Consider the following 70,576-nt stretch of genomic DNA (forward strand, 5'->3'; position numbering starts at 1 on the left):
TGGAAATACTGCCTTCTCATATATTCTGTTGATAAAGTAGAGCTACAGGATGCATGCAAATCGGTGTCCTCCAAGGTCTTAAAACACTTTCAATTGCTGACTCTGTCAAGTTAGTATTAGACTGAAGAGCAACCTTGAGTTGACTGATGACTAAGTCCATTACGACTTTAAATCTCATCAACAGTCATTTGTATCGTAGAGGAGGGAAATAGATATTTGGCCTGTAACTTCATGTAAAACATACACATCGTTTTTATATTTACAGACTTTTCATAACAGCTGGGTTCAGTTTATCCTCTGACCCTTCATCAATAAGATCTACACCGAACAGACTTTCAGCATCATCATGAGGAGAACTCACTGAATGAACCGAATAATTTGAGTTTGAGGATTGCAGGGAATTTCCTCAATTTCAATTCAAGTAACTGTTGAAGGGGAAAGAGAGAGAAAAACATATGTTATCAGGTGGGATTGGCTTACAGCAAACTACCTGGCTGGCAAGCTAGCAAGATTAGCATACGCTAGTTAGTAAGTTAACACACCAGCTAGGTTATGAACTGCAGCTAGCAATCTAGCTAAATAGCTGACTGTAAATACTTCAAAATTCAGAACTAATAAAACTTTAAATGTAAGCATATGTTACAAAAAAAAACTTTGCTTATCTTAGCTGGCTTGCAGCTAGCTAGCGAAGGTCTGGTTGGTAGCTAGCTCGGGTAGTATTAGCTAGCTATCTTGCTAATGTGTGAGCAGCCAACCACAAACTCCACAATATTAGCTAACAAATATAACACAACGTTAATGAGCTGCACATCTAGCAATTTAGTCAACTATTTAAACTGTAGGTTAAACAATTAAGCAAACATTTGGTGGTAATACTCACCTTGGTATGATAGATATCCGCTCTCCTATCAATGCATCTTGCAAGCTGCTGCCTGCTGAATTCAATTGGCGCCAGTTGTGTGCGCAGACGTTTGAACGACGCCTCCAACGTGTTTCTGATTCGTTGTCAAATGGTTTCTAATGGAAATGGCAAAATGCAATGTGAAATATTTACTAGTATTTAATTACACTAACCTTTTTAATAGTTCCGAAGGGTGACGTAGAGGATGGTGACTTTGAAATAGCCGATATGGAAGACAATGTTGGATCATAATGAATGATCATAATGATTCATACTCTGATGAGGACGAAATTGATGAAGTGGTGATATTAATGTCAAAAAATGACAAAATAGCATGGTCTTCTACCTGAGAGTCAAGGTAGAATGCAGTCTACCTATATTACATAGAAACATGTAAGCACAATCTCACACTGGTAAAAGTAGGCAACTCTGTATGGTCACTTTGATGGCAATAAACCTTAAATAGTTGAAATAAGTATTCTAGCTAGCTAGCTGGATAGATTCGTACTGAAGCCTAAATGCAATACAACCATATGCTAGATCTGCCTACTGGCTAGGTAGCTAGTAAGCAGTTGACAATCTAGCTTGATAAAGGTTAATTGGGCCACAGAAGGGCAAATGGGAAAGGTGGTGTTGAAACTGGTCAAAACCAGACTGCCATATGCTAAATCAAAACTTGATTATGATTTTTCCTGTCTACTGTGCCCACAAAACTAGCTAACTAAAGCAGTTGAGTTTGGCTATATGAATTCAAACCAATTCAAACCAACTATTATCATTAGTTCGCTTGTTAGAGTCTACCTTTCCAAGTAGCGGTTTACCGGTATGCCTACCTAGTCTCAAGACAACTAGGCAGATGCGCCCCTCAAGTGTCACACAAATCCTAGCTACCTGATCAAAGCAGCTATGAGGACATAATCGACCTCGGAAATGTCAGTAGGAATGCAAACCAGCTAGCTGTATCAAGGCAAAAGCAGGATGGAACTGAGACTATTGTACATATTCACAGCTCTTTTTTTGTGAACAATCAATGCAACAGAAAACACTTTCCCAATAGTCATGTTTGCATTAAATGGTGGGATGGAACTCTAAAAGTGCTGTTATTCTGACAAATTAAAGGAAAGATCTGAATAAGTGAGTGGAGAAACATAAGAAGGGAGATGCTTCAACACAGGCATTTTCCTGGCATGGTTTGGGTTCGCTTGTCCTCATATGCGAGGGGTTTCTTCCAGGATGGCAATTCCCCCATCCACAGGGCACCAGGTGTCACTGAATGGTTGGATGAGTTGTAAAATGACCTGAACTTTGTAGTAACCAAAGCTCATCCCAATTTAACACCTACGGGAGATTTGGACCGATAACTTGGACCGGGGGTCCGTGTGGTGTAGAGGGCATCTGCATCACAGTGATTCCATCCTGGTCATGACATTTCCGACTATCCCTAGAGTATCAGCACGGGTCAGCACAAATTGGTACTGCTCTGCCCGGTGCAGGGTATAAAAGTGGGACTAGCACACCTTGCCAAGTCGTCTAATAGCGACTCTTCTTGTGCAGGTCGGACACATGTGAGTTAAATCGCGGAAGTATAGTTGGTCCCAACTAGTCATTTCTTATTCCCCGCTGACCCAGCCTTGTCAGCAACTCCTCAGTAGGTGCGGGATAGTCAAGGGCACTCGCATGCTTCCTCATAGAACAATTCACAAAGCCGTCCGACTTCTACTAAACTGCTCGTTCAACACAGTAGACTTTAGTCGGTATATACGAGAGAGGATTACACATTCACCAACTATATTTCCGCAATGGAGCTCACAGGTGCCCGGCGTTAGTCCGACTTTTAACTCTCCTAGCCCAGGCACCACCCAATGCTGGGGATCCAGGCATAGCTGGAAATGTCCCAACTGAACTTTGGCCACCGTAACGCAGATAGGCTTCAAAGCAGCGACTTAGCCATCTAAAAAGAGATAAAGAGCCTTCTTTTTAAACATAGCCTATTTGTATCTTTCTACAAACTTTCGGTTGTACCACCGCAATCGTAAAGCAACTCACAACTTGAAAATGTTGAATGCATGCGGTACACCAAACGCACCACAGCGAAGTCCCGCAAAACAGTATCGCAATGAATTTGACTCAGACATCAGGCGTTAGCCCTTTATATCACGCAGATTAATTGTGTCCGACTACTAACCCATCTAGCCTGGGCATCGCTGTACCAATTTGCGCCGCCCCTGGCAGACACCCCGGGCGTAGTCTGAAATGCAACGAACAGTATTCGAACTCTGGCCACCATAACGCAGACTTAGATTGAACACAGAGCCACCCGGGATGTAGGCTTATCTTTGTAATTTTAGCAACATCTGACCATTATTCTCAAATAAAGAGAATGACATGTAACATTAAAACTTCTTAGGGCTAGGCCCTTTTTTTTCTAAATTTCCACCTGAATGACGTGCCCAAAGTTAACTGCCTGTTGCTCAGGCCCTGAAGCCAGGATAGACATATAATTGGTACCATTGGAAATAAAACACTTTGAAGTTTGTAGAAATGGAGAATATAACACAATGGATATGGTAGGAGAAAATCCAAAGAAAAACCAACCAGAATTGTTTATTTTGAGAGACCATGCTCTTACAATGGCAAGTATAAGTGCATACTGTAAATTAGCTCCCATGATGCAATTCCTATGGCTTCAACAGGGTGTCAGCAGTCTATGTTCAAGGTTTCAGGCTTGTAACTTCCAAAACGAATAAGAAATATCAGTTTTAGTACAGAGACACTTTCTGTATGTAATTCGTGTTGGCGCTATGAAGACAGGACTCACCTGCTAAAATCGGTTTCCTATTGAACATACTTCTTTTCATAAGAAATGTTATAGTTTGATTACATTTCAGGGTATCTGAGGAGTAAATTGAAACATGTTTTGACTTGTTGAAACAAAGATTATGGGTAGATTTTCGAATAGCTTTTTTCTGCACGTTGAACGAGTGGATTACTCAAATCGATGGCGCCAACTAAACAGACTTTTTTGGGATATAAAAAAGGATTTTATCTAACAAAACGACACTACATGTTAAAGCTGGGACCATTTGGATGACAAATCGAAGGAAGATTTTCAGGAAGATTTTCAAAAAGTAAGTGAATATTTCATTGCTATTTGTGAATTTATGAATCGTGTGCCAGTGGAAAAATATTTTGATGTGGAGCGCCGTCCTCAAACAATCACATGGCATGCTTTCGCTGTAAAGCTACTGTAAATCAGACAGTGCAGTTAGATTAACAATAATAACAATAAGCTTTCAACCGATATAAGACACTTATATGTACCTAAATGTTTAATATCCATAATTTTTATGATTATTTATCTGTTCTTAAACATTGAAAATCTGTACTTTGCAATTAATAAACAATAATAAAATAACTGGCTTAATCAGTTAAATAACAGTCAGTATCTGTTAAATTATATGCATTCACTTTCATTGAGGTATTGTAAATACTCGTCATTTTACAGTTAATGTTTGTAATGTAGTGATCAATAGCACTACAATCTCAGACGACAGCATTCTTTTTACATTCTCTTGCATAGTTTTATCATGTTTATAAACATCCGAAATAGTTTTTTTTTACTATAATTATCTGCATTTGGAATGTAAAACTAAAGTAAATATCCATAAAACAATGGTAAATATAGTTGTTTCTTTATAATGTATATTACTGTATTTCTACAGCTTATTGTTGTGAAAAAGGGATGTCAAGTCTGTAAAAATACAGGAAGTTTAAATGTATTTCTCATTTACTGACATTTCCTATTATTTTACACGACGACAGTTAAAAATAAGTTCATACCTATAATTTCACAGTATTCTACCATTATTCATAAATACAGAAAAAACATGTATTAATTAACAGTTAAGTATCGTAAAAAAACTTTTTTTATACAGTGTACGTTAAAGGGTCAATATGCGATTGGTACTTCCATTTTGGGACTTTTAAATTAATTCTATATTGCTATTGATTCTTGAAGAATAGGCATATATAACTTTTAAATGCCTCAAAGTTCAACTGTCGTACCCCATCAGAACCCAAATTATAAGATTAATTTACTCCATTGTTCGTAAATAATTGAGCTAATTGTAAGCAAATACTTTACATCCTCAAAATGTGATTAAAACTATAGTCTCATTTTGATTTCATTGATTGTCCGGCCTTGCATCCTGCCCTCTATGAATTCGACAGTGGTTACTTTTCTCCAACCCCATCCCTTTGCTTTTTAGAAAATCATTTGCGGGGTGGGACTTTCCTGTTGTTTGATTTGCAGATAGCCCCTTTAAAAATAAGTCTGTCTACAAACAAATTAATGCATGAAAGAATGAATCAATCAATGAATATATGCATATGAAAACAAGATGAGTAGATACATGTATTTTTTATTCAATGTTATTATGAAAAAATAAAATCATATCAGTCAACCAATATCTCTCTCTGTGAGATGATGATTTACATTTTTGTCATTAGCAGACGTTCTTATCCAGAGCGACTTACAGTAGTGAGTGCATACACTTGTATTACGTTTTTAACTGGTCCCCCGTGGAAGTTAAACCCACAGCACCGGCATTGCAAGCACCATGCTCTAACAGCGGAGCCACACAGAACACTTCATGTTTGCATCATCTGCACCCCATTCATGTCTATACAGTTGAATTAAACTGTTGATAATAACTGATGATTGAATAGAAATGAAATAGAAATTCGACAGCATTTTACGACGTCTGTATCTGAATAATCAGGCTAGCATTATTATTTTCATATTTCGTCGTTCGGAGAGACTAGCAGTCCTACAAGAATAAACCGATATGCCAATGTGTTGTAAAAACACTATCGTAGGTTTATTAGAAAATTACCTAAATCATAATTCCTAATACTATAACATTTTATCATCATGGACATGCTACGTTAACGCAATTATTATTATTTTATTTTTTTACATTGTTAATAAACGGATATGTGAAACGTATTAATGCCAAAATAACAAGTAAAACAGGCAACAACAAGAAAACTTAATCAAATGTCTACTTTTATGTTGTTGTTGTTAAACAGGAATGGCTCCCTCGGAAAAAACGGTCGCCACTGGATGGATACAATATCAAATGCACTCGAATAGAGGATAAAGTAATCTGAGCAAATTCTACATCACCCCAAATAGGATGCATTTCGCTGCCACAAATCACATACGAAACTGGGAACTTCCAACCGCTGTTGTGGTGTCATGGGACGCGTTGGAAGCGCACCTGCTGTGGTTGAGTTGAGTGAAGAAATAAAATATATATATAGTGTCCTCTCCAGGAACACGGCACATGCGCATTGGAGATCACGCGATTGGAGGTTCGCGACAACCTGGTGCAGTTCAAGAAATTTCTCGACAGCAGAGTCAAGCAATGAGGAAGAAAAGGTCTGTTGGAGAACCACATAATCATCATTGGAGACATGTGACATGTTTCTGATCCCGGCTAATAGATTGACAGCTGATATAATTACTGACTGAATGATTTATTTATAAACATTGGTTGACTGACATGTAAATGTGAAGGCTATGTATTTATTCCTTTATAATGAAATAATATTTATATTATATAATATATTTATTCCTTTATAATGAAATGATAATAAATAATTATTCCGTCATCATTTTTATTAATTCGTTTATATATTCAGACATTCATCCTTTCATTCTTTCATGCATTAATTTGTTTATAGACTGACTTTTTTAAAGTAGCAGTCTGCAGTTCAAACAACACCAAAGCGGTCACTGAACCACTATTTTTCTAAATAGCCGAGGATTGGGGGTGGAGAAAAGTAATCGTTGTCAAAGAGCTAGGGATGAAAGGAATGTCCATCTATGAGATTAAAGTTATGGGATTGTTTGAACTACATTTGGAAGCTATACAGTGTTTTTTATTTATTTACATGGTTTCAAACAATAGCATAAACATTTCTAATTTTGGGTTCTGATGAGGTAAGACAGTAGTTGAACTAACCTCATGAGGATTTTAAAATTGATTAACCTACGATAATGTTATCACAACACATTGGGACATTGGATTATTCTTGTAGGACTGCTAGTCTCTCCGATCGACGAAATATTCAAATATTAATGCTAGCCTTGATATGGTTGAGTATCCTGACCCTGTTCTGTTCTACTTATACACGACAGCATCCGATCTGTGCGGGTGGACGCAGTTCATGTGCTAGTGCGCTATTTTTACACCTGTCCGCTATTTGATGTGCACAATTTGATGCTCAATATATCTCATTATTAGACCTCCATTTATTTTATTGTATTATAGGACGTTTTATGTAACCAATGCTTTCACTCTCTGTACCACAATGTTTCATTTCTGGATACTATTCCAATACAGTTCACTTTTTGATATTGATATGACCTCATTTCAAGGTAGACAATTTCCAGTTCTGTGTCTAAAAGAAAAGTCGAGCGCATGTTGCCAGAGCATGTTTACAAGAACACACAGGTAAGATACTGAAGTGTATCATGTAGCAAGATTTGGATAGAATAAACTAGAGTGTATGATTTTTTGCAATTTCAAAATGATAAATTGGAAGTTTAACCATAGAATTTATGAGACATACAGGGCTAGGACGTCTCTGTGGTTGCATTAGAGGCTTTGGAATATATGGCCCAGTTATTTAACAGCCTGTCACATGGAACAAAGAAACACGGAACCTGTTCAAAAACAGGTGAACTAGTTAAGTTAAGAAATTGGAGGGATGCGTAAGTATGATCCCTCATGTTGTAGCCTAAGTTATATTTGGGGGGCAGACAATAATTGGCATAGGTCTTTAATTTGTGATTTAATCTAAGCGATATTTTTTTTTCCCCCAGTACTTTTCTTAAAACGGAACTAATTCACTCTTCAGGTCGGGTGTGGTGTTGGGTCATCCTCTGGAGATGGAGGGTCAGTTACTTCAGGGAAAGGGTCTCTGAAAACGTATTTCTACAAGCTGAACACCATCTTGAAACAGAAGGTGGATCCAATATTAAATGCACTCGAAAATAGGCTAAATTAATCAGAGGAATTGATCATAGGTCACCACAAATCGGATGAATTTCGCTGAAAGTTGGAATTTCCAAGTGACGTTTTTTTTGTGTCGTCGGATGCGTTGGCGAAGCACCTGTTGTGGTTGAGTTGACTGAAAAAATGCATGCGCTGTGTTCCTGGAGCGCATGCAAAGGGTCTCTGAAAACGTATTTCTACAAGCTGAACACCATCTTGAAACAGAAGGTGGATCCAATATCAAATGTACTCGAAAATAGGCAAAATTAATCAGAGGAAAAGTTATAGATCACCACAAATTGGATGAATTTCGATTAAACTTGGAACTTCCAAGCACCGTTTTTATGTATCGTCGGATGCGTTGGCGAAGCACCTGTTGTGGTTGAGTCCATTGAAAAATGCATGTATTGTTTGCGCTCCAGGAACACAGCGCATGCGCATGTGAGATCGTGGGAGCGGAGCTTCGCTACAAACTGGTGCAGTTGTAAAAATTCCTCGACACCATGGTCAAGCTGTGACGAAGTCGACTCCAGAGTCAAGTGGTGAGGAAGCAGAGGTCTGTTGGACAACCTCATAATCATCATTGGAGACATGTGACATGTCCCTGAGGCTGGCTAATAGATTCATGATATTTTTACTGACTGACTGATTTATTTATATGTGAAGGCTATGTATTTATTTATTTATAACACTATTAATTGACATAATACATGCATCTACTATCATATCTTTTTTTTCATTCATTTATATATTCAGTCATCCATTTATTCATCCATTCAGTCTTTCATGTATTCATTTGTTTATAGGCAATCTACAGTTCAAAACAACACCATAGTGGTCACTCAACCACTATTCTGGTAAATAGATGAGGGATGGGGTTCCAGAAAAGTAACCGCTGTCAGAGAGCTATTGATTCAAGTAATGACCATCCAAGAGATCAACATTATAGTTTCAACTACATTTTCAAGCTATACAGTGTTTGTTTAGATGTATATTGTTTCAAACAATGTCATAAAAAAGTACATTTTGGGTTCTGTTGAGGTAAGACAGGTGGACTGAGCTCATGAGGCCTTTAAAAGTTATATATTCTTCAAGAGTCAATAGGTAGCCTGTGTATCATTCATTTAAAAGTCCAAAATTGGATGTAGCAATCACAGAAATTGCCCCTTTAACTAAGCATATCCAAGACGATGAGATGTAGTGTTATTAGGAATTAAGATTTAGGTATTTTTCTACTAAGCCTACGATAATGTTATCACAACACGTTAGCACATTGGTTAATTTAATTTCTCGTAAGTAATAAATAGTCAAATGTTAATGTTAGCCTGATTATTCAGATACACACGTCATAAAATGCTGGTTGATTTCTATTTGATCATCAGTTATTATCAACATTTTAATTCAAATGTATAGACATGAATGGGATTAAAGACAGAAGATGCAAACAGAACGAGACCATATTAAATGATCATCTCTCCCTCTCTCACAGACACACACACACACACACACACACACACACACACACACACACACACACACACACACACACACACACACACACACACACACACACACACACACACACACACACACACACACACACACACACACACACACACACACACACACACACACACACACACACACACACACACACAAGCAAATAGCAGTTTTGTGATTAACAAACATTGAGCATTCATTGTAAAGTTAAGGGGTCGATATTCTCTCTCTCTCTCTCTCTCTCTCTCTCTCCTTCTCCCTGTCTTTCTTAGCAACGTTACATTTTTTAAACCTACTTAGGACAATGTGCCTCCTATGAAGGAAAACTCGAAACATGATGAGAGGGAAGTGGAGCACACGAAAAGAGAAATCCGGTCTTGCGGTTCACTTGGCAAAACTTTCCCAAATTCATTCATTTCAACTCTCAATTTAGCGAGACACCCTTTCACTTTTTGTACATCCTTTCAATCCTCACTATTTAAGTTAATCCGCAGATATGGGATCAGACAACAAACCACATTCTGACTGGAGGAAATTTGCAATATACTGCAACAGGTAAGTCAACAACATGCTATTATTTGATCATTGCTTCAGGCTTCAATTCATTATTTTCTGGATTATATTCAACTAACAATGACCATCTTCAGCAGATCACCTAACTACCCTAAGAATGGCAATTCAGACTATCACTTGGATGAGCGCCTTCCTCTGCCTCGTGCAAGTTTTCTCGATGCCCATGACTTGCCAGCTACAAGGACAGCTGGTGCGAACAACCCACAACCTACTGAGAGACATGGTACAGTTTTTAAATTACTTTTGACTTGAGATGTAATATCCAACTACGTTTAACTGAATAGCTCAACGGGAACAATGTGTTTTCTCTTTCTTTCAGGAGGGTCATTTTCCTCTGGAGTGCCTGCAGGAGAATGTCGTCATGTCATTCCCAGCCACCACATTTGCAGCCTCCGGCGCGCCACAGGTAAGGGCACGCGAGCATATCCAAGTGTTCTTTACAGCATGAAAGAGTATTTGCAACCGTTAGGATTAGAAAGTAGAAAACTTTAAACTGCCATTTATGTTATTTGAAATTAATGCTGTTGTCCGTTTCAGTTGAGCAGCAGTGGTGCCAAGGCAATTTATGAGACATTGAAGAACATCGACACATTGTTTGGAACCGACGAACTGCCGACAATGTGGGACCAACAGAAGTTGGAGTATTTTCAGAACATTATCTACCGTCAGATTGAAGAGAGCAAATGTGTGAGTACCTACCTATGCCAATACAGATAGTTTAACTGTTTAAGTGTGGTATGGTGACATTTGAATTATTTTCTTCTTGTGTCAGATGATGGGGAGTGTGGATACACGTGATTATCTAGTCAGGGCAAAGTTGCTGAATACGTACTTTATGAACATCGCGGCTGTCCTAAAATAAAAAGTAGGGTACAAGCAAATACACTATAATGGATGCATTTTAATTATTATTCATCGCCTGCCTCTTTCTTTCTTTCTGTCAGATGATGGGCAGTGTGGATACAAGTGATTATCCCATCAGGGCAGAGGGCCTGAAGACGTACTTTGGGAACATTGCAGCAGTCCTAAAAGAAAAGGTAGAATATAGGTTGAAAACAAATAGACACATTATTTTGATAATATCTCTACATAGGACAATATTACCCTACATTGCCCTAACAGTTTATTTTTATTTTCACAGAACTTCAGTTACTGCGCCTGGGAAGTGGTTCGAAAAGAACTCCTGTACACCCTAGAGTTCATTCTGAAACACAACTCTGATAGCCTTCTGTGGTCCAACAGAACATGAATTTGAACTTGCAGATCTTTTTTACTATTGTGTTTTACAATTGTGTTTGATTTTAAAAACTTCTATTCTACAATCATGCAATGTGCAATGTCAAACAGCAATATTATACAAGTATTTATTTATTTATCAAGGTTATTTATTGATGTAGGCCTATTTATTAATGTATTTATTTATCTATTTGAAAATCGTGCCTGTTGTTGCTCTTCATCAAATGTTAAGTTAATAAAAAAATTATACTTTTATTAAATATTGTTAATCTGAGTGCTCATTCTGTATCCAAGTCTGTCGTTGTGTTTTTATGTATTTATTTTTTATTTAACCAGGTAGGCCAGTTGAGAACAAGTTATCATTTACAACTGCGACATTGTCAAGATGAAGCAAAGCAGTGCGACAAAAACAACCTCACAGAGTTACACAAACAAACGTACAGTCAATAACACATTATAAAAAATGTATGTACTGTGTGTAAATGTAGAAGAGTAGGGAGGTAAGGCAGTAAATATGCCAAAGGGGAGAAATAATACCTGCCGGAGCACGTGCCACGGGTGGGTGTTGCTATGGTGACCAGTGAGCTGAGATAAGACGGGGCTTTACCTAGCAAAGACTTATAGATGACCAAATGTAATTCTTTGCATAGACTTGTATGAAAAATGTTCACTTCATTACGTTTTCCTGATTAATTTCACAATAGCATAATTAAGAATCACCCATTGAGAATTAGGGCTTATAAAGGGAATCATTCAACCTTATTCACAGTGTTTTCCTTATACACCAAGCCAGAACCTTGGGATTATAAAACGGGGCTTATAAACAGACAATGAAAGCTCTTACGATATTCGATGATGACATTTCTCTAAAACAGACTATAGGCTACATGTGCACCAGAACACGTATGCTAAGTTATGAGCTGAAATGAGACAAAATGAGTATTCAAATTTTGTCATCAATCTTTGTCATCCAAGTCTGGTGTGCTCTGTATTTATGGTGCTTTCAAGACAACTGGGAACTCAGAAAAAAAACAAAGTCGAATCATGACGTCAGTAATCTTCATGTCAGAGGTCCGGAAAGAGGCCCGAGTTCCCGACTTGCAGTTCTGAGTTAGATGACCGTTCAAACCCTATTTTCTCAGTCAGAGCTAGTTTGTTTCAGAGATCCGAGTTGTCTTGAAATCACTGAAGTCTTAGATTTCACAGCTCAGAGTTTCCAGTTGTTTTGAACACGACAGAAGTCGTGCTGGATTGACAGCATGGCCAATGTTGAACATTTATCATTTTAAGCTTGGAAAAGAGAACCTTAAACCCAGACTTGGACCGAACACCCACAGCCACTGATTCCTTCCAATCCACTCATTGTTGAATTTGCGATTTCCAACTTCTTGTGTAGTGTAGTGTTTGTTTGTGGCTGGCTGGCTGGCACACCACCACAGAAATCACTGAGCTAGGATGAAAAACCTGCATTTTGGAACTGCCTTACTCAAGAAAGCAAAAAAGGGACAATGTTTGAATGCAGCTTTATCAGCTCAATGATTGTTGTTGTTTTTTAACATTGTTAATAAACTGATATGTGAAATGTATTAATGCCAAAATAACAAGTTAAACAGGCAACAACAAAAAAAGATAATCAAATGTTAACTTTTTTGTTGTTGTGGTTAAACAGGTGGGGCTCAAAACAGGTGGGGCTCGCTTGGAAAACCGGTCGCCACTGGGTGGGTCCAATATCAAATGCTCTCGAATAGAGGATAAATGAATCTGAGCAAATTCTACATCACCACAAATAGGATGCATTTCACTGCCACAAATCACATATGAAACTGGGAACTTCCAAGCGCCGTTGTGGTGTCAAAGCACCTGCTGGGGTTGAAATTAGTGGGAAAAAATATATATATATTGTGTGCTCTCCAGGAACACAGTGCATGCGCATGGGAGATCACGCGAGTGGAGGTTCGCGACAACCTGGTGCAGTTCAAGAAATTCCTCGACAGCAGAGTCAAGCCATGAGGAAGAAGAGGTCTGTTGGACAAACACATAATCATCATTGGAGACATGTGACATGTTTCTGATCCGGCTAATAGATTGATTGCTGATATATTTACTGACTGAATGAGTTATTTCTATGTGAAGGCTATGTATATATTTATTTATAACACTATTAAATGACATAATACATGCATCTATTATCATATAGTTTTTTTCATTTATTTATATATTCAGTCATCCATTTATTCATCCATTCAGTCTTTCATGCATTCATTTGTTTATAAGCAATCTACAGTTCAAAACAACACCATAGTGGTCACTCAACCACTATTCTGGTAAATAGATGGGGGATGGGGTTCCAGAAAAGTAACCGCTGTCAGAGAGCTATTGATTCAAGTAATGACCATCCAAGAGATCAACATTATAGTTTCAACTACATTTTCAAGCTATACAGTGTTTGTTTAGATGGAAATCGTTTCAAACAATGTCATAAAAAAGTACATTTGGGGTTCTGTTGAGGTTAGACAGGTGGACTGAGCTCAAGAGCCCTTTAAAAGTTATATATTCTTCAAGATTCAATAGGTAGCCTGTGTATCATTCATTTAAAAGTCCAAAATTGGATGTAGCAATCACAGAAATTGCCCCTTTCACTAAGCATATCCAAGACGATGAGATGTAGCATTATTAGGAATTAAGATTTAGGTATTTTTCTACTAAGCCGACGATAATGTTATCACAATACATTAGCACATTGGTTAATTTAATTTATCGTAAGTAATAAAAGGTCAAATGTTAATGTTAGCCTGATTATTCAGATACACACGTCATAAAAATGCTGGTTAATTTCTATATAATCTTCAATCAATATCAACAGTTTAATTCGAATGTATAGACATGAATGGGATTAAAGACAGAAGATGCAAACAGAACGAGATCATATTAAATGATCATCTCTCACTCCCTCTCTCACAGACACACAGAGAGAGTGAGAAACAAACAAACATGCAAATAGCAGTTTTGTAATTAACAAGAAAACACAGTAGTAGGTCTTCCATTTGTTCATAAAAGTGCTATTAGTTTAATTTTGGTGTTGAGAAAGACATGAAGAGGTCTACTGCATTCATTGTAAAGTTATGCGGTCGATTCTCTCTCTCTCTCTCCTCCTCCCTGTCTTTCTTAGCAACGTTACATTTTTTAAACCTACTTAGGACAATGTGCCTCCTATGAAGGAAAACTCGAAACATGATGAGAGGGAAGTGGAGCACACGAAAAGAGAAATCCGGTCTTGCGGTTCACTTGGCAAAACTTTCCCAAATTCATTCATTTCAACTCTTAATTTAGCGAGCCACCCTTTCACTTTTTGTACATCCTTTCAATCCTCACTATTTAAGTTAATCCGCAGATATGGGATCAGACAACAAACCACATTCTGACTGGAGGAAATTTGCAATATACTGGCAACAGGTAAGTCAACAACACGCTATCATTTGATCATTGCTTCAGGCTTCAATTAATTATTTTCAGGATTATATTCAACTAACAATGACCATCTTCAGCAGATCATCTAACTACCCTAAGAATGGCAATTCAGACTATCACTTGGATGAGCGCCTTCCTCTGCCTCGTGCAAGTTTTCTCGATGCCCATGCCTTGCCAGCTACAAGGACAGCTGGTGCGAACAACCCACAACCTACTGAGAGACATGGTACATTTTTTAAATTACTTTTGACTTGAGATGTATTATTCAACTACGTTTAACTGAATAGCTCAACGGGAACAATGTGTTTTCTCTTTCTTTCAGGGGGGTCATTTTCCTCTAGAGTGCCTGCAGGAGAATGTCGTCATGTCATTCCCAGCCACCGCATTTGCAGCCTCCGGCGCGCCACAGGTAAGGGCACGCGAGCATATCCAAGTGTTCTTTACAGCATGAAAGAGTATTTGAAACCGTTAGGATTAGAAAGTATAAAACGTTAAACTGCCATTTATGTTATTTGAAATTATTACTGTTGTCCGTTTCAGTTGAGCAGCAGTGGTGCTAAGGCTATTTATGAGACATTGAAGAACATCGACACATTGTTTGGAACTGACGAACAGCCGACGATGTGGGACCAACAGAAGTTGGAGTATTTTCAGAACATTATCTACCGTCAGATTGAAGAGAGCAAATGTGTGAGTTCCTACCTATTCCAATACAGATAGTTTAACTGTTTAAGTGTGGTATGGTGACATTTGAATTATTTTCTTATTGTGTCAGATGATGGGGAGTGTGGATACACATGATTATCTAGTCAGGGCAAAGGCGCTGAATACGTACTTTATGAACATCGCGGCTGTCCTAAAATAAAAAGTAGGGTACAAGCAAATACACTACAATGGATGCATTTTAATTATTATTCATCGCCTGCCTCTTTCTTTCTTTCTGGCAGATGATGGACAGTGTGGATACAAGTGATTATCCCATCAGGGCAGAGGGCCTGAAGACGTACTTTGGGAACATTGCAGCAGTCCTAAAAGAAAAGGTAGAATATAGGTTGAAAACAAATAGACACATTGTTTTGATAATATCTCTACATAGGACAATATTACCCTACATTGCCCTAACAGTTTATTTTCATTTTCACAGAATTTCAGTTACTGCGCCTGGGAAGTGGTTCGAAAAGAGCTCCTGTACACCCTAGAATTCATTCTGAAACATAACTCTGATAGCCTTCTGTGGTCCAACAGATCATGAATTTGAACTTGCAGATCTTTTTTACTATTGTGTTTTACAATTGTGCTTAAAAGCCTTCTATTCTACAATCATGCAATGTGCAATGTCAAACAGCAATATTATACAAGTATTTATTTATTTATCAAGATTATTTATTTATGTAGGCCTATTTATGAATGTATTTATTTATCTATTTGAAAATCGTGCCTGTTGCTGCTCTTCATCAAATGTTAAGTTAATAAAAATTAATACTTTTATTAAATATTGTTAATCTGAGTGCTCATTCTGTATCCAAGTCTGTCGTTGTGTTTCTATGTATTTATTTTTTATTTAACCTTTATTTAACCAGTTGAGAACAAGTTATCATTTACAACTGCGACATTGTCAAGATGAAGCAAAGCAGTGCGACAAAAACAACAACACAGAGTTACACATAAACAAACGTACAGTCAATAACACGTTAGAAAAATGTATGTACAGTGTGTGTAAATGTAGAAGAGTAGAGAGGTAAGGCAATAAATAGGCCAAAGGGGAGAAATAATACCTGCCGGAGCACGTGCTACGGGTTGGTGTTGCTATGGTGACCAGTGATCTGAGATAAGGCGGGGCTTTACCTAGCAAAGACTTATAGATGACCAAATGTAATTCTTTGCATAGACTTGTATGAAAAATGTTCACTTTCATTACGTTTTTCTGTTAAATTTCACAATCGCATAATTAAGAATCACCCATTGAGAATTAGGGCTTATAAAGGGAATCATTCAACCTTATTCACAGTGTTTTTCTTATACACCAAACCAGAACCTTGGGATTATAAAACGGGGCTTATAAACAGACAATGAAAGCTCTTACGATATTCGATGATGACATTTCTCTAAAACAGACTATAGGCTACATGTGCACCAGAACACGTATGCTAAATTATGAGATGAAAGGAGACGAAATTAGTATTCAAATTTTGTCATCAATCCATGTCATCCAAGTCTGGTGTTCTCTGGATTTATGGTGCTTTCAAGACAACTGGGAACTCTGAAAAAAACTAAGTCGAATCATGACGTCAGTAATCTGCACGTCAGAGGTCTAGAAAGCCCGAGTTCCCGACTTGCAATTATGAGTTAGTTGACCGTTCAAAACCTATTTTCTCAGTCAGAGCTATTTTTTTTCAGAGATCCGAGTTGTCTTGAACTCACTGAAGTCTGAGATTTCACAGCTCAGAGTTTCCAGTTGTTTTGAACACGGCAGAAGTCGTGCTGGATTGACAGCATGGCCAATGTTGAATATTTATCCTTTTAAGCTTGGAAAAGAGAACCTTAAACCCAGACTTGGACCGAACACCCACAGCCACTGATTCCTTCCAATCCACTCATTGTTGAATTTGAGATTTCCAACTTCTTGTGCAGTGTAGTGTTTGTTTGTGGCTGGCTGGCTGCCACACCACCACAGAAATCACTGAGCTAGGCTAAAACACCTGCATGTTGGAACTGCCTTACTCGAGAAAGCAAAAATGGGACAATGTTTGTATGCAGCTTTATCAACTCAATGATTGTTGTTGTTTTTTAACATTGTTAATAAACTGATATGTGAAATGTATTAATGCCAAAATAACAAGTTAAACAGGCAACAACAAAAAAAGATAATCAAATGTTAACTTTTTTGTTGTTGTGGTTAAACAGGTGGGGCTCAAAACAGGTGGGGCTCGCTTGGAAAACCGGTCGCCACTGGGTGGGTCCAATATCAAATGCTCTCGAATAGAGGATAAATGAATCTGAGCAAATTCTACATCACCACAAATAGGATGCATTTCACTGCCACAAATCACATATGAAACTGGGAACTTCCAAGCGCCGTTGTGGTGTCAAAGCACCTGCTGGGGTTGAAATTAGTGGGAAAAAATATATATATATTGTGTGCTCTCCAGGAACACAGTGCATGCGAATGGGAGATCACGCGAGTGGAGGTTCGCGACAACCTGGTGCAGTTCAAGAAATTCCTCGACAGCAGAGTCAAGCCATGAGGAAGAAGAGGTCTGTTGGACAAACACATAATCATCATTGGAGACATGTGACATGTTTCTGATCCGGCTAATAGATTGATAGCTGATATATTTACTGACTGAATGAGTTATTTATATGTGAAGGCTATGTATTTATTTATTTATAACACTATTAATTGACATAATACATGCATCTATTATCATATAGTTTTTTTCATTCATTTATATATTCAGTCATCCATTTATTCATCCATTCAGTCTTTCATGCATTCATTTGTTTATAGGCAATCTACAGTTCAAAACAACACCATAGTGGTCACTCAACTACTATTCTGGTAAATAGATGGGGGATGGGGTTCCAGAAAAGTAACCGCTGTCAGAGAGCTATTGATTCAAGTAATGACCATCCAAGAGATCAACATTATAGTTTCAAATACATTTTCAAGCTATACAGTGTTTGTTTAGATGGAAATCGTTTCAAACAATGTCATAAAAAAGTACATTTGGGGTTCTGTTGAGGTTAGACAGGTGGACTGAGCTCATGAGCCCTTTAAAAGTTATATATTCTTCAAGATTCAATAGGTAGCCTGTGTATCATTCATTTAAAAGTCCAAAATTGGATGTAGCAATCACAGAAATTGCCCCTTTAACTAAGCATATCCAAGACGATGAGATGTAGCATTATTAGGAATTAAGATTTAGGTATTTTTCTACTAAGCCTACGATAATGTTATCACAACACGTTAGCACATTGGGTAATTTAATTTATCGTAAGTAATAAAAGGTCAAATGTTAATGTTAGCCTGATTATTCAGATACACACGTCATAAAAATGCTGGTTAATTTCTATATAATCTTCAATTAATATCAACAGTTTAATTCGAATGTATAGACATGAATGGGATTAAAGACAGAAGATGCAAACAGAACGAGATCATATTAAATGATCATCTCTCACTCCCTCTCTCACAGACACACAGAGAGAGTGAGAAACAAACAAACATGCAAATAGCAGTTTTGTAATTAACAAACAAACATTGTAGTAGGTCTTCCCTTAGTTCATTAAAGTGCTATTAGTTTAATTTTGGTGTTGAGAAAGACATGAAGAGGTCGACTGCATTCATTGTAAAGTTATGCGGTCGATTCTCTCTCTCTCTCTCTCTCCTTCTCCCTGTCTTTCTTAGCAACGTTACATTTTTTAAACCTACTTAGGACAATGTGCCTCCTATGAAGGAAAACTCGAAACATGATGAGAGGGAAGTGGAGCACACGAAAAGAGAAATCCGGTATTGCGGTTCACTTGGCAAAACTTTCCCAAATTCATTCATTTCAACTCTTAATTTAGCGAGACACCCTTTCACTTTGTGTACATCCTTTCAATCCTCACTATTTAAAATAATCCGCAGATATGGAATCAGAACACAAACCACATTCTGACTGGCAACAGGTGAGTCAACAACATGCTATCATTTGATCATTGCTTCAGGCTTCAATTCATTATTTTCAGGATTATATTCAACTAACAATGACCATCTTCAACAGATCATCTAACTACCCTAAGAATGGCAATTCAGACTATCACTTGGATGAGCGCCTTCCTCTGCCTCGTGCAAGTTTTCTCGATGCCCATGCCTTGCCAGCTACAAGGACAGCTGGTGCGAACAACCCACAACCTACTGAGAGACATGGTACAGTTTTTTAATTACTTTTGACTTGAGATGTATTATCCAACTACGTTGAACTGAATAGCTCAACGTGAAAAATTTGTTTTCTCTTTCTTTCAGGGGGGTCGTTTTCCTCTGGAGTGCCTGCAGGAGAATGTGGTCATGTCATTCCCAGCCACCGCATTTGCAACCTCCGGCGCGCCACAGGTAAGGGCACGCGAGCATATCCAAGTGTTCTTTACAGCATGAAAGAGTATTTGAAACCGTTAGGATTAGAAAGTAGAAAACTTTAAACTGCCATTTATGTTGTTTGAAATTATTGCTGTTGTCCGTTTCAGTTGAGCAGCAGTGGTGCTAAGGCAATTTATGAGACATTGAAGAACATCGACACATTGTTTGGAACTGACGAACTGCCGACAATGTGGGACCAACAGAAGTTGGAGTATTTTCAGAACATTATCTACCGTCAGATTGAAGAGAGCAAATGTGTGAGTACCTACCTATGCCAATACAGATAGCTTAACTGTTTAAGTGTGGTATGGTGACATTTGAATTATTTTCTTCTTGTGTCAGATGATGGGGAGTGTGGATACACACGATTATCTAGTCTGGGCAAAGGCGCTGAATACGTACTTTATGAACATCGCAGCTGTCCTAAAATAAAAAGTAGGGTACAAGCAAATACACTATAATGGATGCATTTTAATTATTATTCATCGCCTGCCTCTTTCTTTCTTTCTGTCAGATGATGGGCAGTGTGGATACAAGTGATTATCCCATCAGGGCAGAGGGCCTGAAGACGTACTTTGGGAACATTGCAGCAGTCCTAAAAGAAAAGGTAGAATATAGGTTGAAAACAAATAGAGACATTGTTTTGATAATATCTCTACATAGGACAATATTACCCTACATTGCCCTAACAGTTTCTTTTTATTTTCACAGAATTTCAGTTACTGCGCCTGGGAAGTGGTTCGAAAAGAGCTCCTGTACACCCTAGAATTCATTCTGAAACACAACTCTGATAGCCTTCTGTGGTCCAACAGAACATGAATTTGAACTTGCAGATCTTTTTTACTATTGTGTTTTACAATTGTGCTTAAAAGCCTTCTATTCTACAATCATGCAATGTGCAATGTCAAACAGCAATATTATACATGTATTTATTTATTCATCAAGGTTATTTATTTATGTAGGCCTATTTATGAATGTATTTATTTATCTATTTGAAAATCGTGCCTGTTGTTGCTCTTCATCAAATGTTAAGTTAATGAATAAAAAAACTATACTTTTATTAAATATTGTTAATCTGAGTGCTCATTCTGTATCCAAGTCTGTCGGTGTGTTTTTAAGTATTTATTTATTTATTTATTATTTCACCTTTATTTACCAATGTAGGCCAGTTGAGAACAAGTTATCATTTACAACTGCGACATGGCCAAGATGAAGCAAAGCAGTGCGACAAAAACAACAACACAGAGTTACACATAAACAAACGTACAGTCAATAACACAATAGAAAAATGTATGTACAGTGTGTGCAAATGTAGAAGAGTAGGGAGGTAAGGCAATAAATAGACCATAGAGGTGAAATAATTACAATTACAATTTAGCATTAACACTGGAGTGATAGATGTGCAGATGATGATGTGCAAGTAGAGATACTATGGTGACAAAGAGCAAGAGGGTAAGTAATAATATCAGGATGAGGTAGTTGGGTGTGCTATTTACAGATTGGCTTGTGTTGTCACGTTCCTGACCTCTTTTCCTTTGTTATGTATTTGTTTTAGTTGGTCAGGGCGTGAGTTGGGTGGGTTGGTCTAGGTTTGTTTTTCTATGTTGGGATTTTTGTGTTTGGCCTGGTATGATTCTCAATCAGAGACAGGTGTGTATCGTTTGTCCCTGATTGAGAGTCATACTAAGGCAGCCAGGGTTTCACTGGTGTTTTGTGGGTGTTTGTTTCCTGTGTCAGTGTTTGGGCCACACAGGACTGTTTTCAGGTTAGTCACGTTTGTAGAGTTTCGTAATTTGTAGTGTTTGTTGTTTGTTCATTAATACATGAATACCTACTACTCCGCATCTTGGCCCGATCCATGCTCCTCCTCGTCTGAGGAGGAGAACGACTACGACAACCTTAACAGAAACACCCACCAAAACAGGATCAAGCGGAGTGGAGAAGGAAGGCAGGAACAACAGCAATGGGGTAAAGAGGAATGGACATGGGAGGAGATCCTGGACGGTAAAGGACCCTGGGCAGAGCCAGTGGAGTGTCGCCGCCCCAAAGCGGAGCTGGAGGCAGCGAAAGCGGAGAGGAGGTTTTATGAGGCTAAAGCAAGGCAGAGCGGCTGGAAGCCCGAGAGGCTCACCCAAAAATTTCTTGGGGGGGGGGGGGGCTAAAGGGGAGTGTGGCGAAGCCGGGTTGGTTACCTGAGCCAACTCCCCGGGCTTACTGTGGAGTGAGAGGGCGTCGTACTGGTCAGACACCGTGTTATGCGGTAAAGCGCACGGTGTCCCCAGTACGCGTGCTTAGCCCAGTGCGGGCTATTCCACCTTGCCGCACTGGGAGGGCTAGGTTGGGCATCGAGCCGGATGTCATGAAGCCGGCCCAACGCATCTGGCCTCCAGTACGTCTCCTCGGGCCGGCGTACATGGCACCAGCCTTACAGGTGGTGTTCCCGGTTCGCCTGGATAGCCCAGTGCGGGTTATTCCACCTCGCCGCACTGGCAGGGCTACGGGGACCATTCAACCTGGTAAGGTTGGGGAAGCTTAGTGCTCAAGAGCGCGTGTCCTCCTTCACGGTCCGGTATATTCGGCGCCACCTTCCCACCCCAGCTCAGTACCACCAGTGCCTACTCCACGCACCAGGCTTCCAGTGCGTTTCCAGAGCCCTGTTCCTCCTCCACGCACTCTCCCTGTGGTGCATGTCTCCAGCCCAGTGCCTCCAGTTCCGGCACCATGCACCAGGCCTACTGTGCGCCTCAGCAGGTCAGAGTCGGCCGTCTGCCCAACGCCGCCTGCGCTGCTTGCCTGCTCAGCGCTGCCCGAACTGTCTGCCTTCCCAGCGCTGTCTGAACTGCCTGCCTGCCCAGCGTGGTCTGAACTGTCTGCCTGCCCAGCGCTGCCCGTCTGTCCCGAGCCTTCAGAGCCGTCCAGCCAGGACCAGCCAGTGCCGACCAGCCAGGACCAGCCAGAGCCGTCTAGCCAGGACCAGCCAGAGCCGTCCAGCCAGGACCTGCCAGAGCCGTCCAGCCAGGACCTGCCAGAGCCGTCCAGCCAGGACCAGCCAGAGCCGTCCAGCCAGGACCAGCCAGAGCCGTCCAGCCAGGACCAGCCAGAGCCGTCCAGCCAGGACCAGCCAGAGCCGTCCAGCCAGGACCAGCCAGAGCCGTCCAGCCAGGACCAGCCAGAGTCCCTCAGCCCGGACCTGCCAGAGTCCCTCAGCCCGGACCTGCCAGAGTCCCTCAGCCCGGACCTGCCAGAGTCCCTCAGCCCGGACCTGCCAGAGTCCCTCAGCCCGGACCTGCCAGAGTCCCTCAGCCCGGACCTGCCAGAGTCCCTCAGCCCGGACCTGCCAGAGTCCCTCAGCCCGGACCTGCCAGAGTCCCTCAGCCCGGAGCTGCCAGAGTCCCTTATCCCGGTACTGCCCCTTATCCCGATGCTGCCCCTTCATTTAGGTGGGTTTAGTTGGAGGGTGGTCATTGGGAGGGGGATACGGAAGCGGGGAGTGACTATGGTGGGGTGGGGACCTCGCCCAGCGCCAGAGCCGCCACCGTGGACAGACGCCCACCCAGACCCTCCCCTAGACTTTGTGCTGGTGCGCCCGGAGTTCGCACCTTAAGGGGGGGGTTCTGTCACGTTCCTGACCTGTTTTCCTTTGTTATGTATTTGTTTTAGTTGGTCAGGGCGTGAGTTGGGTGGGTTGGTCTCGGTTTGTTTTTTTATGTTGGGATTTTTGTGTTTGGCCTGGTATGATTCTCAATCAGAGACAGGTGTGTATCGTTTGTCCCTGATTGAGAGTCATACTAAGGCAGCCAGGGTTTCACTGGTGTTTTGTGGGTGTTTGTTTCCTGTGTCAGTGTTTGGTTCACACAGGACTGTTTTCAGGTTAGTCACGTTTGTAGAGTTTCGTAATTTGTAGTGTTTGTTGTTTGTTCATTAAAACATGAATACCTACTACTCCGCATCTTGGCCCGATCCATGCTCCTCCTCGTCTGAGGAGGAGAACGACTACGACAACCTTAACATGTGTACAGGTACAGCGATTGGTAAGCTGCTCTGATAGCTGATGCTTAAAGTTTGAGAGGGAGATATAAGACTCCAGCTTCAGTGATTTTTGAAGAATTTGAATTTGAATTTGAAGAAGAATTCCACTCATTGGCAGCAGAGAACATGAAGCAAAGGTGGCCAAAGGAAGTGTTGCTTTGGGGATGACCAGTGAAATATACCTGCTGGAGCACGTGCTATGGGTGGGTGCTGCTACGGTGACCAGTGAGCTGAGATAAGGCGGGGCTTTACTTAGCAGAGACTTTTCGACGACCTGGAGCCAGTGGGTTTGACGACTAATATGTAGTGAGGGCCAGCCAACGAGAGCATACAGGTTGCAGTGGTGGATAGTATATGGGGTTTTGGTGACAACACGGATGGCACTGTGATAGACTACATCCAGTTCGCTGAGTAGAGTATTGGAGGCTATTTTGTAAATTACATCGCCGAAGTCAAGGATTAGTAGGATAGTCAGTTTAACGAGGGTATGTTTGGCAGCATGAGTGAAAGAGGCTTTGTTGTGAAATAGGACGCCAATTCTAGATTTCATTTTGGATTGGAGATGCCTAATGTGAGTCTGGAAGGAGAATTAACAGTCTAACCAGACACCTAGGTATTTGTAGTTGTCCACATATTCTAAGTCAGAACCTTCCAGAGTAGTGATGCTAGTCGGGCAGGAGTGTGCGGCAGAAATCGGTTGAAGAGCATGCACTTAGTTTTACTAGCATTTAAAAGCAATTGGAGGCCACGGAAGGAGTGTTGTACGGCGTTGAAGCTCATTTGGAGGTTTGTTAGCACAGTGTCCAAAGAAGGGCCAGATGTCTACAGAATGGTGTCGTCTGCGTAGAGGTGGATCAGAGAATCACCAGCAGCAAGATCAACATCATTGAGAAAACAGTCGGTCCTAGAATTGAACTTCGTGGCAACCCCATAGTGGACATTAAGATATCTATTAAACATGCTCAGGAAGTTTTCACACATGGCAGTACAATTAGTCCTATAGCCTACTAATCCATAAAGGAAAGCCATTAAAACAAGTCAAATGTATCTTTTCAAAATGTAGTTATATTCAAATGCATTTTTTCAATGAAGTGTGTTTTATTACTGGACAGGGCTGTCTGTTTTGAACAGTGTACTTTGAGCACCTATACAACTTCCGTTCCAACCATGGAGATACTATTACATTATTAGAATTCCTAATTCTATGGTTCAAACCCATCTATGAAATTTTGTTCCACAATCAATAACGTAATTGGAAGAATATTCGCTGAATAGACTGAAAAGGTGCACAGTGAATTCACTAACCCAAGCCCAGCTCATTTAATCCCTACCATTGTGTCACTGAGTTGTCATACTGCTTCAGCAAATGTACATTATCCCAGGGGCGTTGGAAGACAACATGTAAGTATGTCCCTCTTACTGCCCTGAATGATCCTACAGCTATTGTATGCAGTAATCATATTCTTATGAACCAGAGTTCTACTGCTAGCACTGAGGTGGTGTACCCTAGCAGGAAGTCTACGTTCTGCAGCTCACCCTGCACTAACATAAATAACCCAAGCATGTCTACCTCTGACAAGCTTCCCAGTAAAGCAAGAAAAACAATCAAGAATCCCAGAAAAAGTGTTAAAAATAGCCCACGTTAACTTTGTAGCTTAAGAAATATGGTTATCGAAATCCATAATTTGCTTGTAACAGACAACACTCATACTCTGACAGTTTATGAAACTCACTTAGATAATACCTTTGATGACACAGTGGTAGCAATACATGGTTATAAGATCTACAGAGAAGACAGAAATGCCAAAGGTGGATGTGTGGCTGTTTATATTCAGATCCACATTCCTGTAAAGTTTAGAGAGGATCTCATATTAAATACTGTTGAAGTAATATGGCTACAGGCTCATCTGCCTCCCATAAAGCCCATTCTGGTGGGAAGCTGCTATAGACCACCAAGTGCTAACAGTCAGTATCTGGATAACATGTATGAAATGCTTGACAATGTATGTGATATCAATAGAGAGGTATATTTTCCTTGGCAGCAGCTAATTGGGATCCATAACACATAGAAATACAAGCAGTGAGGTAAAATGGCTGAACTTTAGACTTCATTCAACACTATCAGTCTCTCTATTAATAACATCTATTTTTATTTCAAGGATGTGCAATGTAAACGCTGAACAGCCATGTGTTTCAAATTGCAGTGCCTGATTTAAAGAGAGTCTACAGACTAAATGTGTGAGCAAAATGTGGTCTCTGTGAAACACCTATTGAAACAACGGTTCTTCAAAACAACGTTTTTGGTTAACCCTACACAGAATCTGAAAAGTGTGGTGTTCAATGTCCACACTTTGAACATAGTTATATTGAACATGGCCCTCATTTAATAAGACAGAGCCCTTCACTAATATATTATAGAGTTATTTATTTTTCATATTCAATATTTCCTGCTGAATAATTGCTTACTATTATCATGAACTGCATTACTACAATGTAATTCTTGTCATAGACATGAATTAAAAACTGTTCACTTTCATTACGTTTTTCTGATTCATTTCAAAAGAGCAAAATTAGGAATCACCCAATGAAAATTGGGTCTTATTAAGGGAATCATTCAACCTTCTTCACAGTGTTTTCCCTGTACACCAAGTCAGAACCGTAGGATAAAAAAACGTGGCATATAAGCAGAAAATGAAAGCTATAATAATATTCGATGATGACTTGTCTTACTCAAGAAAGCAAAAAATAGACCATGTTTGTATGCAGCTTTATTAACTGAAGGGTTTTCCCAACTTGTTCAAATGTTTAAATCATTATAATTCTACTACTAATAATAGTTATAGCAGTGCTCCTTACCAGTCCAGTATGTATGCAGGTATTCGTACTTACAATATCAAGAAAGGTCAGTAGGTGACAATGGTACTGTACACTGTATGGGTGTAGTTTTCATAAATACAATGAACATGGTGTGATCACATCTAAAAGAATCTCCATTGAGAACCATCACAAAGTTGGTCTCCGTATTGAATTGACCTTTTAATTTGACTTTTTCTGATACATTTATATAGTCATTAAATATGTGCACCTGGCCTGAGTCTACAATATCTTTGCAAGAACAAAAAGCTTAAAATAAGTACAGTTCTAAAAGCAAAATAACTACTTCAATGAAAAACCCAAATAAATCAAACAAAATATCCTTCAGTGTCTCAACTCTTCAAACAGCAGCTATGGACAAGTATGTCGCACAAAGTATGCCATTTTAAATAAAATAACATGAAATAAATCATTTGTAAGTGTACTGAAAACTACTAAACAAAAGAACAACTATCAATTACACCATGGGTTCTCAAACAGGGGTCCATGGACTAATTGCAAGGGGTCCGTGAAATAAAAAAGTGTAATGAATGTAGTCAGTACCACAAGGTTTCCAGTAAGTTTACATATAATATAGAGGGGGTGGAGGTCCCTGAGGACCGCTCAAAACCTTGCCTGCCTTGCCTCAAAATATGCAGGGGTTCCAGTACCCCAAAAAGGTTGAGAACCACTGCTATACACACTACTGAACAAAAGAACCGAGCATATGTTTGCGGGTTTCCTCAACAACACATCAGTTGGCACTTTCGCAATCCCCTCGCCTGTTGTCTCCGACACCCTGTATAGCCCAATAAACTCCTTGTGAGGGACATGGTCATGGTCAACATAACGCAGACAGACACTCTCCTGTTCAGCACCAGAGACATCTTGAGTACCATCAACAATTAATGAAAATTGTACAATCGGAAGAGACCTAATCTCAGCTGCAATGCCTCGAATGACTATTGGCCATGATGTTCAGAATTTCATTCTGTGCTTTGGGGCCTGTGTACATTGTGGTACGCTCTGTTAACCACTTCAGTAAAATGGGATCATCCTCTTCTGCCCTAAGTTTCAAAATCTGGTATAAATTCCCACTGTCATCCGTGTGGCCTCTAAAGGCTTGTCCCTGTCTTACTACATGCCGCACCGAACTAACAATTTTCATCAAGCAATGCCTTGCGTCATCCTGCTGTTTACCCCACGCGCTGGACATAACTGGACACTGATTGGATTTAGCTGGTGTGCTGTTACAATTACAAAGTGGCGGTGGGTTTGGCAATTTTGATGTGCTGTGAATTTTTCAATGCCTTTTCTCCAGTTCCTAAATCCTGCACTAATGAAGGCAGCATCAGCTCTTTGGCCAAAAGATGGCTGGCTTGAAAACCCTTGGCTACAGTGAAAACACAACACTCCTTTTATTGATGGATTATAATGTAGCCAGGGGAAATCGCGAAACCATCTCTCTTGAAACGTCAACACTCTGTTGGCAAGAGTTTGCGGTTCTATAAATTGTGGGTGTGGCTGATATGGTTTTGTGCCATCACTGTGGTAACTGGACAATGCTGTGCCACTGTCCCCTATACTGGTGCTGCTGGCAACAAGGGTGACACTTGGTCCTGCCGTGGCTGTGACACTGTCCTCTGAAGTCTCTCTCCCTGGCTCTTTCCCTTTCACCACCCTAACTGACTCAGTCTGTCTCCTAGAAAATAAATAAGGTGTTTGCCGTACTCCTAACTACCGGTACCCAAAACTACACAATTAATCACAACAGCAATACCATTGCCGTAAACAAATCTTAGTTTAGTCACCAGTTTAAGTTGAGAGTGGGGGTATCCATGGCATTTTCCAATTATGTCCCTATTTTACAAGTCAAAAAAATTGAGAACCTTTCATAATGTTGCCAAACAAAGACTCAACAAACTTACCTGAGACTCCCTGTCTGCCAGTCTGTCCCTGCATATCTGTCCCCAACTCTGCTGTCTGTGTGCCATCTGTTGCCTGCTCTGCCTAATGACATCATTGTGAAACATTTCCATTAGCATTTCACCTCTTTCTTATGAACATTTTATCAACTAGTCTTTGAGATATTAGGATACTAGAGTTCTTACTATGCGTTTTGGTGTACTGACAAATACTCTGATGTCCGTCTTCTTACTTTTTTCTGCCATTTTTCTACCTGGCTGGCTGGCTGGCCTAGCTGCACACACACACATTTACACAACACATGCTGCAACCTTTTGTAATTTAAATAGTTTGTTTCATATTGGCTGGCTTCCAACAATAGCTGAATTTGTAAAGCTAGCGAGCACCAATTCCGTTTCTGTGTGTTTGCTATAATCTTTGCTACCTGGTTAAATAAAGGTGAAATAAAATAAAATAAAAAAAGTTCACTAGCGACAATTTATCTTTTGCAACGAGACCATTATATATATTTAAGACAATGGTATAAGAGAGTGTAGTTCTGTTCAGTTTGGACTTCAATTTATTGCTAACCTTATCACAGGGACGTCGAAGCACTACAGCTGCATGCTGATCTTGGAATAAACTGACGATAGCAAAGATTCCATCTTTGACGACGCCACATAAATGGAATAGGTACTAGCTAGCTTGATAGTTAATGTTTGCTTTAGTTTGCGCGCTAGCTCTGCAAATTCAACTAGTGTGTGAACCCTGCCAACATAAAAATAAATAAATAACATTGCTATGGACCTGCTATGGATTGACTGGATTAACCTCACGTCAGTTACGTACATGTCCCTTTCGGACAGTAGATACGAACTCTCTATTACCTTGCCAGCTAAAGAACTGGCAGTGGATCAAACCATTGTGAGGCAAAGGGCGGGGGGGGTCGCAATCTTTTGAAATTTAAATGCGCTATTAAGTGTCTATAATCAGCACAAGTGCTTTCATTGCGTATTATTAATATTATTGAAATTACATAGTTATGTTTACAGTGATATATTGGGGGGGACAAATCATATTTTTCCCAAGATGGGGGGGTCGTGTCCCCCCCGTCCCCCCTGGGATTTCCGCCCATGGATACACGTGATTATCTAGTCATTGCAAAGTTGCTGAATACGTACTTTATGAACATCGCGGCTGTCCTAAAATAAAAAGTAGGGTACAAGCAAATACACTATAATGGATGCATTTTCATTATTATTCATCGCCTGCCTCTTTCTTTCTGTCAGATGATGGGCAGTGTGGATACAAGTGATTATCCCATCAGGGCAGAGGGCCTGAAGACGTACTTTGGGAACATTGCAGCAGTCCTAAAAGAAAAGGTAGAATATAGGTCGAAAACAAATAGACACATTATTTTGATAATATCTCTACATTGGACAATATTACCCTACATTGCCCTAACAGTCTATTTTTATTTTCACAGAATTTCAGTTACTGCGCCTGGGAAGTGGTTCGAAAAGAACTCCTGTACACCCGAAGAATTCATTCTGAAACACAACTCTGATAGCCTTCTGTGGTCCAACAGAACATGAATTTGAACTTGCAGATCTTTTTTACTATTGTGTTTTACAATTGTGCTTGATTTTAAAAGCCTTCTATTCTACAATCATGCAATGTGCAATGTCAAACAGCAATATTATACAAGTATTTATTTATTTATCAAGATTATTTATTAATGTAGGCCTATTTAGGAATGTATTTATTTATCTATTTGAAATTCGTGCCTGTTGTTGCTCTTCATCAAATGTTAAGTTAATAAAAAAATATATACTTTTATTAAATATTGTTAATCTGAGTGCTCATTCTGTATCCAAGTCTGTCGTTGTGTTTTTATGTATTTATTTTTTATTTCACCTTTATTTAACCAGGTAGGCCAGTTGAGAACAAGTTATCATTTACAAATGCGACATTGTCAAGATGAAGCAAAGCAGTGCGACAAAAACAACAACACAGAGTTACACATAAACAAACGTACAGTCAATAACACATTAGAAAAATGTATGTACAGTGTGTGCAAATGTAGAAGAGTAGGGAGGTAAGGCAAAAAACAGGCCAAAGGGGAGAAATAATACCTGCCGGAGCACGTGCTACGGGTGGGTGTTGCTATGGTGACCAGTGATCTGAGATAAGGTGGGGCTTTACCTAGCAAAGACTTATAGATGACCAAATGTAATTCTTTGCATAGACTTGTATGAAAAATGTTCACTTTCATGACGTTTTTCTGATTATTTTCACAATAGCATAATTAAGAATCACCCATTGAGAATTAGGGCTTATAAAGGGAATCATTCAACCTTATTCACAGTGTTTTCCTTATACACCAAGCCAGAACCTTGGGATTATAAAACGGGGCTTATAAACAGACAATGAAAGCTCTTACGATTTTCGATGATGACATTTCTCTAAAACAGACTATAGGCTACATGTGCACCAGAACACGTATGCTAAATTATGAGGGGAAATGGGACAAAATTAGTATTCAAATTTTGTCATCAATCTTTGTCATCCAAGTCTGGTATTCTCTGGATTTATGGTGCTTTCAAGACAACTGGGAACTCAGAAAAAAAACAAAGTCGAATCATGACGTCAGTAATCTTCATGTCAGAGCTCTTGAAAGAGGCCCGAGTTCCCGACTTGCAATTATGAGTTAGATGACCGTTCAAACCCTATTTTCTCAGTCAGAGCTAGTTTGTTTCAGAGATCCGAGTTGTCCTGAACTCACTGAAGTCTGAGATTTCACAGCTCAGAGTTTCCAGTTGTTTTGAACACGGCAAAAGTCGTGCTGGATTGACAGCATGGCCAATGTTGAATATTTCTCCTTTTAAGCTTGGAAAAGAGAACCTTAAACCCAGACTTGGACAGAACACCCACAGCCACTGATTCCTTCCAATCCACTCATTGTTGAATTTGCGATTTCCAACTTCTTGTGCAGTGTAGTGTTTGTTTGTGGCTGGCTGGCTGCCACCCCACCGCAGAAATCACTGAGCTAGGCTAAAACACCTGCATTTTGGAACTGCCTTACTCAAGAAAGCAAAAATGGGACAATGTTTGTATGCAGCTTTATCAACTCAATGATTGTTGTTGTTTTTTTTACATTGTTTATAAACTGATATGTGAAACGTATTAATGCCAAAATAACAAGTTAAACAGGCAACAACAAAAAAAGATAATCAAATGTTTAATCTGAACAAATTCTACATCACCACAAATAGGATGCATTTCGCTGCCACAAATCACATATGAAACTGGGAACTTCCAACCGTCGTTGTGGTGTCATGGGACGCGTTGGCAGCGCACCTGCTGTGGTTGAGTTGAGTGAAGAAATAAAATGTATATATATATATGTATATATTTTTTTTTTGTGCTCGCCAGTGTTATGTTTGTTCCTTATATAATGACAAACCGAGACGTAGGTTTAACTACTTTTAATGAACATATACTTCAGCTAGAAAACTCCATGTTTAGCCATGCAAGTCATGCTTTATCCATCTACCGCGCCCGCATAGCCTACTGGGTAACGTAGTCTAAATGTTATTAACGTATAACAACACATCTTCTTTCCTTTAAAACCTCTCTTATTAAAAGAAAACTAATGTTCTATGTAACTACACATGTCACATCACATTTGTTTCCTCAACCTGCATAACATGCAATTTTCAATAACACACATTTCTTTCCCCAAATATTTTTTTCCTTAAAAAAATAATATATATTTTTTTCAACTAAATATAGTCTGTCCAACAATACTCTATTGTGGCTCTATTTCTTTTCACATTAACAAAACATTCAGTCCAGATGACCCTTTTTTGTAAAATAAATAAATATATATATATATTTTTTAGCAATTCTCAATAAGCCTTTCAGGGGCTCTGACAGTCCTTTTTGGTCGTTCTGCTGAAGTGCTTCCTGAAACAGTTGGACAGCGTTCATTGTCAGTCAGGGTGTTCTGACTGAATCGTCCATTTCTAAAGACATTTGATGCTTCAGCAGTATCCTCCTGATGATCCTCAGTCCCTTGTGTGAATGGCTGAAGCCTTAGATCCACTCTGTTTCGACTCAGTTGTGATCCATGCTCCGTTTGGATCTCATAGGATCGCGGTGCAACTTCTCTCTGCACACACCCTTGCTGCATCCAGGTTCCTCTAGTGATGTCTCGGAGTCGTACATGATCTCCAGGTTTCAGTTCAGGTAAGTGTCTTGCACTTTTGTCATGTGACCAACAGGGGGTTCTAGGTGAGTTTAGTGCTGACTCACCTGGGGTCACCGAGAGGTGTTCCGCCTGCCCTCTCGACTCCCAGACAGGCTCCCCCAGCACCGGTGTGTCCTCTCCGAGCTGGTGCAGGAGGAGCCTCCTCCTCCGGTACCCCTCGGCACGGCCCCCCCCTAACTCCATCGGAATGGGAGCGGGAGCGCTAGGAAGTGGAACAGACAGGACCCTCTCCGAACGCCCGCGGGCAGCCAGCAGATTGTCCAGCCGGATAGACATGTCTATTAGTTCGTCGAGGGAGAGAGCGGCGTCCCGACACACTTGCTCCCTGCGGACGTCCTCCCGGAGACTACACCGGTAGTGGTCCATCAGGGCCCTGTCGTTCCATCCAGCCCTAGCGGCCAAGGTCCGGAACTTTAACGCGAAATCATGCGCACTCCTCCTCTCCTGCCCAAGATGGAATAGTCTCTCACCCGCCGCTCGGCCCTCTGGAGGGTGGTCAAATACGGCACGAAAGCGGCGGGTGAATTCTGGATAGGGCTCCTTTGCCGAGTCTGGACCATTCCAGACCGCGTTGGCCCACTCCAGAGCACGACCCGTCAGGCAGGAGACGAGGGCACTCACCCTCTCCTCATCCGAGGGAGTTGGTTTCACGGTAGCCAGGTACAGCTTGAGTTGGAGCAGAAAACCCTGGCACCCAGCCATTATTATTTACCCTCTTGCTCTTTAGCACCCCAGTATCTCTACTTGCACATCTATCACTCCAGTGTTAATGCTAAATTGTAATTGTAATTATTTCGACTCTACGGCCTGTTTTTTGCCTTATCTTCCTACTCGTCTACATTTACACACACTGTGCATACATTTTTCTAATGTGTTATTGACTGTACGTTTGTTTATGTGTAACTCTGTGTTGTTGTTTTTGTCGCACTGCTTTGCTTCATTTTGACAATGTCGCAGTTGTAAATGATAACTTGTTCTCAACTGGCCTAACTGGTTAAATAAAAAATCAATACATAAAAACACAACGACAGACTTGGATACAGAATGAGCACTCAGATTAACAATATTTAATAAAAGTATAATTTTTTTATTAACTTAACATTTGATGAAGAGCAACAACAGGCACGATTTTCAAATAGATAACTAAATACATTCATAAATAGGCCTACATAAATAAATAACCTTGATAAATAAATAAATACATGTATAATATTGCTGTTTGACATTGCACATTGCATGATTGTAGAATAGAAGGCTTTTAAAACCAAACACAATTGTAAAACACAATAGTAAAAAAGATCTGCAAGTTCAAATTCATGTTCTGTTGGACCACAGAAGGCTATCAGAGTTGTGTTTCAGAATGAATTCTAGGGTGTACAGGAGCTCTTTTCGAACCACTTCCCAGGCGCAGTAGCTGAAATTCTGTGAAAATATAAAAAATAAACTGTTAGGGCAATGTTGGGTAATATTGTCCTATGTAGAGATATTATCAAAACAAAGTGTCTATTTGTTTTCAACCTATATTCTACCTTTTCTTTTAGGACTGCTGCAATGTTCCTAAAGTACGTCTTCAGGCCCTCTGCCCTGATGGGATAATCACTTGTATCCACACTGCCCATCATCTGCCAGAAAGAAAGAAAGAGGCAGGCGATGAATAATAATTAAAATACATCCATTGTAGTGTATTTGCTTGTACCCTACTTTTTATTTTAGGACAGCCACGATGTTCATAAAGTACATATTCGGCGCCTTTGACCTGACTAGATAATCACGTGTATCCACACTCCCCATCATCGAACACAAGAAGAAAATAATTCAAATGTCACCATACCACACTTAAACAGTTAAACTATCTGTATTGGCATAGGTAGGTACTCACACATTTGCTCTCTTCAATCTGACGGTAGATAATGTTCTGAAAATACTCCAATTTATGTTGGTCCCACATCGTCGGCAGTTCGTCGGTCCCAAACAATGTGTCGATGTTCTTCAATGTCTCATAAATAGCCTTAGCACCACTGCTGCTCAACTGAAACGGACAACAGTAATAATTTCAAATAACATAAATGGCAGTTTAAAGTTTTATACTTTCTAATCGTAACGGTTGCAAATAATCTTTCATGCTGTAAAGAACACTTGGAAATGCTCGCGTGCCCTTACCTGTGGCGCGCCGGAGGTTGCAAATGCGGTGGCTGGGAATGACATGACGACATTCTCCTGCAGGCACTCTAGAGGAAAATGACCCCCCTGAAAGAAAGAGAAAACACATTGTTCACGTTGAGCTATTCAGTTAAACGTAGTTGGATAATACATCTCAAGTCAAAAGTAATTTAAAAACTGTACCATGTCTCTCAGTAGGTTGTGGGTTGTTCGCACCAGCTGTCCTTGTAGCTGGCAAGGCATGGGCATCGAGAAAACTTGCACGAGGCAGAGGAAGGCGCTCATCCAAGTGATAGTCTGAATTGCCATTCTTAGGGTAGTTAGATGATCTGCTGAAGATGGTCATTGTTAGTTGAATATAATCCTGAAAATAATTAATTGAAGCCTGAAGCAATGATCAAATGATAGCATGTTGTTGACTTACCTGTTGCCAGTATATTACAAATGTCCTCCAGTCAGAATGTGGTTTGTTGTCTGATCCCATATCTGCGGATTAACTTAAATAGTGAGGGTTGAAAGGATGTACAAAAAGTGAAAGGGTGTCTTGCTAAATTAAGAGTTGAAATGAATGAATTTGGGAAAGTTTTGCCAAGTGAACCGCAAGACCGGATATCTCTTTTCGTGTGCTCCACTTCCCTCTCATCATGTTTCGAGTTTTCCTTCATAGGAGGCACATTGTCCTAAGTAGGTTTAAAAAACGTAACTCATAGGCTCAAACATTGCGAAGCAAGACAGGGAGAAGGAGAGAGAGAGAGAGAGAGAGAGAGAGAGAGAGAGAGAGAGAATATCGACCGCATAACTAATGAATGCACAATGTTTGTTAATCACAAAACTGCTATTTGCTTGTGTGTGTGTGTGTGTGTGTGTGTGTGTGTGTGTGTGTGTGTGTGTGTGTGTGTGTGTGTGTGTGTGTGTGTGTGTGTGTGTGTGTGTGTGTGTGTGTGTGTGTGTGTGTGTGTGTGTGTGTGTGTGTGTGTGTGTGTGTGTGTGAGAGAGAGGGAGGGAGGGATGAATATTTAATATGATCTCGTTCTGTTTGCATCTTCTGTCTTTAATCCCATTCATGTCTATACATTTGAATTAAAATGTTGATAATAACTGATGATCAAATAGATATCAACCAGCATTTTATGACGTCTGTATCTGAATAATCAGGCTAACATGACCATTTGACTATTTATTACTTACGAGAGACTAAAGAAACCAATGTGCTAACGTGTTGTGATAACATTATCGTAGGCTTAGTAGAAAATACCTAAATCTTAATTCCTAATAATATTACATCTCATCGTTTTGGATATGCTTAGTTAAAGGGGCAAATTCTGTGATTGCTACATCCAATTTTGGACTTTTAAATGAATGATACACAGGCTACCTATTGACTCTTGAAGAATTTATAACTTTTAAAGGGCTCATGAGCTCAGTACACCTGTCTTACCTCAACAGAACCCCAAATGTACTTTTTTATGAAATTGTTTGAAACAATATACATGTAAACAAACACTGTATAGCTTGAAAATGTAGTTGAAACTATAATGTTGATCTCTTGGATGGTCATTACTTGAATCAATAGCTCTCTGACAGCGGTTACTTTTCTGGAACCCCATCCCTCATCTATTTACCAGAATAGTGGTTGAGTGACCACTATGGTGTTGTTTTGAACTGTAGATTGCCTATAAACAAATGAATGCATGAAAGACTGAATGGATGAATAAATGGATGACTGAATATATAAATGAATTTAAAAAACTATATGATAATAGATGCATGTATTATGTCATTTAAAGTGTTATAAACAAATACATAGCCTTCACATATAAATAAATCATTCAGTCAGTAATTATATCAGCTATCAATCTATTAGCCGGGCTCAGAAACATGTCACATGTCTCCAATGATGATTATGTGTTTGTCCAACAGACCTCTTCTTCCTCATGGCTTGACTCTGCTGTCGAGGAATTTCTTGAACTGCACCAGGTTGTCGCGAACCTCCACTCGCGTGATCTCCCATGCGCATGCACTGTGTTCCTGGAGAGCACACAATATATATATTTTTTTCCCACTAATTTCAACCCCAGCAGGTGCTTTGACACCACAACGGCGCTTGGAAGTTCCCAGTTTCATATGTGATTTGTGGCAGCGAAATGCATCCTATTTGTGGTGATGTAGAATTTGCTCACATTCATTTATCCTCTATTCGAGAGCATTTGATATTGGACCCACCCAGTGGCGACCGGTTTTCCAAGCGAGCCCCACCTGTTTTGAGCCCCACCTGTTTAACCACAACAACATAAAAGTAGACATCTGATTATCTTTTTTTGTTGTTGCCTGTTTAACTTGTTATTTTGGCATTAATACATTTCACATATCAGTTTATTAACAATGTTAAAAAACAACAACAATCATTGAGTTGATAAAGCTGCATTCAAACATTGTCCCATTTTTGCTTTCTTGAGTAAGGCAGTTCCAAAATGCAGGTTTTTCATCCTAGCTTAGTGATTTCTGTGGTGGTGTGGCAGCCAGCCAGCCACAAACAAACACTACACTGCACAAGAAGTTGGAAATCGCAAATTCAACAATGAGTGTTTTGTAAGGAATCAGTGGCTGTGGGTGTGCAGTCCAAGTCTGGGTTTGCGGTTCTCTTTTTCAAACTTAAAAGGATAAATATTCAACATTGGCCATGCTGTCAATCCAGCACGACTTCTGCCGTGTTCAAAACAACTGGAAACTCTGAGCTCTGAAATCTCAGACTTCAGTGAGTTCAAGACAACTCGGATCTCTGAAAAAAACTAGCTCTGACTGAGAAAATAGGTTTTGAATGGGTCATCTAACTCATAATTGCAAGTGAGGAATTCGGGCCTCTTTCTAGACCTCTGACGTGAAGATTACTGACGTCATGATTCGACTTTGTTTTTTTCAGAGTTCCCAGTTGTCTTGAAAGAACCATAAACACAGAGCACACCAGACTTGGATGACAAAGATTGTTGACAAAATTTGAATACTAATTTTGTCTCATTTCATCTCATAACTTAGCATACGTGTTCTGGTGCACATGTAGCCTATAGTCTGTTTTAGAGAAATGTCATCATCGAATATCGTAAGAGCTTTCATTGTCTGTTTATAAGCCCCGTTTTATAATCCCAAGGTTCTGGCTTGGTGTATAAGGAAAACACTGTGAATAAAGTTGAATGATTCCCTTTATTAGCCCTAATTCTCAATGGGTGATTCTTAATTATGCTATTGTGAAATTAAACAGAAAAACGTAATGAAAGTGAACATTTCTCATACAAGTCTATGCAAAGAATTACATTTGGTCATCTATAAGTCTTTGCTAGGTAAAGCCCCGCCTTATCTCAGATCACTGGTCACCATAGCAACACCCACCCGTAGCACGTGCTCCGGCAGGTATTATTTCTCCCCTTTGGCCTATTTATTGCCTTACCTCCCTACTCTTCTACATTTACACACACTGTACATACATTTTTCTAATGTGTTATTGACTGTACGTTTGTTTATGTGTAACTCTGTGTTGTTGTTTTTGTCGCACTGCTTTGCTTCATCTTGACAATGTCGCAATTGTAAATGATAACTTGTTCTCAACTGGCCTACATGGTTAAATAAAGGTTAAATAAAAAATAAATACATAAAAACACAACGACAGACTTGGATACAGAATGAGCACTCAGATTAACAATATTTAATAAAAGTATAATTTTTTTGTTAACTTAACATTTGATGAAGAGAAACAACAGGCACGATTTTCAAATAGATAAATAAATACATTCATAAATAGGCCTACATAAATAAATAACCTTGATAAATAAATAAATACTTGTATAATATTGCTGTTTGACATTGCACATTGCATGATTGTAGAATATAAGGCTTTTAAAATCAAGCACAATTGTAAAACACAATAGTAAAAAAGATCTGCAAGTTAAAATTCATGTTCTGTTGGACCACAGAAGGCTATCAGAGTTATGTTTCAGAATGAACTCTAGGGTGTACAGGAGCTCTTTTCGAACCACTTCCCAGGCGCAGTAACTGAAATTCTGTGAAAATAAAAATAAACTGTTAGGGCAATGTAGGGTAATATTGTCCTATGTAGAGATATTATCAAAACAATGTGTCTATTTGTTTTCAACCTATATTCTACCTTTTCTTTTAGGACTGCTGCAATGTTCCCAAAGTACGTCTTCAGGCCCTCTGCCCTGATGGGATAATCACTTGTATCCACACTGCCCATCATCTGCCAGAAAGAAAGAAATAGGCAGGCGATGAAAATAATTAAAATACATCCATTATAGTGTATTTGCTTGTACCCTACTTTTTATTTTAGGACAGCCGCACTGTTACGTAAAGTAAGTATTCAGTGCCTTTGCCCTGACTAGATAATCACGTGTATCCACACTCCCCATCATCTGACACAAGAAGGAAATAATTGAAATGTCACCATAACACACTTAAACAGTTAAGCTATCTGTATTGGCATAGGTAGGTACTCACACATTTGCTCTCTTCAATCTGACGGTAGATAATGTTCTGAAAATACTCCAACTTCTGTTGGTCCCACATTGTCGGCAGCTCGTCGGTTCCAAACAATGTGTCGATGTTCTTCAATGTCTCATAAATTGCCTTCGCACCACTGCTGCTCAACTGAAACGGACAACAGCATTAATTTCAAATAACATAAATGGCAGTTTAAAGTTTTCTACTTTCTAATCGTAACGGTTGCAAATACTCTTTCATGCTGTAAAGAACACTTGGATATGCTCGCGTGCCCTTACCTGTGGCGCGCCGGAGGTTGCAAATGCGGTGGCTGGGAATGACATGACGATATTCTCCTGCAGGCACTCTAGAGGAAAATGACCCCCCTGAAAGAAAGAGAAAACACATTGTTCACGTTGAGCTATTCAGTTAAACGTAGTTGAATAATACATCTCAAGTCAAAAGTAATTTAAAAAATGTACCATGTCTCTCAGTAGGTTGTGGGTTGTTCGCACCAGCTGTCCTTGTAGCTGGCAAGGCATGGGCATCGAGAAAACTTGCACAAGGCAGAGGAAGGCGCTCATCCAAGTGATAGTCTGAATTGCCATTCTTAGGGTAGTTAGATGATCTGTTGAAGATGGTCATTGTTAGTTGAATATAATCCAGAAAATAATGAATTGAAGCCTGAAGCAATGATCAAATGATAGCATGTTGTTGACTTACCTGTTGCCAGTATATTGCAGATGTCCTCCAGTCAGAATGTGGTTTGTGTTCTGATCCCATATCTGCGGAATATTTTAAATAGTGAGGATTGAAAGGATGTACAAAAAGTGAAAGGGTGTCGCGCTAAATTAAGAGTTGAAATGAATGAATTTGGGAAAGTTTTGCCAAGTGAACCGCAAGACCGGATTTCTCTTTTCGTGTGCTCCACTTCCCTCTCATCATGTTTCGAGTTTTCCTTCATAGGAGGTACATTGTCCTAAGTAGGTTTAAAAAATGTAACGTTGCTAAGAAAGACAGGGAGAATGAGAGAGAGGGAGAGAATCGACCGCATAACATTACAATGAATGCAGTCGACCTCTTCATCTCTTTCTCAACACCAAAATTAAACTAATAGCACTTTTATGAACTAAGGGAAGACCTACTACTATGTTTGTTTGTTAATTACAAAACTGCTATTTGCATGTTTGTTTGTTTCTCACTCTCTCTGTGTGTCTGTGAGAGAGGGAGTGAGAGATGATCATTTAATATGATCTCGTTCTGTTTGCATCTTCTGTCTTTAATCCCATTCATGTCTAAACATTCGAATTAAACTGTTGATATTAACTGAAGATTATATAGACATTAACCAGCATTTTATGACGTGTGTATCTGAATAATCAGGCTAACATTAACATTTGACCATTTATTACTTACGATAAATTAAATTAACCAATGTGCTAATGTATTGTGATAACATTATCGTAGGCTTAGTAGAAAAATACCTAAATCTTAATTCCTAATAACACTACATCTCATCGTCTTGGATATGTTTAGTTAAAGGGGCAATTTCTGCGAATGCTACATCCAATTTTGGACTTTAAATGAATGATACACAGGCTACCTATTGACTCTTGAAGAATTTATAACTTTTAAAGGCCTCGTGAGCTCAGTCCACCTGTCTTACCTCAACAGAACCCCAAATGTACTTTTTTATGACATTGTTTGAAACAATATACATCTAAACAAACACTGTATAGCTTGAAAATGTAGTTGAAACTATAATGTTGATCTCTTGGATGGTCATTACTTGAATCAATAGCTCTCTGACAGCGGTTACTTTTCTGGAACCCCATCCCTCATCTATTTACCAGAATAGTGGTTGAGTGACCACTATGGTGTTGTTTTGAACTGTAGATTGCCTATAAACAAATGAATGCATGAAAGACTGAATGGATGAATAAATGGATGACTGAATATATAAATGAATGAAAAAAACTATATGATAATAGATGCATGTATTTTGTCAATTAATAGTGTTATAAATAAATAAATAAATATATAGCCTTCACATATAAATAAATCAGTCAGTCAGTAATTATATCATCAATCTATTAGCCAGCCTAAGGAACATGTCACATGTCTCCAATAATGATTATGAGGTTGTCCAACAGGCCGTTTCTTCCTCACCGCTTGACTCTGCAGTCGACTTCGTCACAGCTTGACCATGGTGTCGAGGAATTTTTACATCGGCACCAGTTTGTAGCGAAGCTCCGCTCCCACGATCTCACATGCGCATGCGCTGTGTTCCTGGGGCGCATACAAAACATGCATTTTTTCAGTCAACTCAACCACAACAGGTGCTTCGCCAACGCATCCGACGACACAAAAAAAAACGGCGATTGGAAATTCCAACTTTCAGCGAAATTCATCCGATTTGTGGTGATCTATGATTAATTCCTCTGATTAATTTAGCCTATTTTCGAGTGCATTTGATATTTGATCCACCTTCTGTTTCAAGATGGTGTTCAGCTTGTAGAAATACGTTTTCAGAGACCCTTTCCCTGAAGTAACTGACCCTCCATCTCCAGAGGATGTCCCAACACCACACCCGACCTGAAGACAATATAAAATGGTGGTGAGTGAATTAGTTCCGTCTTAAGAAAAGTACTGGAAAAAAAAATTATCGCTTAATTAAATCACAAATTAAAGACCTATGCCAATTATTGTCTGCCCCCCAAATATAACTTAGGCTACAACATGAGGGATCATACTTACGCATCCCTCCAATTTCTTAACTTAACTAGTTCACCTGTTTTTGAACAGGTTCCGTGTTTCTTTGTTCCATGTGACAGGCTGTTAAATAACTGGGCCATATATTCCAAAGCCTCTAATGCAACCACAGAGACGTCCTAGCCCTGTATGTCTCATAAATTAGGATGTCTCATAAATTCTATGGTTTAACTTCCAATTTATCATTTTGAAATTGCAAAAAATCAAACACTCTAGTTTATTCTATCCAAATCTTGCTACATGATACACTTCAGTATCTTACCTGTGTGTTCGTGTAAACATGCTCTGGCAACATGCGCTCGACTTTTCTTTTAGACACAAAACTGGAAATTGTCCACCCTGAAATACAGTCATATCAATATCAAAAAGTGAACTGTATTGGAATAGTATCCAGAAATTAAACATTGTGGTACAGAGAGTGAATGCATTGGTTACATGAAACGTGCTATTATACAATAAATGTAGGTCTAATAATGAGAAATATTGAGCATCAAATTGTACACACCAAATAGCGGAGAGGTGCAAAAAATAGCGCACTTGCACATGAACTGCGTCCACCCTCACAGATCGGATGCTGCCGTGTATAAGCAGAACAGAACAGAGTCAGGTAAATACTCAACCATTTCAAGGCTAGCATTAACATTTGAATATTTCGTCGATCGGAGAGACTAGCAGTCCTACAAGAATAAACCAATGTCCCAATGTGTTGTGATAACATTATCGTAGGTTAATCAATTTTAAAATCCTCATGAGTTTAGTTCAACAACTGTCTTACCTCATCAGATCCCAAAAATTAGAAATGTTTATGCTATTGTTTGAAACCATGTAAATGTAAAACAGAACACTGTATAGCTTCCAAATGTAGATAACACTAGCCCATAACTTTAATCTCATAGATGGACATTCCTTTCATCCCTAGCTCTGTGACAATGATGACTGTTCTCCAACCCAATCCTCAACTATTTAGAAAAATAGTGGTTCAGTGACCGCTTTGGTGTTGTTTGAACAGAAGATTGCGCCTTTAAAAAAGTCAGTAAATAAACAAATGAATGCATGAAAGAATAAAAAGGATGAATGACTGAATTCATAAAATAATTAATAAAAACAATAAGAGAATAATTATTTAATTTTATTATAGGATAGAATATATTTCCATCACATTTAAATGTCAGTCAACCAATGTTTATAAGTAAATCATTCAGTCAGTAATTATATCAGCTGTCAATCTATTAGCCGGGCTCAGAAACATGTCACATGTCTCCAATGATGATTATGTGGTTCTCCAACAGACCTCTTCTTCCTCATGGCTTGACTCTGCTGTCGAGGAATTTCTTGAACCGCACCAGGTTGTCGCGAACCTCCAATCGCGTGATCTCCAATGCGCATGCGCTGTGTTCCTGGAGAGGACAATATATATATATATATATTATTTCTTCACTCAACTCAACCACAGCAGGTGCGCTGCCAACGCGTCCTATGACACCACAACAGCGGTTGGAAGTTCCCAGTTTCATATGTGATTTGTGGCAGCGAAATGCATCCTATTTGTGGTGATGTAGAATTTGCTCAGATTCATTTATCCTCTATTCGAGAGCATTTGATATTGGACCCACCCAGTGGCGACCGGTTTTCTGAGTGTTTCCCACCTGTTTTGAGCCCCACCTGTATAACCACAACAACAAAAAAGTTAGCATTTGTTTAACTTTTTTATGTTGTTGCCTGTTTTACTTGTTATTTGGCATTAATACGTTTCACATATCAGTTTGCAAACAATGTAAAAAAAAACATTGAGTTAATAAAACTGCATACAAAAATTGTCTATTTCTTGCTTTCTTGAGAAAGACGAAATTCATTGAATATTATAATAGCTTTCATTGTCTGCTTATATGCCCCGTTTTTTTATCCTACGGTTCTGACTTGGTGTACAGGGAAAACACTGTGAATAAGGTGATTTTTAATTTTGCTCTTTTGAAATGACTCAGAAAAACGTAATGAAAGTGAACAGTTTTTAATTCATGTCTATGAAAATAATTACATTGGAGTAATGCAGTTCATGATAATAGTAAGCAATTATTCAGCAGGAAATATTGAATATGAAAAACAAATAACTCTATAATATATTAGTGAAGGGCTCTGTCTTATTAAATGAGGGCCATGTTCAATATAACTATGTTCAAAGTGTGGACATTGAACACCACACTTTTCAGATTCTGTGTAGGGTTAACCAAAAACGTTGTTTTGAAGAACCGTTGTTTCAATAGGTGTTTCACAGAGACCACATTTTGCTCACACATTTAGTCTGTAGACTCTCTTTAAATCAGGCACTGCAATTTGAAACACATGGCTGTTCAGCGTTTACATTGCACATCCTTGAAATAAAAATAGATGTTATTAATAGAGAGACTGATAGTGTTGAATGAAGTCTAAAGTTCAGCCATTTTAACTCACTGCTTGTATTTCTATGTGTTATGGATCCCTATTAGCTGCTGCCAAGGAAAATATACATCTCTACTGATTTCACATACATTGTCAAGCATTTCATACATGTTATCCAGATACTGACTGTTAGCACTTGGCGGTCTTAGCAGCTTCCCACCAGAATGGGCTTCATGGGAGGCAGATGAACCTGTAGCCATTTTACTTCAACAGTATTTAACATGAGATCCTCTCTAAACTTTACAGGAATGTGGATCTGAATATAAACAGCCACACATCCACCTTTGGCATTTCTGTCTTCTCTGTAGATCTTATAACCATGTATTGCTACCACTGTGTCATCAAAGGTATTATCTAAGTGAGTTTCATAAACTGTCAGAGTATGAGTGTTGTCTGTTACAAGCAAATTATTGATTTTGTTAACCATATTTCTTAAGCTACAAAGTTAACGTGGGCTATTTTTAACACTTTTCTGGGATGCTTGATTGTTTTTCTTGCTTTACTGGGAAGCTTGTCAGAGGTAGACATGCTTGGGTTATTTATGTTAGTGCAGGGTGAGCTGCAGAACGTAGACTTCCTGCTAGGGTACACCACCTCAGTGCTAGCAGTAGAACTCTGGTTCATAAGAATATGATTACTGCATACAATAGCTGTAGGATCATTCAGGGCAGTAAGAGGGACATACTTACATGTTGTCTTCCAATGCCCCTGAGATAATGTACATTTGCTGAAGCAGTATGACAACTCAGTGACACAATGGTAGGGATTAAATGAGCTGGGCTTGGGTTAGTGAATTCACTGTGCACCTTTTCAGTCTATTCAGCGAATATTCTTCCAATTACGTTATTGATTGTGGAACACAATTTCATAGATGGGTCGGAACCATAGAATTAGGAATTCTTATCATTTACATTTACATTTAAGTCATTTAGCAGACGCTCTTATCCAGAGCGACTTACAAATTGGTGCATTCACCTTATGACATCCAGTGGAACAGCCACTTTACAATAGTGCATCTAAATCTTTTAAGGGGGGGGGGGGGGGTCAGAAGGATTGCTTTATCCTATCCTAGGTATTCCTTAAAGAGGTGGGGTTTCAGGTGTCTCCGGAAGGTGGTGATTGACTCCGCTGTCCTGGCGTCGTGAGGGAGTTTGTTCCACCATTGGGGTGCCAGAGCAGCGAACAGTTTTGACTGGGCTGAGCGGGAACTGTACTTCCTCAGTGGTAGGGAGGCAAGCAGGCCAGAGGTGGATGAACGCAGTGCCCTTGTTTGGGTGTAGGGCCTGATCAGAGCCTGAATGTACTGAGGTGTCGTTCCCCTCACAGCTCCGTAGGCAAGCACCATGGTCTTGTAGCGGATGCGAGCTTCAACTGGAAGCCAGTGGAGAGAGCGGAGGAGCGGGGTGACGTGAGAGAACTTGGGAAGGTTGAACACCAGACGGGCTGCGGCGTTCTGGATGAGTTGTAGGGGTTTAATGGCACAGGCAGGGAGCCCAGCCAACAGCGAGTTGCAGTAATCCAGACGGGAGATGACAAGTGCCTGGATTAGGACCTGCGCCGCTTCCTGTGTGAGGCAGGGTCGTACTCTGCGGATGTTGTAGAGCATGAACCTACAGGAACGGGCCACCGCCTTGATGTTAGTTGAGAACGACAGGGTGTTGTCCAGGATCACGCCAAGGTTCTTAGCGCTCTGGGAGGAGGACACAATGGAGTTGTCAACCGTGATGGCGAGATCATGGAACGGGCAGTCCTTCCCCGGGAGGAAGAGCAGCTCCGTCTTGCCGAGGTTCAGCTTGAGGTGGTGATCCGTCATCCACACTGATATGTCTGCCAGACATGCAGAGATGCGATTCGCCACCTGGTCATCAGAAGGGGGAAAGGAGAAGATTAATTGTGTGTCGTCTGCATAGCAATGATAGGAGAGACCATGTGAGGTTATGACAGAGCCAAGTGACTTGGTGTATAGCGAGAATAGGAGAGGGCCTAGAACAGAGCCCTGGGGGACACCAGTGGTGAGAGCACGTGGTGAGGAGACAGATTCTCGCCACGCCACCTGGTAGGAGCGACCTGTCAGGTAGGACGCAATCCAAGCGTGGGCCGCGCCGGAGATGCCCAACTCGGAGAGGGTGGAGAGGAGGATCTGATGGTTCACAGTATCGAAGGCAGCCGATAGGTCTAGAAGGATGAGAGCAGAGGAGAGAGAGTTAGCTTTAGCAGTGCGGAGCGCCTCTGTGATACAGAGAAGAGCGGTCTCAATTGAATGACTAGTCTTGAAACCTGACTGATTTGGATCAAGAAGGTCATTCTGAGAGAGATAGCAGGAGAGCTGGCCAAGGACGGCACGTTCAAGAGTTTTGGAGAGAAAAGAAAGAAGGGATACTGGTCTGTAGTTGTTGACATCGGAGGGATCGAGTGTAGGTTTTTTCAGAAGGGGTGCAACTCTCGCTCTCTTGAAGACGGAAGGGACGTAGCCAGCGGTCAAGGATGAGTTGATGAGCGAGGTGAGGTAAGGGAGAAGGTCTCCGGAAATGGTCTGGAGAAGAGAGGAGGGGATAGGGTCAAGCGGGCAAGTTGTTGGGCGGCCGGCCGTCACAAGACGCGAGATTTCATCTGGAGAGAGAGGGGAGAAAGAGGTCAGAGCACAGGGTAGGGCAGTGTGAGCAGAACCAGCGGTGTCGTTTGACTTAGCAAACGAGGATCGGATGTCATCGACCTTCTTTTCAAAATGGTTGACGAAGTCATCTGCAGAGAGGGAGGAGGGGGGGGAGGGGGAGGAGGATTCAGGAGGGAGGAGAAGGTGGCAAAGAGCTTCTTAGGGTTAGAGGCAGATGCTTGGAATTTAGAGTGGTAGAAAGTGGCTTTAGCAGCAGAGACAGAAGAGGAAAATGTAGAGAGGAGGGAGTGAAAGGATGCCAGGTCCGCAGGGAGGCGAGTTTTCCTCCATTTCCGCTCGGCTGCCCGGAGCCCTGTTCTGTGAGCTCGCAATGAGTCGTCGAGCCACGGAGCGGGAGGGGAGGACCGAGCCGGCCTGGAGGATAGGGGACATAGAGAGTCAAAGGATGCAGAAAGGGAGGAGAGGAGGGTTGAGGAGGCAGAATCAGGAGATAGGTTGGAGAAGGTTTGAGCAGAGGGAAGAGATGATAGGAGGGAAGAGGAGAGAGTAGCGGGGGAGAGAGAGCGAAGGTTGGGACGGCGCGATACCATCCGAGTAGGGGCAGTGTGGGAAGTGTTGGATGAGAGCGAGAGGGAAAAGGATACAAGGTAGTGGTCGGAGACTTGGAGGGGAGTTGCAATGAGGTTAGTGGAAGAACAGCATCTAGTAAAGATGAGGTCAAGCGTATTGCCTGCCTTGTGAGTAGGGGGGGAAGGTGAGAGGGTGAGGTCAAAAGAGGAGAGGAGTGGAAAGAAGGAGGCAGAGAGGAATGAGTCAAAGGTAGACGTGGGGAGGTTAAAGTCGCCCAGAACTGTGAGAGGTGAGCCGTCCTCTGGAAAGGAGCTTATCAAGGCATCAAGCTCATTGATGAACTCTCCGAGGGAACCTGGAGGGCGATAAATGATAAGGATGTTAAGCTTGAAAGGGCTGGTAACTGTGACAGCATGGAATTCAAAGGAGGCGATAGACAGATGGGTAAGGGGAGAAAGAGAGAATGACCACTTGGGAGAGATGAGGATCCCGGTGCCACCACCCCGCTGACCAGAAGCTCTCGGGGTGTGCGAGAACACGTGGGCAGACGAAGAGAGAGCAGTAGGAGTAGCAGTGTTATCTGTGGTGATCCATGTTTCCGTCAGTGCCAAGAAGTCGAGGGACTGGAGGGAAGCATAGGCTGAGATGAACTCTGCCTTGTTGGCCACAGATCGGCAGTTCCAGAGGCTACCGGAGACCTGGAACTCCACGTGGGTCGTGCGCGCTGGGACCACCAGGTTAGGGTGGCCGCGGCCACGCGGTGTGAAGCGTTTGTATGGTCTGTGCAGAGAGGAGAGAACAGGGATAGACAGACACATAGTTGACAGGCTACAGAAGAGGCTACGCAATGCAAAGGAGATTGGAATGACAAGTGGACTACACGTCTCGAATGTTCAGAAAGTTAAGCTTACGTTGCAAAAATCTTATTGACTAAAATGATTAAAACGATACAGTACTGCTGAAGTAGGCTGGCTAGCAGTGGCTGCGTTGTTGACTTTGTTTGAAAGTGTAGCTGGCTAGGTAACCTCGATAGCTGGCTAGGTAACCTCGGTAACTGGCCAGATAATTAGTCCAAACTACACAATTGTCTTAGATACAAGGACAGCAAAGACAATTATGTAGCTAGCTAACACTAGCTAGCTAACACTACACTAATCAAATCGTTCCGTTGTAATGTAATAGTTTCTACAGTGCTGCTATTGGGTAGAAGTTGGCTAGCTAGCAGTGTTAGCAGTGTTGACTAGCAGTATTGACTAGGTAGGAGAACGGCAGCGCGGCGGACGAAAATAGCTGGCTAGCTAACCGAAAATTACTCTAGACTCCACAGTTATCAGTTATCTAATAATGTAATAGTATCTCCATGGTAGGAACGGAAGTTGTATAGGAGCTCAAAGTACACTGTTCAAAACAGACAGCCCTGTCCAGTGATAAACACACTTCATTGAAAAAATACATTTGAATATAACTACATTTTGAGAAGATACATTTGACTTGTTTTAATGGCTTTCCTTTATGGATTAGTAGGCTATAAGACTAACTGTTCTGCCATCCATGCATATGTCCTGAGCATGTTAAATACAAATCTTACTGTCCGCTATGGGGTTGCCACAAAGTTCAATTCTAGGACCGACTGTTTTCTCTGTATATATCAATGATGTCGCTCTTGCTGCTAGTGATTCTCTGATCCACCTCTACACAGACGACACCATTCTGTAGACATCTGGCCCTTCTTTGGACACTGTGCTAACAAACCTCCAAACGAGCTTCAATGCCATACAACACTCCTTCTGTGGCCTCCAACTGCTTTTAAATGCTAGTAAAACTAAGTGCATGCTCTTCAACCGATTTCTGCCGCACCCTCCTGCCCGACTAGCATCACTACTCTGGACGGTTCTCACTTAGAATATGTGGACAACTACAAATACCTAGGTGTCTGGTTAGACTGTTAATTCTCCTTCCAGACTCACATTAGGCATCTCTAATCCAAAATGAAATCTAGAATTGGCGTCCTATTTCAAAAAACAAAGCCTCTTTCACTTATGCTGCCAAACATACCCTCGTTAAACTGACTATCCTACTAATCCTTGACTTCGGCGATGTCATTTACAAAATAGCCTCCAACACTCTACTCAGCGAACTGGATGTAGTCTATCACAGTGCCATCCGTGTTGTCACCAGCCCCATATACTATCCACCACTGCAACCTGTATGCTCTCGTTGGCTGGCCCTCACTACATATTAGTCGCCAAACCCACTGGCTCCAGGTCGTCGAAAAGTCTCTGCTAAGTAAAGCCCCGCCTTATCTCAGCTCACTGGTCACCGTAGTAGCACCCACCCATAGCACGTGCTCCAGCAGGTATATTTCACTGGTCATCCCCAAAGCAACACTTCCTTTGGCCGCCTTTGCTTCATGTTCTCTGCTGCCAATGAGTGGAATTCTTCTTCAAATTCAAATTCAAATTCTTCAAAAATCACTGAAGCTGGAGTCTTATATCTCCCTCTCAAACTTTAAGCATCACCTATCAGAGCAGCTTACCAATCGCTGTACCTGTACACATGTTAAGGTTGTCGTAGTCGTTCTCCTCCTCAGACGAGGAGGAGCATGGATCGGACCAAGATGCGGAGTAGTAGGTATTCATGTTTTAATGAACAAACAACAAACACTACAAATTACGAAACTCTACAAACATGACTAACCTGAAAACAGTCCTGTGTAGCCCAAACACTGACACAGGAAACAAACACCCACAAAACACCAGTGAAACCCTGGCTGCCTTAGTATGACTCTCAATCAGGGACAAACGATACACACCTGTCTCTGATTGAGAATCATACCAGGCCAAACACAAAAATCCCAACATAAAAAAACAAACCTAGACCAACCCACCCAACTCACGCCCTGACCAACTAAAACAAATACATAACAAAGGAAAACAGGTCAGGAACGTGACAGAACCCCGCCCTTAAGGTGCGAACTCCGGGCGCACCAGCACAAAGTCTAGGGGAGGGTCTGGGTGGGCGTCTGTCCACGGTGGCGGCTCTGGCGCTGGGCGAGGTCCCCACCCCACCATAGTCACTCCCCGCTTCCGTATCCCCCTCCCAATGACCACCCTCCAACTAAACCCACCTAAATGAAGGGGCAGCATCGGGATAAGGGGCAGTACCGGGATAGGGGACGGCAGCTCCGGGCTGAGGGACTCTGGCAGGTCCGGGCTGAGGGACTCTGGCAGGTCCGGGCTGAGGGACTCTGGCAGGTCCGGGCTGAGGGACTCTGGCAGGTCCGGGCTGAGGGACTCTGGCAGGTCCGGGCTGAGGGACTCTGGCAGGACCGGGCTGAGGGACTCTGGCAGGACCGGGCTGAGGGACTCTGGCAGGTCCGGGCTGAGGGACTCTGGCAGGTCCGGGCTGAGGGACTCTGGCAGGTCCGGGCTGAGGGACTCTGGCAGGTCCTGGCTGAGGGACTCTGGCAGGTCCTGGCTGAGGGACTCTGGCAGGTCCTGGCTGAGGGACTCTGGCATGTCCTGGCTGAGGGACTCTGGCAGGTCCTGGCTGAGGGACTCTGGCAGGTCCTGGCTGAGGGACTCTGGCTGGTCCTGGCTGGACGGCTCTGGCTGGTCCTGGCTGGACGGCTCTGGCTGGTCCTGGCTGGACGGCTCTGGCTGGTCCTGGCTGGACGGCTCTGGCTGGTCCTGGCTGGACGGCTCTGGCAGGTCCTGGCTGGACGGCTCTGGCTGGTCCTGGCTGGACGGCTCTGGCTGGTCCTGGCTGGTCGGCACTGGCTGGTCCTGGCTGGACGGCTCTGAAGGCTCGGGACAGACGGGCAGCGCTGGGCAGGCAGACAGTTCAGACCACGCTGGGAAGGCAGACAGTTCGGGCAGCGCTGAGCAGGCAAGCAGCGCAGGCGGCGTTGGGCAGACGGCCGACTCTGACCTGCTGAGGCGCACAGTAGGCCTGGTGCGTGGTGCCGGAACTGGAGGCACTGGGCTGGAGACATGGACCACAGGGAGAGTGCGTGGAGGAGGAACAGGGCTCTGGAAACACACTGGAAGCCTGGTGCGTGGAGTAGGCACTGGTGGTACTGAGCTGGGGTGGGAAGGTGGCGCCGAATATACCGGACCGTGAAGGAGGACACGCGCTCTTGAGCACCAAGCTTCCCCAACCTTACCAGGTTGAATGGTCCCCGTAGCCCTGCCAGTGCGGCGAGGTGGAATAACCCGCACTGGGCTATGCAGGCGAACCGGGGACACCACCTGTAAGGCTGGTGCCATGTACGCTGGCCCGAGGAGACGTACTGGAGGCCAGATACGTTGGGCCGGCTTCATGACATCCGGCTCGATGCCCAACCTAGCCCTCCCAGTGCGGCAAGGTGGAATAGCCCGCACTGGGCTAAGCACGCGTACTGGGGACACCGTGCGCTTTACCGCATAACGCGGTGTCTGACCAGTACGACGCCCTCTCACTCCACGGTAAGCCCGGGGAGTTGGCTCAGGTAACCAACCCGGCTTCGCCACACTCCCCTTTAGCCCCCCCCCAAGAAATTTTTGGGTGAGCCTCTCGGGCTTCCAGCCGCTCTGCCTTGCTTTAGCCTCATAAAACCTCCTCTCTGCTTTCGCTGCCTCCAGCTCCGCTTTGGGGCGGCGACACTCCACTGGCTCTGCCCAGGGTCCTTTACCGTCCAGGATCTCCTCCCATGTCCATTCCTCTTTACCCCATTGCTGTTGTTCCTGCCTTCCTTCTCCACTCCGCTTGATCCTGTTTTGGTGGGTGTTTCTGTTAAGGTTGTCGTAGTCGTTCTCCTCCTCAGACGAGGAGGAGCATGGATCGGACCAAGATGCGGAGTAGTAGGTATTCATGTTTTAATGAACAAACAACAAACACTACAAATTACGAAACTCTACAAACGTGACTAACCTGAAAACAGTCCTGTGTGGCCCAAACACTGACACAGGAAACAAACACCCACAAAACACCAGTGAAACCCTGGCTGCCTTAGTATGACTCTCAGTCAGGGACAAACGATACACACCTGTCTCTGATTGAGAATCATACCAGGCCAAACACAAAAATCCCAACATAGAAAAACAAACCTAGACCAACCCACCCAACTCACGCCCTGACCAACTAAAACAAATACATAACAAAGGAAAAGAGGTCAGGAACGTGACAACACAAGCCAATCTGTAAATAGCACACCCAACTACCTCATCCTGATATTATTACTTACCCTCTTGCTCTTTGTCACCATAGTATCTCTACTTGCACATCATCATCTGCACATCTATCACTCCAGTGTTAATGCTAAATTGTAATTGTAATTATTTCACCTCTATGGTCTATTTATTGCCTTACCTCCCTACTCTTCTACATTTGCACACACTGTACATACATTTTTCTATTGTGTTATTGACTGTACGTTTGTTTATGTGTAAATCTGTGTTGTTGTTTTTGTCGCACTGCTTTGCTTCATCTTGGCCATGTCGCAGTTGTAAATGATAACTTGTTCTCAACTGGCCTACATTGGTAAATAAAGGTGAAATAATAAATAAATAAATACTTAAAAACACACCGACAGACTTGGATACAGAATGAGCACTCAGATTAACAATATTTAATAAAAGTATAGTTTTTTTATTAATTAACTTAACATTTGATGAAGAGCAACAACAGGCACGATTTTCAAATAGATAAATAAATACATTCATAAATAGGCCTACATAAATAAATAACCTTGATAAATAAATAAATACATGTATAATATTGCTGTTTGACATTGCACATTGCATGATTGTAGAATAGAAGGCTTTTAAGCACAATTGTAAAACACAATAGTAAAAAAGATCTGCAAGTTCAAATTCATGTTCTGTTGGACCACAGAAGGCTATCAGAGTTGTGTTTCAGAATGAATTCTAGGGTGTACAGGAGTTCTTTTCGAACCACTTCCCAGGCGCAGTAACTGAAATTCTGTGAAAATAAAAATAAACATTTAGGGCAATGTAGGGTAATATTGTCCAATGTAGAGATATTATCAAAACAATGTGTCTATTTGTTTTCAACCTATATTCTACCTTTTCTTTTAGGGATGCTGCAATGTTCCCAAAGTACGTCTTCAGGCCCTCTGCCCTGATGGGATAATCACTTGTATCCACACTGCCCATCATCTGACAGAAAGAAAGAAAGAGGCAGGCGATGAATAATAATTCAAATGCATCCATTATAGTGTATTTGCTTGTACCCTACTTTTTATTTTAGGACAGCCGCGATGTTCATAAAGTACGTATTCAGCAACTTTGCCCTGACTAGACATACACGTGTCTCCAAACTCCCCATCATCTCACACAATAAGAAAATAATTCATATGTCACCATACCACACTTAAACAGTTAAGCTGTCTGTATTGGCATAGGTAGGTACTCACACATTTGCTCTCTTCAATCTGACGGTAGATAATGTTCTGAAAATACTCCAACTTCTGTTGGTCCCACATCGTCGGCATTTCGTCAGCTCCAAACAATGTGTCGATGTTCTTCAATGTCTCATAAATAGCCTTAGCACCACTGCTGCTCAACTGAAACGGACAACAGCAATAATTTCAAACAACATAAATGGCAGTTTAAAGTTTTCTACTTTCTAATCGTAACGGTGTCAAATACTCTTTCATGCTGTAAAGAACACTTGGATATGCTCGCGTGCCCTTACCTGTGGCGCGCCGGAGGCTGCAAATGCAGTGGCTGGGAATGACATGACCACATTCTCCTGCAGGCACTCCAGAGGAAAATGACCCCCCTGAAAGAAAGAGAAAACAAATTTTTCACGTTGAGCTATTCAGTTCAACGTAGTTGGATAATACATCTCAAATCAAAAGTAATTAAAAAACTGTACCATGTCTCTCAGTAGGTTGTGGGTTGTTCGCACCAGCTGTCCTTGTAGCTGGCAAGGCATGGGCATCGAGAAAACTTGCACGAGGCAGAGGAAGGCGCTCATCCAAGTGATAGTCTGAATTGCCATTCTTAGGGTAGTTAGATGATCTGCTGAAGATGGTCATTGTTAGTTGAATATAATCCTGAAAATAATGAATTGAAGCCTGAAGCAATGATCAAATGATAGCATGTTGTTGACTTACCTGTTGCCAGTATATTGCACATTTCCTCCAGTCAGAATGTGGTTTGTGTTCTGAATCCATATCTGCGGATTAACTTAAATAGTGAGGATTGAAAGGATGTACAAAAAGTGAAAGGGTGGCTCGCTAAATTAAGAGTTGAAATGAATGAATTTGGGAAAGTTTTGCCAAGTGAACCGCAAGACCGGATTTCTCTTTTCGTGTGCTCCCCTTCCCTCTCATCATGTTTCGAGTTTTCCTTCATAGGAGGCACATTGTCCTAAGTAGGTTTAAAAATGTAACGTTGCTAAGAAAGACAGGGAGGAGGAGAGAGAGAGAGAGAGAGAATCGACCGCATAACTTTACAATGAATGCAGTCGACCTCTTCATGTCTTTCTCAACACCAAAATTAAACTAATAGCACTTTTATGAACTAAGGGAAGACCTACTACAATGTTTGTTTGTTAATTACAAAACTGCTATTTGCATGTTTGTTTGTTTCTCACTCTCTCTGTGTGTCTGTGAGAGAGGGAGTGAGAGATGATCATTTAATATGATCTCGTTCTGTTTGCATCTTCTGTCTTTAATCCCATTCATGTCTATACATTCGAATTAAACTGTTGATATTAATTGAAGATTATATAGAAATTAATCAGCATTTTATGACGTCTGTATCTAAATAATCAGGCTAACATTACCATTTGACTATTTATTACTTACGATAAATTAAATTACCCAATGTGCTAAGTTGTTGTGATAACATTATCGTAGGCTTAGTAGAAAAATACCTAAATCTTAATTCCTAATAACACTACATCTCATCGTCTTGGATATGCTTAGTGAAAGGGGCAATTTCTGTGATTGCTACATCCAATGTTGGACTTTTAAATGAATGATACACAGGCTACCTATTGACTCTTGAAGAATATATAACTTTTAAAGGCCTCGTGATCTCAGTCCACCTGTCGTACCTCAACAGAACCCAAAATGTATTTTTTATGACATTTTTTGAAACGATTTCCATCTAAACAAACACTGTATAGCTTGAAAATGTAGTTGAAACTATAATGTTGATCTCTTGGATGGTCATTACTTGAATCAATAGCTCTCTGACAGCGGTTACTTTTCTGGAACCCCATCCCTCATCTATTTACCAGAATAGTGGTTGAGTGACCACTATGGTGTTGTTTTGAACTGTAGATTGCCTATAAACAAATGAATGGATGAAAGACTGAATGGATGAATACATGGATGACTGAATATATAAATGAATGAAAAAAAACTATATGATAATAGATGCATGTATTATGTCATTTAATAGTGTTATAAATAAATAAATACATAGCCTTCACATATGAATAAATCAGTCAGTCAGTAAAAATATCATCAATCTATTAGCCAGCCTCAGGAACATGTCACATGTCTCCAATAATGATTATGAGGTTGTCCAACAGACCTCTGCTTCCTCACCGCTTGACTCTGCAGTCGACTTCGTCACAGCTTGACCATGTTGTCGAGGAATTTTTAAAACTGCACCAGTTTGTAGCGAAGCTCGGCTCCCACGATCTCACATGCGCATGCGCTGTGTTCCTGGAGCACAAACAATACATGCATTTTTTTAGTCAACTCAACCACAACAGGTGCTGCGCCAACGCGTCCTACGACACCACAACCGCGCCTGGAAGTTCCCAGTTTCATATGTGATTTGTGGCAGCGAAACACATCCTATTTGTGGTAATGTAGAATTTGCTCAGATTCATTTATCCTCTATTCGAGAGCATTTCATTTTGAACCCACCCTGTGGCGACCGGTTTTCTGAGTGTGCCCCATCTGTTTTGAGCCCCACCCGTATAACCACAACAACAAAAACGTTAGCATTTGTTTAACTTTTTTATGTTGTTGCCTGTTTTACTTGTTATTTGGCATTAATACGTTTCACATATCAGTTTGCAAACAATGTAAAAAAAACATTGACTTAATAAAGCTGCATACAAAAATTGTCTATTTTTTGCTTTCTTGAGTAAGACAAGTCATCATCGAATATTATAATAGATTTCATTGTCTGCTTAAATGCCCCGTTTTTTTATCCTACTGTTCTGACTTGGTGTACAGGGAAAACACTGTGAATAAGGTGATTCTTAATTTTGCTCTTTTGAAATGAATCAGAAAAACGTAATGAAAGTGAACAGTTTTTTTTCGTGTCTATGAAAATAATTACATTGTAGTAATGCAGTTCATGATAATAGTAAGCAATTATTCAGCAGGAAATATTGAATATGAAAAACAAATAACTCTATAATATATTAGTGAAGGGCTCTGTCTTATTAAATGAGGGCCATGTTCAATATAACTATGTTCAAAGTGTGGATATTGAACACCACACTTTTCAGATTCTGTGTAGGGTTAACCAAAAACGTTGTTTTGAAGAACCGTTGTTTCAATAGGTGTTTCACAGAGACCACATTTTGCTCACACATTTAGTCTGTAGACTCTCTTTAAATCAGGCACTGCAATTTGAAGCAAATTGCTGTTCAGCGTTTACATTGCACATCCTTGAAATAAAAATAGATGTTATTAATAGAGAGACTGATAGTGTTGAATGAAGTCTAAAGTTCAGCCATTTTACCTCACTGCTTGTATTTCTATGTGTTATGGATCCCTATTAGCTGCTGCCAAGGAAAATATACCTCTCTACTGATATCACATACATTGTCAAGCATTTCATACATGTTATCCAGATACTGACTGTTAGCACTTGGTGGTCTATAGCAGCTTCCCACCAGAATGGGCTTTATGGGAGGCAGATGAACCTGTAGCCATATTACTTCAACAGTATTTAATATGAGATCCTCTCTAAACTTTACAGGAATGTGGATCTGAATATAAACAGCCACACATCCACCTTTGGCATTTCTGTCTTCTCTGTAGATCTTATAACCATGTATTGCTACCACTGTGTCATCAAAGGTATTATCTAAGTGAGTTTCATAAACTGTCAGAGTATGAGTGTTGTCTGTTACAAGCAAATTATTGATTTTGTTAACCATATTTCTTAAGCTACAAAGTTAACGTGGGCTATTTTTAACACTTTTCTGGGATGCTTGATTGTTTTTCTTGCTTTACTGGGAAGCTTGTCAGAGGTAGACATGCTTGGGTTATTTATGTTAGTGCAGGGTGAGCTGCAGAACGTAGACTTCCTGCTAGGGTACACCACCTCAGTGCTAACAGTAGAACTCTGGTACATAGGAATATGATTACTGCATATAATAGCTGTAGGATCATTCAGGGCAGTAAGAGGGACATACTTACATGTTGTCTTCCAATGCCCCTGAGATAATGTACATTTGCTGAATCAATATGACAACTCAGCAACACAATGGTAGGGATTAAATGAGCTGGGCTTGGGTTAGTGAATCCACTGTGCACCTTTTCAGTCTATTCAGTGAATATTCTTCCGAATATTCATTACGTTATTGATTGTGGAACATAATTTCATAGATGGGTTTGAACCATAGAATTAGGAATTCTAATAATGTAATAGTATCTCCATGGTTGGAACGGAAGTTGTATAGGTGCTCAAAGTACACTGTTCAAAACAGACAGCCCTGTCCAGTTATAAAACACACTTCATTGAAAAAAATGCATTTGAATATAACTACATTTTGAAAAGATACATTTGACTTGTTTTAATGGCTTTCCTTTATGGATTAGTAGGCTATAGGACTAATTGTACTGCCATGTGTGAAAACTTCCTGAGCATGTTTAATACATATCTGAATGTCCACTATGGGGTTGCCACGAAGTTCAATTCTAGGACCGACTGTTTTCTCAATGATGTTGATCTTGCTGCTGGTGATTCTCTGATCCACCTCTACGCAGACGACACCATTCTGTAGACATCTGGCCCTTCTTTGGACACTGTGCTAACAAACCTCCAAATGAACTTCAACGCCGTACAACACTCCTTCCGTGGCCTCCAATTGCTTTTAAATGCTAGTTAAACTAAGTGCATGCTCTTCAACCGATTTCTGCCGCACACTCCTGCCCGACTAGCATCACTACTCTATACGGTTCTGACTTAGAATATGTGGACAACTACAAATACCTAGGTGTCTGGTTAGACTGTTAATTCTCCTTCCAGACTCACATTAGGCATCTCCAATCCAAAATGAAATCTAGAATTGGCGTCCTATTTCACAACAAAGCCTCTTTCACTCATGCTGCCAAACATACCCTCGTTAAACTGACTATCCTACTAATCCTTGACTTCGGCGATGTAATTTACAAAATAGCCTCCAATACTCTACTCAGCGAACTGGATGTAGTCTATCACAGTGCCATCCGTGTTGTCATCAAAACCCCATATACTATCCACCACTGCAACCTGTATGCTCTCGTTGGCTGGCCCTCACTACATATTAGTCGTCAAAACCACTGGCTCCAGGTCATCTATAAGTCTTTGCCCCAGTAAAGCCCCTCCTTTTGTCAGCACACTGTTCACCATAGCAACACCCACCCGTAGCACGTGCTCCAGCAGGTATGCCAATGAGTGGAATTGCAAAAATCACTGAAGCTGGAGTCTCATATCTCCCTCTCTAACTTTAAGCATCAGCTGTCAGAGCAGCTTACCGATCACTGTACCTGTACATAGCCAATCTGTAAATAGCACACCCAACTACCTCATCCCCATATTATTATTTACCCTCTTGAGCTTTGTCAACTCAGTATCTCTACTTGCACATCATCATCTGCACATCTATCACTCCACTGTTAATGCTAAATTATAATTGTAATTCTTTCGCCTCTGTGGCCTGTTTTTTGCCTTATCTCCCTACTCTTCTACATTTGCACACACTGTACATACATTTTTCTATTGTGTTATTGACTGTATATTTGCTTATGTGTAACTCTGTGTTGTTGTTTTTGTCGCACTGCTTTGCTTCATCTTGGCCAGGTGGCAGTTGTAAATGATAACTTGTTCTCAACTGGCCTACCTGGTTAAATAAAGGTGAAATAAAAAATAAATACATAAAAACACAACGACAGACTTGGATACAGAATGAGCACTCAGATTAACAATATTTAATAAAAGTATAATTTTTTTATTAACTTAACATTTGATGAAGAGCAACAACAGGCACGATTTTCAAAAAGATAAATAAATACATTCATAAATAGGCCTACATAAAGAAATAACCTTGATAAATAAATAAATACATGTATAATATTGCTGTTTGACATTGCACATTGCATGATTGTAGAATAGAAGGCTTTTAAAATCAAGCACAATTGTAAAACACAATAGTAAAAAAGATCTGCAAGTTCAAATTCATGTTCTGTTGGACCACAGAAGGCTATCAGAGTTATGTTTCAGAATGAATTCTAGGGTGTATAGGAGCTCTTTTCGAACCACTTCCCAGGCGCAGTAACTGAAATTCTGTGAAAATAAAAATAAACTGTTAAGGCAATGTAGGGTAATATTGTCCTATGTAGAGATATTATCAAAACAATGTGTCTATTTGTTTTCAACCTATATTCTACCTTTTCTTTTAGGACTGCTGCAATGTTCCCAAAGTACGTCTTCAGGCCCTCTGCCCTGATGGGATAATCACTTGTATCCACACTGCCCATCATCTGCCAGAAAGAAAGAAATAGGCAGGCGATGAAAATAATTAAAATACATCCATTATAGTGTATTTGCTTGTACCCTACTTTTATTTTAGGACAGCCGCACTGTTACGTAAAGTAAGTATTCAGTGCCTTTGCCCTGACTAGATAATCACGTGTATCCACACTCCCCATCATCTGACACAAGAAGGAAATAATTGAAATGTCACCATAACACACTTAAACAGTTAAGCTATCTGTATTGGCATAGGTAGGTACTCACACATTTGCTCTCTTCAATCTGACGGTAGATAATGTTCTGAAAATACTCCAACTTCTGTTGGTCCCACATTGTCGGCAGCTCGTCGGTTCCAAACAATGTGTCGATGTTCTTCAATGTCTCATAAATTGCCTTCGCACCACTGCTGCTCAACTGAAACGGACAACAGCATTAATTTCAAATAACATAAATGGCAGTTTAAAGTTTTCTACTTTCTAATCCTAACGGTTGCAAATACTCTTTCATGCTGTAAAGAACACTTGGATATGCTCGCGTGCCCTTACCTGTGGCGCGCCGGAGGTTGCAAATGCGGTGGCTGGGAATGACATGACGATATTCTCCTGCAGGCACTCTAGAGGAAAATGACCCCCCTGAAAGAAAGAGAAAACACATTGTTCACGTTGAGCTATTCAGTTAAACGTAGTTGGATAATACATCTCAAGTCAAAAGTAATTTAAAAAATGTACCATGTCTCTCAGTAGGTTGTGGGTTGTTCGCACCAGCTGTCCTTGTAGCTGGCAAGGCATGGGCATCGAGAAAACTTGCACAAGGCAGAGGAAGGCGCTCATCCAAGTGATAGTCTGAATTGCCATTCTTAGGGTAGTTAGATGATCTGTTGAAGATGGTCATTGTTAGTTGAATATAATCCAGAAAATAATGAATTGAAGCCTGAAGCAATGATCAAATGATAGCATGTTGTTGACTTACCTGTTGCCAGTATATTGCAGATGTCCTCCAGTCAGAATGTGGTTTGTGTTCTGATTCCATATCTGCGGAATATTTTAAATAGTGAGGATTGAAAGGATGTACAAAAAGTGAAAGGGTGTCGCGCTAAATTAAGAGTTGAAATGAATGAATTTGGGAAAGTTTTGCCAAGTGAACCGCAAGACCGGATTTCTCTTTTCGTGTGCTCCACTTCCCTCTCATCATGTTTCGAGTTTTCCTTCATAGGAGGTACATTGTCCTAAGTAGGTTTAAAAAATGTAACGTTGCTAAGAAAGACAGGGAGAATGAGAGAGAGGGAGAGAATCGACCGCATAAAATTACAATGAATGCAGTCGACCTCTTCATCTCTTTCTCAACACCAAAATTAAACTAATAGCACTTTTATGAACTAAGGGAAGACCTACTACTATGTTTGTTTGTTAATTACAAAACTGCTATTTGCATGTTTGTTTGTTTCTCACTCTGTGTGTCTGTGAGAGAGGGAGTGAGAGATGATCATTTAATATGATCTCGTTCTGTTTGCATCTTCTGTCTTTAATCCCATTCATGTCTAAACATTCGAATTAAACTGTTGATAATAACTGAAGATTATATAGACATTAACCAGCATTTTATGACGTGTGTATCTGAATAATCAGGCTAACATTAACATTTGACCATTTATTACTTACGATAAATTAAATTAACCAATGTGCTAATGTATTGTGATAACATTATCGTAGGCTTAGTAGAAAAATACCTAAATCTTAATTCCTAATAACACTACATCTCATCGTCTTGGATATGTTTAGTTAAAGGGGCAATTTCTGCGAATGCTACATCCAATTTTGGACTTTAAATGAATGATACACAGGCTACCTATTGACTCTTGAAGAATTTATAACTTTTAAAGGCCTCGTGAGCTCAGTCCACCTGTCTTACCTCAACAGAACCCCAAATGTACTTTTTTATGACATTGTTTGAAACAATATACATCTAAACAAACACTGTATAGCTTGAAAATGTAGTTGAAACTATAATGTTGATCTCTTGGATGGTCATTACTTGAATCAATAGCTCTCTGACAGCGGTTACTTTTCTGGAACCCCATCCCTCATCTATTTACCAGAATAGTGGTTGAGTGACCACTATGGTGTTGTTTTGAACTGTAGATTGCCTATAAACAAATGAATGCATGAAAGACTGAATGGATGAATAAATGGATGACTGAATATATAAATGAATGAAAAAAACTATATGATAATAGATGCATGTATTTTGTCAATTAATAGTGTTATAAATAAATAAATAAATATATAGCCTTCACATATAAATAAATCAGTCAGTCAGTAATTATATCATCAATCTATTAGCCAGCCTAAGGAACATGTCACATGTCTCCAATAATGATTATGAGGTTGTCCAACAGGCCGTTTCTTCCTCACCGCTTGACTCTGCAGTCGACTTCGTCACAGCTTGACCATGGTGTCGAGGAATTTTTACATCGGCACCAGTTTGTAGCGAAGCTCCGCTCCCACGATCTCACATGCGCATGCGCTGTGTTCCTGGGGCGCATACAAAACATGCATTTTTTCAGTCAACTCAACCACAACAGGTGCTTCGCCAACGCATCCGACGACACAAAAAAAAACGGCGATTGGAAATTCCAACTTTCAGCGAAATTCATCCGATTTGTGGTGATCTATGATTAATTCCTCTGATTAATTTAGCCTATTTTCGAGTGCATTTGATATTTGATCCACCTTCTGTTTCAAGATGGTGTTCAGCTTGTAGAAATACGTTTTCAGAGACCCTTTCCCTGAAGTAACTGACCCTCCATCTCCAGAGGATGTCCCAACACCACACCCGACCTGAAGACAATATAAAATGGTGGTGAGTGAATTAGTTCCGTCTTAAGAAAAGTACTGGAAAAAAAAATTATCGCTTAATTAAATCACAAATTAAAGACCTATGCCAATTATTGTCTGCCCCCCAAATATAACTTAGGCTACAACATGAGGGATCATACTTACGCATCCCTCCAATTTCTTAACTTAACTAGTTCACCTGTTTTTGAACAGGTTCCGTGTTTCTTTGTTCCATGTGACAGGCTGTTAAATAACTGGGCCATATATTCCAAAGCCTCTAATGCAACCACAGAGACGTCCTAGCCCTGTATGTCTCATAAATTAGGATGTCTCATAAATTCTATGGTTTAACTTCCAATTTATCATTTTGAAATTGCAAAAAATCAAACACTATAGTTTATTCTATCCAAATCTTGCTACATGATACACTTCAGTATCTTACCTGTGTGTTCGTGTAAACATGCTCTGGCAACATGCGCTCGACTTTTCTTTTAGACACAAAACTGGAAATTGTCCACCCTGAAATACAGTCATATCAATATCAAAAAGTGAACTGTATTGGAATAGTATCCAGAAATTAAACATTGTGGTACAGAGAGTGAATGCATTGGTTACATGAAACGTGCTATTATACAATAAATGTAGGTCTAATAATGAGAAATATTGAGCATCAAATTGTACACACCAAATAGCGGAGAGGTGCAAAAAATAGCGCACTTGCGCATGAACTGCGTCCACCCTTACAGATCGGATGCTGCCGTGTATAAGCAGAACAGAACAGAGTCAGGTAAATACTCAACCATTTCAAGGCTAGCATTAACATTTGAATATTTCGTCGATCGGAGAGACTAGCAGTCCTACAAGAATAAACCAATGTCCCAATGTGTTGTGATAACATTATCGTAGGTTAATCAATTTTAAAATCCTCATGAGTTTAGTTCAACAACTGTCTTACCTCATCAGATCCCAAAAATTAGAAATGTTTATGCTATTGTTTGAAACCATGTAAATGTAAAACAGAACACTGTATAGCTTCCAAATGTAGATAACACTAGCCCATAACTTTAATCTCATAGATGGACATTCCTTTCATCCCTAGCTCTGTGACAATGATGACTGTTCTCCAACCCAATCCTCAACTATTTAGAAAAATAGTGGTTCAGTGACCGCTTTGGTGTTGTTTGAACAGCAGATTGCGCCTTTAAAAAAGTCAGTAAATAAACAAATGAATGCATGAAAGAATAAAAAGGATGAATGACTGAATTCATAAAATAATTAATAAAAACAATAAGAGAATAATTATTTAATTTTATTATAGGATAGAATATATTTCCATCACATTTAAATGTCAGTCAACCAATGTTTATAAGTAAATCATTCAGTCAGTAATTATATCAGCTGTCAATCTATTAGCCGGGCTCAGAAACATGTCACATGTCTCCAATGATGATTATGTGGTTCTACAACAGACCTCTTCTTCCTCATGGCTTGACTCTGCTGTCGAGGAATTTCTTGAACCGCACCAGGTTGTCGCGAACCTCCAATCGCGTGATCTCCAATGCGCATGCGCTGTGTTCCTGGAGAGGACAATATATATATATATATATTATTTCTTCACTCAACTCAACCACAGCAGGTGCGCTGCCAACGCGTCCTATGACACCACAACAGCGGTTGGAAGTTCCCAGTTTCATATGTGATTTGTGGCAGCGAAATGCATCCTATTTGTGGTGATGTAGAATTTGCTCAGATTCATTTATCCTCTATTCGAGAGCATTTGATATTGGACCCACCCAGTGGCGACTGGTTTTCTGAGTGTTTCCCACCTGTTTTGAGCCCCACCTGTATAACCACAACAACAAAAAAGTTAGCATTTGTTTAACTTTTTTATGTTGTTGCCTGTTTTACTTGTTATTTGGCATTAATACGTTTCACATATCAGTTTGCAAACAATGTAAAAAAAAACATTGAGTTAATAAAACTGCATACAAAAATTGTCTATTTCTTGCTTTCTTGAGAAAGACGAAATTCATTGAATATTATAATAGCTTTCATTGTCTGCTTATATGCCCCGTTTTTTTATCCTACGGTTCTGACTTGGTGTACAGGGAAAACACTGTGAATAAGGTGATTTTTAATTTTGCTCTTTTGAAATGAATCAGAAAAACGTAATGAAAGTGAACAGTTTTTATTCATGTCTATGAAAATAATTACATAGGAGTAATGCAGTTCATGATAATAGTAAGCAATTATTCAGCAGGAAATATTGAATATGAAAAACAAATAACTCTATAATATATTAGTGAAGGGCTCTGTCTTATTAAATGAGGGCCATGTTCAATATAACTATGTTCAAAGTGTGGACATTGAACACCACACTTTTCAGATTCTGTGTAGGGTTAACCAAAAACGTTGTTTTGAAGAACCGTTGTTTCAATAGGTGTTTCACAGAGACCACATTTTGCTCACACATTTAGTCTGTAGACTCTCTTTAAATCAGGCACTGCAATTTGAAACACATGGCTGTTCAGCGTTTACATTGCACATCCTTGAAATAAAAATAGATGTTATTAATAGAGAGACTGATAGTGTTGAATGAAGTCTAAAGTTCAGCCATTTTAACTCACTGCTTGTATTTCTATGTGTTATGGATCCCTATTAGCTGCTGCCAAGGAAAATATACATCTCTACTGATTTCACATACATTGTCAAGCATTTCATACATGTTATCCAGATACTGACTGTTAGCACTTGGTGGTCTTAGCAGCTTCCCACCAGAATGGGCTTCATGGGAGGCAGATGAACCTGTAGCCATTTTACTTCAACAGTATTTAACATGAGACCCTCTCTAAACTTTACAGGAATGTGGATCTGAATATAAACAGCCACACATCCACCTTTGGCATTTCTGTCTTCTCTGTAGATCTTATAACCATGTATTGCTACCACTGTGTCATCAAAGGTATTATCTAAGTGAGTTTCATAAACTGTCAGAGTATGAGTGTTGTCTGTTACAAGCAAATTATTGATTTTGTTAACCATATTTCTTAAGCTACAAAGTTAACATGGGCTATTTTTAACACTTTTCTGGGATGCTTGATTGTTTTTCTTGCTTTACTGGGAAGCTTGTCAGAGGTAGACATGCTTGGGTTATTTATGTTAGTGGAGGGTGAGCTGCAGAACGTAGACTTCCTTCTAGGGTACACCACCTCAGTGCTAACAGTAGAACTCTGGTACATAGGAATATGATTACTGCATACAATAGCTGTAGGATCATTCAGGGCAGTAAGAGGGACATACTTACATGTTGTCTTCCAACGCCCCTGGGATAATGTACATTTGCTGAAGCTGTATGACAACTCAGCAACACAATGGTAGGGATTAAATGAGCTGGGCTTGGTTTAGTGAATTCACTGTGCACCTTTTCAGTCTATTCAGCGAATATTGCTCCTATTACGTTATTGATTATGGAACGCAGTTTCATAGATGGGTTGGAAACATAGAATTAGGAATTCTAATAATGTAATAGTATCTCCATGGTAGGAACGGAAGTTGTATAGGTGCTCAAAGTACACTGTTCAAAACAGGCCGCTCTGTCCAGTTATAAAACACACTTCATTGAAAAAATGCATTTGAATTTTCAGTTGAAGTCGGAAGTTGACATACACTTAGATTGGAGTCATTAAACCTAGTTTTTCAACCACTCTGTCACGACTTCCACCGAAGGTGGCTCCTCTCCCTGTTCGGGCGGTGCTCGGCGGTCGTCGTCACCGGTCTACTAGTTGCCACCGATTCCTTATTCTTTTCTGTTAGTTTTGTCTTGATTGTTTTCACCTGTTACTTATTTGTTGTTAATTATTGGCCTATTTAAACTTCCAGGGCCCGCCTGCTTTTGTGTGGGCTTCTTCTGACTGTCAGTGGTGAGATTGTTGTGCTTACGTATTTTGCTGTTGGTTATTTTCCCTGGTTTTGGGGACATACCCGTTTATTGGTATTTTTTTCCTGTTTGTTGGCTAGACCCAGCTTAATAAACGTATGCATTGGAGCATTATTCTCTGCGCCTGACTCCACACCACTCCTAGCTATCCGTGACAGAAGCCCGCACCAAAAGCCATGGAGTCAGCAGGAGCAGCTGCGCCCTCTCTCCCATCCATGGAAGAGCGTGTCCTCCATCACACTGCCAACCTACACCGGATCGGGATGGCGATGGATCAGATGATGGAGAGAATGGACAGATGGGAGAGGAGCGGCCTCCCTACTTCGTCTCCAGCTCCTCCTCAGCCTGCGCTACCAACTTCTCCGGTGGCGTCCGGACCCAGCGCTCTTCGGCTCGCGCCCCCGAGGGAGTACGATGGAACGGCTGCCGGGTGCAAGGAATTCTTGCTCCAGCTAGAGCTTTACCTGGCTACCGTTCGCCCAACTCCCTCTGGAGAGGAGAGTGTGAGTGTCCTCGTCTACTGCCTGACGGGCAGAGCCCTGGAGTGGGCCAACGCGGTCTGGGAGGGTCCAGATTCAGCGAGGGACCACTACCCTGAGTTCACCCGCAGATTCCGGGCTGTGCTCGACCACCCACCTGAGGGTAGAGTGGCTGGTGAACGGCTGTTCCACTTTAGGCAGGAGACGAGGAGCGCGCAGGACTTCACGCTGGAGTTTCGGACCCTGGCCGCTGGAGCGGGGTGGAACGACAGGACCCTGATCGACCACTACATGTGTAGCCTCCGGGAGGACGTTCGCAGGGGGCTAGCTTGTCGGAACGCCACCCTCACCCTAGACAAACTCATCGACATGTCAATCCCACTAGACAATCTGCTAGCTGCTCGCGGGCATCCAGAGCGGGTCCTGTTTGTTCCACCCCCCAGCACTCCCGCTCCAACACCCATGGAGTTAGGGGGTGCTGCATCTAGGGGAACCGGAGGAGGAGTCTCCTGCACCAGTTGTGGTCGGCGAGGGCACACTGCCGATCGGTGCTGGAGGAGCTCGTCTGGGAGTCGAGAGGGCAGGCAGAGCACTGCTCGGACACCCCAGGTGAGTCAGCACTAGACTCTCCTGTCTCAGCCTCCAGTATTTATGCTGCAGTAGTTTATGTGTCGGGGGCTAGGGTCAGTTTGTTATATCTCGAGTACTTGTCTTGTCTTATCCGGTGTCCTGTTTGAATTTAAGTATGCTCTCTCTAATTCTCTCTTTCTCTCTTTCTTTCTCTCTCTCAGAGGACCTGAGCCCTAGGACCATGCCTCAGGACTACCTGGCATGATGCCTCCTTGCTGTCCCCAGTCCACCTGGCCTTGCTGCTGCTCCAGTTTCAACTGTTCTGCCTGCGGCTATGGAACCCTGACCTGTTCACCGGACGTGCTACCTGTCCCAGACCTGCTTTTTTCAACTCTCTAGAGACCGCAGGAGCGGTAGAGATACTCTTAATGATCGGCTATGAAAAGCCAACTGACATTTACTCCTGAGGTGCTGACTTGCTGCACCCTCGACAACTACTGTGATTATTATTATTTGACCATGCTGGTCATTTATGAACATTTGAACATCTTGGCCATGTTCTGTTATAATCTCCACCCGGCACAGCCAGAAGAGGACTGGCCACCCCTCATAGCCTGGTTCCACTCTAGGTTTCTTCCTAGGTTTTGGCCTTTCTAGGGAGTTTTTCCTAGCCACCGTGCTTCTACACCTGCATTGCTTGCTGTTTGGGGTTTTAGGCTGGGTTTCTGTACAGCACTTTGAGATATCAGCTGATGTAAGAAGGGCTATATAAATAAATTTGATTTGACTCACCCAGAACTCCCTGTTTGTCATATGTTTGTACTAATCTCTTTTCCTGAGTTTTCTCCCTCTTCCCAGCATAAGGCGCTAGTCGATTCAGGTGCAGCTGGGAGTTTTATGGACCGCGGGTTCGCTCATAGGTTAGCGATTCCGTTGGTGCAGTTAGGCCAACCCTTCCCCGTGCACTCCCTAGATAGTCGACCGTTAGGGTCAGGGCTGGTCAGGGAGGCCACGGTTCCACTGGACATGGTAACGCAGGGGGATCATAAGGAGCGGATTAGTCTCTTCCTCATTGATTCTCCTGCGTTTCCAGTGGTGTTGGGGGTTCCCTGGTTGGCTAGTCACAATCCTAAGATTTCATGGAAACAGGGGGTTCTAAAGAGGTGCTCAGGAGTGTTCAGGTAGGTGCATAGGAGTTTCCATCTGTGCAATGACGGTGGAGAGTCCAGACCAGGTTTCCACTGTGCGCATTCCCTCAGAATATGCCGATTTGGCTATCGCTTTCTGTAAAAAGAGTGCGACCCAAATACCACCTCATCAACGAGGGGATTGTGCGATAAACCTCCAGGTAAACACAGCACTTCCCAGGAGTCACGTGTACCTGCTGTCACAGGAGGAGACAGCGGCTATGGAGACATATGTCACTGAATCTCTGGGACAGGGGAACATTCGGCCCTCCACGTCACGCGTCTCCTCAAGTTTCTTTTTTTGTGAAGAAGGAGGGAGGACTGTGTCCGTGCATTGATTATAGAGGTCTAAATTCCATCACAGTGGGGTTTAGTTACCCGCTACCTCTCATCGCTATGGCGGTGGAATCATTTCACGGAGCACGCTTTTTCACAAAACTGGATCTCAGGAGCGCGTATAACTTGGTACGTATCCGGGAGGGAGATGAGTGGAAGACCGCGTTTAGTACCACATCTGGCCATTATGAGTACTTCATCATGCCGTATGGGTTGAAGAATGCTCCAGCCGTCTTTCAGTCCTTCGTAGACGAGATTCTCAAGGGCCTGCACGGGCAGGGTGTGGTGGTTGATATCGATGACATTCGGATTTATTCCGCCACACGTGCCGCGCATGTGTCTCTGGTGCGCAGGGTACTTGGGCGACTGTTGGAGCATGACCTGTACGTCAAGGCTGAGAAATGTGTGTTCTCCGAACAAGCCGTCTCTTTCCTGGGCCATCGCATTTCCACATCTGGGGTGGTGATGAAGTGTGACCGTGTTGCAGCCGTGCGTAATTGGCCGACTCCGACCACGGTAAAGGAGGTGCAGCGGTTCTTAAGGTTTGCCA

At 41.1% G+C, this 70,576-nt stretch overlaps 7 protein-coding genes across 7 annotated transcripts; 3 read left to right on the forward strand and 4 right to left on the reverse strand.

The window, feature by feature from the left end:
- The first annotated feature begins 10,135 nt into the window (after positions 1-10,135).
- LOC129832723 (interferon alpha-6-like) lies at positions 10,136-11,287 on the forward strand. The gene is made up of 5 exons (XM_055896721.1): positions 10,136-10,261; positions 10,358-10,444; positions 10,576-10,725; positions 10,983-11,075; positions 11,180-11,287. The coding sequence occupies exons 1-5, from the start codon at positions 10,136-10,138 to the stop codon at positions 11,285-11,287; spliced, it is 564 nt and encodes a 187-aa protein (XP_055752696.1).
- Positions 11,288-14,835: 3,548 nt separating this feature from the next.
- Positions 14,836-15,994, forward strand: LOC129832722 (interferon alpha-6-like). Its single transcript, XM_055896720.1, has 5 exons — positions 14,836-14,968; positions 15,065-15,151; positions 15,283-15,432; positions 15,690-15,782; positions 15,887-15,994. The coding sequence occupies exons 1-5, from the start codon at positions 14,843-14,845 to the stop codon at positions 15,992-15,994; spliced, it is 564 nt and encodes a 187-aa protein (XP_055752695.1). The 5' UTR covers positions 14,836-14,842.
- Positions 15,995-19,528: 3,534 nt separating this feature from the next.
- Positions 19,529-20,680, forward strand: LOC129832721 (interferon alpha-6-like). Its single transcript, XM_055896719.1, has 5 exons — positions 19,529-19,654; positions 19,751-19,837; positions 19,969-20,118; positions 20,376-20,468; positions 20,573-20,680. The coding sequence occupies exons 1-5, from the start codon at positions 19,529-19,531 to the stop codon at positions 20,678-20,680; spliced, it is 564 nt and encodes a 187-aa protein (XP_055752694.1).
- Positions 20,681-34,235: 13,555 nt separating this feature from the next.
- On the reverse strand, positions 34,236-35,397 carry LOC129832724 (interferon alpha-1-like). The gene is made up of 5 exons (XM_055896722.1): positions 35,265-35,397; positions 35,082-35,168; positions 34,801-34,950; positions 34,451-34,543; positions 34,236-34,343 (listed from the first exon to the last, which is right to left on the reverse strand). The coding sequence occupies exons 1-5, from the start codon at positions 35,388-35,390 to the stop codon at positions 34,236-34,238; spliced, it is 564 nt and encodes a 187-aa protein (XP_055752697.1). The 5' UTR covers positions 35,391-35,397.
- A 3,628-nt stretch (positions 35,398-39,025) lies between these two features.
- LOC129832725 (interferon alpha-6-like) lies at positions 39,026-40,177 on the reverse strand. Its single transcript, XM_055896723.1, has 5 exons — positions 40,052-40,177; positions 39,869-39,955; positions 39,588-39,737; positions 39,238-39,330; positions 39,026-39,133 (listed from the first exon to the last, which is right to left on the reverse strand). The coding sequence occupies exons 1-5, from the start codon at positions 40,175-40,177 to the stop codon at positions 39,026-39,028; spliced, it is 564 nt and encodes a 187-aa protein (XP_055752698.1).
- A 13,629-nt stretch (positions 40,178-53,806) lies between these two features.
- On the reverse strand, positions 53,807-54,966 carry LOC129832726 (interferon alpha-6-like). The gene is made up of 5 exons (XM_055896724.1): positions 54,841-54,966; positions 54,658-54,744; positions 54,377-54,526; positions 54,027-54,119; positions 53,807-53,922 (listed from the first exon to the last, which is right to left on the reverse strand). Exons 1-5 carry the CDS (start codon positions 54,964-54,966, stop codon positions 53,815-53,817), a joined length of 564 nt encoding a protein of 187 aa, XP_055752699.1. The 3' UTR covers positions 53,807-53,814.
- A 5,342-nt stretch (positions 54,967-60,308) lies between these two features.
- On the reverse strand, positions 60,309-61,537 carry LOC129832728 (interferon alpha-6-like). Its single transcript, XM_055896725.1, has 5 exons — positions 61,412-61,537; positions 61,229-61,315; positions 60,948-61,097; positions 60,599-60,691; positions 60,309-60,494 (listed from the first exon to the last, which is right to left on the reverse strand). The coding sequence occupies exons 1-5, from the start codon at positions 61,535-61,537 to the stop codon at positions 60,387-60,389; spliced, it is 564 nt and encodes a 187-aa protein (XP_055752700.1). The 3' UTR covers positions 60,309-60,386.
- Positions 61,538-70,576: the final 9,039 nt, after the last annotated feature.

This window comes from Salvelinus fontinalis, chromosome 34 (assembly GCF_029448725.1).
Source record: "Salvelinus fontinalis isolate EN_2023a chromosome 34, ASM2944872v1, whole genome shotgun sequence".
Lineage (NCBI taxonomy): Eukaryota > Metazoa > Chordata > Actinopteri > Salmoniformes > Salmonidae > Salvelinus > Salvelinus fontinalis.

Excerpts from the sequence above, each read along its gene's own strand:
- LOC129832723 (XM_055896721.1), top strand. The coding sequence starts at position 10,136 with ATGGCAATTCAGACTATCACTTGGATGAGCGCCTTCCTCTGCCTCGTG. Across the intron at positions 10,445-10,575 it reads CAGCCTCCGGCGCGCCACAG|TTGAGCAGCAGTGGTGCCAA; the intron begins GTAAGGGCACGC and ends TGTCCGTTTCAG. Across the intron at positions 10,726-10,982 it reads AGATTGAAGAGAGCAAATGT|ATGATGGGCAGTGTGGATAC; the intron begins GTGAGTACCTAC and ends TCTTTCTGTCAG.
- LOC129832722 (XM_055896720.1), top strand. The coding sequence starts at position 14,843 with ATGGCAATTCAGACTATCACTTGGATGAGCGCCTTCCTCTGCCTCGTG. Across the intron at positions 14,969-15,064 it reads ACAACCTACTGAGAGACATG|GGGGGTCATTTTCCTCTAGA; the intron begins GTACATTTTTTA and ends TCTTTCTTTCAG. Across the intron at positions 15,152-15,282 it reads CAGCCTCCGGCGCGCCACAG|TTGAGCAGCAGTGGTGCTAA; the intron begins GTAAGGGCACGC and ends TGTCCGTTTCAG.
- LOC129832721 (XM_055896719.1), top strand. The coding sequence starts at position 19,529 with ATGGCAATTCAGACTATCACTTGGATGAGCGCCTTCCTCTGCCTCGTG. Across the intron at positions 19,838-19,968 it reads CAACCTCCGGCGCGCCACAG|TTGAGCAGCAGTGGTGCTAA; the intron begins GTAAGGGCACGC and ends TGTCCGTTTCAG. Across the intron at positions 20,119-20,375 it reads AGATTGAAGAGAGCAAATGT|ATGATGGGCAGTGTGGATAC; the intron begins GTGAGTACCTAC and ends TCTTTCTGTCAG.
- LOC129832724 (XM_055896722.1), bottom strand. The coding sequence starts at position 35,390 with ATGGCAATTCAGACTATCACTTGGATGAGCGCCTTCCTCTGCCTCGTG. Across the intron at positions 34,951-35,081 it reads CAACCTCCGGCGCGCCACAG|TTGAGCAGCAGTGGTGCTAA; the intron begins GTAAGGGCACGC and ends TGTCCGTTTCAG. Across the intron at positions 34,344-34,450 it reads CAGCAGTCCTAAAAGAAAAG|AATTTCAGCTACTGCGCCTG; the intron begins GTAGAATATAGG and ends ATATTTTCACAG.
- LOC129832725 (XM_055896723.1), bottom strand. The coding sequence starts at position 40,177 with ATGGCAATTCAGACTATCACTTGGATGAGCGCCTTCCTCTGCCTTGTG. Across the intron at positions 39,738-39,868 it reads CAACCTCCGGCGCGCCACAG|TTGAGCAGCAGTGGTGCGAA; the intron begins GTAAGGGCACGC and ends TGTCCGTTTCAG. Across the intron at positions 39,331-39,587 it reads AGATTGAAGAGAGCAAATGT|ATGATGGGCAGTGTGGATAC; the intron begins GTGAGTACCTAC and ends TCTTTCTGGCAG.
- LOC129832726 (XM_055896724.1), bottom strand. The coding sequence starts at position 54,966 with ATGGCAATTCAGACTATCACTTGGATGAGCGCCTTCCTCTGCCTCGTG. Across the intron at positions 54,527-54,657 it reads CAGCCTCCGGCGCGCCACAG|TTGAGCAGCAGTGGTGCTAA; the intron begins GTAAGGGCACGC and ends TGTCCGTTTCAG. Across the intron at positions 54,120-54,376 it reads AGATTGAAGAGAGCAAATGT|ATGATGGGCAGTGTGGATAC; the intron begins GTGAGTACCTAC and ends TCTTTCTGTCAG.
- LOC129832728 (XM_055896725.1), bottom strand. The coding sequence starts at position 61,537 with ATGGCAATTCAGACTATCACTTGGATGAGCGCCTTCCTCTGCCTTGTG. Across the intron at positions 60,692-60,947 it reads AGATTGAAGAGAGCAAATGT|ATGATGGGCAGTGTGGATAC; the intron begins GTGAGTACCTAC and ends TCTTTCTGGCAG. Across the intron at positions 60,495-60,598 it reads CAGCAGTCCTAAAAGAAAAG|AATTTCAGTTACTGCGCCTG; the intron begins GTAGAATATAGG and ends TTATTTTCACAG.